The sequence below is a fragment of the Arachis hypogaea genome, chromosome 8 (assembly GCF_003086295.3).
Source record: "Arachis hypogaea cultivar Tifrunner chromosome 8, arahy.Tifrunner.gnm2.J5K5, whole genome shotgun sequence".
NCBI lineage: Eukaryota > Viridiplantae > Streptophyta > Magnoliopsida > Fabales > Fabaceae > Arachis > Arachis hypogaea.
Window position 1 is genome coordinate 33337183 of NC_092043.1, and position 72089 is coordinate 33409271.

The 72089-nt window shown below is 32.7% G+C and overlaps 5 protein-coding genes and 1 long non-coding RNA gene across 19 annotated transcripts; 1 reads left to right on the plus strand and 5 right to left on the minus strand.

Annotated features, from left to right (window-relative positions):
* The first annotated feature begins 12636 nt into the window (after positions 1-12636).
* On the plus strand, positions 12637-16485 carry LOC112707098 (uncharacterized). Its single transcript, XM_025758673.3, has 6 exons — positions 12637-13636; positions 13713-13921; positions 14047-14281; positions 14775-14860; positions 15120-15211; positions 15675-16485. The coding sequence occupies exons 1-6, from the start codon at positions 13538-13540 to the stop codon at positions 15911-15913; spliced, it is 960 nt and encodes a 319-aa protein (XP_025614458.1). The 5' UTR covers positions 12637-13537; the 3' UTR covers positions 15914-16485.
* Positions 16486-24869: 8384 nt separating this feature from the next.
* Positions 24870-33595, minus strand: LOC112707099 (tetratricopeptide repeat protein SKI3). 6 transcript variants are annotated; one of them, XM_072201147.1, is made up of 24 exons: positions 33376-33595; positions 32809-32881; positions 32639-32713; positions 32338-32550; positions 32104-32226; positions 30905-30988; positions 30775-30825; positions 30601-30693; positions 30326-30466; positions 30143-30223; positions 29747-29994; positions 29501-29672; positions 29201-29316; positions 29052-29109; positions 28739-28804; positions 28433-28645; positions 28302-28353; positions 27667-28040; positions 27469-27563; positions 27028-27270; positions 26511-26791; positions 26148-26312; positions 25695-25898; positions 24870-25240 (listed from the first exon to the last, which is right to left on the minus strand). In XM_072201147.1, exons 2-24 carry the CDS (start codon positions 32827-32829, stop codon positions 25059-25061), a joined length of 3351 nt encoding a protein of 1116 aa, XP_072057248.1. In that variant the 5' UTR covers positions 32830-32881; positions 33376-33595; the 3' UTR covers positions 24870-25058. The 6 variants fall into 6 exon arrangements, with proteins under 6 accessions (XP_072057248.1, XP_025614461.1, XP_025614460.1 ...); XM_025758676.3 differs by having other exon boundaries at positions 29501-29675; positions 33376-33590; XM_025758675.3 differs by having other exon boundaries at positions 26148-26791.
* A 1601-nt stretch (positions 33596-35196) lies between these two features.
* LOC112705275 (uncharacterized) lies at positions 35197-41288 on the minus strand. The gene is made up of 8 exons (XM_025756111.1): positions 41171-41288; positions 40840-41067; positions 40579-40741; positions 40418-40523; positions 39290-39771; positions 38236-39164; positions 36949-38181; positions 35197-36848 (listed from the first exon to the last, which is right to left on the minus strand). Exons 1-8 carry the CDS (start codon positions 41286-41288, stop codon positions 35197-35199), a joined length of 4911 nt encoding a protein of 1636 aa, XP_025611896.1.
* A 4982-nt stretch (positions 41289-46270) lies between these two features.
* On the minus strand, positions 46271-48141 carry LOC112707103 (uncharacterized). The gene is made up of 3 exons (XR_011864789.1): positions 47858-48141; positions 46869-47740; positions 46271-46763 (listed from the first exon to the last, which is right to left on the minus strand). It is a non-coding gene; the product is annotated as an uncharacterized lncRNA (long non-coding RNA).
* Positions 48142-48747: 606 nt separating this feature from the next.
* Positions 48748-53708, minus strand: LOC112707100 (replication protein A 70 kDa DNA-binding subunit B). 9 transcript variants are annotated; one of them, XM_072201143.1, is made up of 12 exons: positions 53481-53708; positions 51828-52179; positions 51439-51706; positions 51232-51328; positions 50976-51103; positions 50762-50846; positions 50538-50670; positions 49966-50027; positions 49755-49878; positions 49466-49648; positions 49325-49390; positions 48748-49270 (listed from the first exon to the last, which is right to left on the minus strand). In XM_072201143.1, the coding sequence occupies exons 2-12, from the start codon at positions 51981-51983 to the stop codon at positions 49061-49063; spliced, it is 1512 nt and encodes a 503-aa protein (XP_072057244.1). In that variant the 5' UTR covers positions 51984-52179; positions 53481-53708; the 3' UTR covers positions 48748-49060. The 9 variants fall into 9 exon arrangements, with proteins under 9 accessions (XP_072057244.1, XP_072057242.1, XP_025614463.1 ...); XM_072201141.1 differs by having other exon boundaries at positions 48748-49258; positions 49966-50123; XM_025758678.3 differs by having other exon boundaries at positions 49966-50123.
* An 83-nt stretch (positions 53709-53791) lies between these two features.
* On the minus strand, positions 53792-55705 carry LOC112707102 (uncharacterized). Its single transcript, XM_025758685.3, has 4 exons — positions 55543-55705; positions 55300-55367; positions 54315-55187; positions 53792-54204 (listed from the first exon to the last, which is right to left on the minus strand). Exons 2-4 carry the CDS (start codon positions 55360-55362, stop codon positions 53956-53958), a joined length of 1185 nt encoding a protein of 394 aa, XP_025614470.1. The 5' UTR covers positions 55363-55367; positions 55543-55705; the 3' UTR covers positions 53792-53955.
* Positions 55706-72089: the final 16384 nt, after the last annotated feature.

Sequence of the window (72089 nt, forward strand, 5' to 3'; positions counted from 1 at the left end):
AAAACAAAAAATATACTTTATACATAATAAAATTAAGATTGACCCTTTGTGGTTCTTTTTGATATAATTTATTTTTAATCATTCCACTAATTATCATTATGAATCGACGAAGTGACTATATATCGGTCTATTTCAAACTTTGACGTAACAAGGGTTAAAAGAATTACTTATTCTTTGTTTTTTTTTATTAGCAATAATTTACACTTAATACATATATTTTATACATAAATAATATATAGTTTGTATTTATATTTATTAAAATCTTACATATATTAATTAAATTAATACATTTGATATTTATATTTTTTATAATTTGTACACATAAATTAATAAAATTTATTTATTAAAAATATATTTATATTTATACTGATTAAATAATAACAAAAAAAATACTAAAAATTATTAATCTCTAAAAATCTTTCTTATCTTCGTATGAGAATATTTTTTTTTAACTATTAGACAATAAATTATAAAATTTAATTTTAGTACATTATAAAAATATTATTTTTATTTAAAATATAATTAAACAAATAAGTCATATTTTTAAATAAATATCTTTATAAAAAAATTTTGACATGTTTATTAGCTAGAATAGATGCTTTACCCTATTTACATGTAGAGAAGTAGTAGAGTGCTAATCTTTCCTATCTTTTTCACACACTTTTGGGTTATTTGACTTAAGTAATTATATTTTTTTAGAAAAATGTTAGTGAGAAGCTACATATTTCTTTTTTTATATATATATATATTGAGAAGCTACGTATTTTGACTTCTCATAAAGAACAAAAACTGGTTTTTTGAAAAGTATAGAGATTACGTATCTAAATAAGACAATAATCTCAATAATAAAAGGCGTGCACAACGTATTAATAATATATAGGTTGTTCAGTTTAGAATTAATTAAACACAAAAATGTAAAAAAAAAAAAACAAAAACAAAAAAAAAACAAAAAACAAAAAACGAAAAAACAACAACTTTCCTATCGTTGAAGAGGTAGGTAAATATTAAGGAGACTTTTCAGGTGCTCAATAGCATAACATAACTAAATCTATTCACAAAAATTGATTTGATAAAAATGTTACATAATCCACAACCATAGCAACAAGGAAATAAAGCAGCAAAAACTAGTTGTGTTTAATTAAGCATGATGAATTATAAATCTCATATATACATTCAATCCAATCTAACCAATAATTAAATAAATTAGATGTCATATTTCATTGAATTGTGTGATATGTAGAATTTCTTTTATAAGGTAAGATTTTTATTATATGAAATATTTTTGCAAATTAGTACTACACACCATCCACCTAACATAATAGATAAATGGATGGATAACTGTTTATTTTTGTTTTCATATTTACATTAACATTAGCCCATTCTCTCTTTTTTTACACTAAAAATATTGGATCCTAACATTTTTCTAAATTTAGTATGTGTCAATATTTAAACTTAAATTTTTACGTAAGGACAACTTTAAATATGTTTACCGAGTTTATTTCCAACTTTTGTTGAACGAGTTACATGCCGTAGTTGCTAGGTAATTCAGGTGTTGAATCAATTATTATAATATCTATCAATTATTCCAATTTTTGTTTTCTGCCATACAATAATAATGAACTTAATTTTACTTTTCTTTCCCCTAATCTCACTCTAAGCTACCTTTTCGTCTTGGTTAGTTTAACGCTTATTAGTTTTATGGCTACGTAACGAAATAATAGTAATATTTATATACTCTTGAATTAGTATTTGTATTCTTGCACCAATGCTAGAAGAAAAAAAGGTACACTACAAATTAGAGGTAACATAATCATTATTATTAATTATGTATAATATATAATTGTACTACACTAACCATTTTTATATGCTAATTGCTAACCAACAAATTTCAAAGGCAAATGAATTTAGTTGTTAATGGATGAGATATTAGTTGCATGTTTGTTTGCGGACATTGATAAATTTCGCTTTCAATTTTTATATTATTTAACGCCTCCTCTCTATTTTCTATTTTTCGTAACACTATACTACTAGCTAATTAAAGAGATTAAGATCGTTGTTGAAACTTTGCCCAAGACGACGAATAATTACTTTATGATTTTTCCTATCCTACTATATATATACCTATCAGAAGTGAATTAGAGGCCAATTTTATTACACTTAATCACTCACAGCTAATAATAATTAGAATTGTAAAATGATTCTTGATTTAAATGTAAACTTTGAAGTTGTTTATTTATTAGAACTTGCCTTGGAGTTAGGATTTCCATAATAATATTTTCAGTAATGTTTGGAAGACAATAAAAATTTAATTCAAGTAGCTAGTTTAAAATTATTTTATTTAATATTTATTAATTATTATTATCTAATATAAGAGAAAGATGTAAGAAATAGAGGACAATAACTTTTCTAAATCTTAGTTTTTTTTTTATAAATTATATAAAAATTTTAGAAAAAAAGACAAATTAGTCCCTAATCTTTTAAATTGTGGACTAATTCGTCTCTTACAATCTAAAAAAACAAAAACGTCCATCACTATTAAAAATGTATGACGGATCGATTCTTTTGTGCAAAATACTCTTCCAGACATAACGGAGAGGGGTGATGTGTCGCTTAGTTGGCGTGTGTTTGGTCTAGACCACCGTAACGATGCACATGTAATAAGGTGGATTGAGGTTAGGGACAAATGGGTCCCTGGATGGAAAGACGACGTCGTTTTTCTGTTTGCCCTATGTATTCAAATGGAACTCGTTCGCCATTACTGTTGTTCATTTCTGTGAGTGGTTGAGGGTGGTGGTATTGTGCAGTCTTAAATGGCCAACGACAGAGCTTCATCCAGCACACGACGCGTTTCACTGCCGCCAACCGTGAAATGCATGGAAGCTGCAGAGGAGAAGGACGATATTGCTCCGACGTGTAAATGCGGGGTGTACACCATATTATACAAATCGAGGACGATGACGATCTCCAATAGATTGTTCTTTGGATGTGCATTCTTTAAGGTATGTTGGTGATTTTATTTGGTCAGTTTGATTATCGGGAGTTGGTTATGTTTTGTTTGTTTTGGAATGATAAACATGCAGCTGAAAAATCCCAGTCATTGCAAGTTCTTCTTATGGCTGGATGACCATGTTTCAACAATAAGAGTCCTTGAGAAGTTTGTTACAGAGAACGAGGTTGATGATCTGAAAGTGTATCTTGGAAAGAAGGTAGTGGAACAGAAACTGATTAATTTGGAGAATAAGGTGTTACATCTAGAGAGGAAGAAGAATGTTAATCTGTATTTGGTTATTCTTGCAGTAGTTTCTGTACTTTTTGCTTCTATTATTGCCAAACTTAGCTGAAAAGTAGGTAAAAAATAATGTAATGTAGTATGGGATGAGTTTCCGTTTTATTGTATGCTGTTTAAACAAAAATATTGTAAGCTAAATTATGATATATTCAACAAAGTGATTATCCTAAGCAATTTAATGGCATAATTATTTAGAGATATGATTATGTATGTAAAGCATAAATTAATCTCATAAAAGAGTTGTTAATGTTGACAAAAGAAGTCAATAACATGTCTACTGTCAAAATAAGCCATAAGTTAAGCCTGCAAGCTATACATAATCACATTGTTTCCAAAAAGAGTTACTTTGTAAAATAGCAGTGTTTTCCAAAAAAATGTTGATGTCATGACTAAATTCTAAACATGTAGCATTAACTACTTGGCATGTTTAGTCCTGGAGTGGGGATGAACTTAAACAGTCGTTGGGTTGCTTTGCCTGCTACTGCCAAAGTATGTAGAGATACTCCTAATGTAGTTAGTTGTTGTGGAGAGGGGAGATGTTGTTCACTCTAGGGAGGTGGCACAGGCTCCGAGGATTTATTTGTCAAAGGCTTCCTCTTAACTATTTTCTTAGGCCTAAATGGCCTTGGTGCAGGGCGAGATGAAGACTGGGCTGGGTTCCTGAATGGTGCTTTTGGAGGCATTGATTATGTCGCAACCGCTGCTACTGAGGGTCCAGATTCTTGCTCAGGCATCATTGTAGCGTTTGCATTCGAATTACCCTGCATGAAGGTCAAAACAAGTGTAAATGCAACGAAACCAGCAAGCAACAACAATGAAATGCCACCAAAATCCATACCTCATTAGCAACTAAATGATTAGCAGAATTTTGTTCAACATGAGGAGTGTTCGTAACAGCAGGGGGACTCTCTTCCACACTCTGAGATGAGGCATTTTATAAAATGTATCCACTAAGTGTAAACACTCCCAATGAATCATATTATATAATAAGACATTTAAAACCATGAAGCATTAAAATATAGACATATAACACCTTAAATAAGACTATAATAGATACTTAAATCCCTGAGTTTATTATCGGGGGACAATTACATCCATGAGTAAGTAAGGACTACCTTTTCCTGGGGGCTAACTGGGACAAAGGTAAAACCACTAGTGATTGAGAGTCCTTGTGCTTTGTCCTTGGTTTTTTATTTTTGGCTTTCAGTTTGGGTTAGATGGGGCCCTTTGCACATCTTGTAGTTGTGTCCCCTCTCACCACACTTGCTACATGTGACATAGAAACTCCTCTTCAACTTGTCACCATCAATAACAGCCTCAGCTGGAACTTTCTGTCTGTTATGGACCTTGGGACGTCCAATTGGCCTTTTTAACACAGGTAGAGCAGACTTAGTAAACTCAGACCTTGTCTAGTATTTCTCACTAGTTACTGGCTGGATGAAGTGCTCGTATGTCTTTCTAATGGACTCCATACATAGCCATGAATGGACATAATCATCGAGATTATCATGCCGTTTTTTATTGCTGCTATAGCATGAATGCACGTCATCCCTTCATGGCAAGACAACAGTTTCACAACAACAAAATGGCATAAACATGATTAAAATATGAAGAATTAATAGAAATTCACAGCATGGCTAATATCTTGAAATTCACAGCATAGTTAATATCAACAGATTCACAGCATGTTAATCAGATTCACACCAAGCATGTCCAAATTGACAGTATAGTTAATCTCAAAAAATTCACAGCATGGTTACTCTCACAGCATGGTTAACATCAGCTATGATTAAAATTGAAATTCACAGCAACTATGATTTACAGCATGCTTAAATTAAGAAAATGCACATCATGTTAAAATTTAAATTCAGGAACCTGACTAACCAGTGAGTTGCCATTTGTTACACGAGCAGCTGTGTTTGATCAGATCCACATCAACTTTGGATCCCTTGTAAGTGACTTCAAACTGTTGCGATCGTTATCACCAATCCACTCTGCTGTCTATTTGTTGCTTGATTTGATAAGCCTCTGTAGCCTTTTCTCTTACACTGGCACCAGTTTTCTTTCATGAGTCCCCAGAATTTCTTGTGTTGAACCATTCGCCGCATCACATAGCACCGTAATTTTTCGCACATTGTGAGTATGGGCTTGCATCTGTACTTTATCACCTTTGCGTTAAATGACTCGCACATGTTGTTTGTTAGGTTGTCGACCTTGGGACCATGGCTAAAGTATGCTATAACCCAACTAGCAGGTTCAAATTTCATAAGGTAGGTCCAAACATCCTTGTTCACTTCTTTCAGTCTTTTCATGGTTGTCTTGAATTCAAAGAAGGTGGTGTATCTTGCACAATCCCACACTATTTCTCTTATATACAGATCCTTGAATCGGTTTATGAAATTCTTCCAAATATGCATCACGCAGTTTCTGACATGTGCACTAGGCATTACCTCTTTTAGTGCAGGTAGCAGTCCCTAACAACAATGAAGGCATCAAACCATGTTTACAAAAATATATAATCCAGTAAATGACTGAGACAAGAAACAGTGAATGACAAAAAGGGAACTAACCTTCTGTTGATCCGACATAAAATTTCAACCGTGGTTGCCAATATCACCAATATCCTCCTGTAATAATGTTAGGAACCACTTCCATGATTCTTTGTTTTCGGATCTTGCAACTACGAATGCAACTACGTAGGACTGGTTGTTAGCATCCTGTGCAATAGCAGAAAGTAGTTGTCCCCCATGGTATGTTTTAAGAAATGCTCCATCTAGGTGGATCAATGGTCTGCAGCCACTCTTGAATTTTCGCTTGCAGGCCTCAAAACAAATATACAACTTGTCAAACATAGGGGGGCTTGAGGCTGAGGAATCAGGTCTAGCAATGCAGAAGACTCAGGGTTATTTCTATGTATCTCTAATAAGTAATTCCTCAATTTTCCGTATTGTTGCCTTTCGTTACCCATCATCTTCTCCTTTGCCTCATTCACAGCTCTATACACCATCTTTGGGTGTGCAGTAAGGTCAAAGTCCTCTCTTAGAAAATCAATAGTTTCATAAGTTGTCATATACGGGTGCGTTGCCATCCTCTTCTCCACTTTTTTACTGATCCAGTGTTGATCAGTGGTGTTGCTTCCAAAGTCCCTTGCACAAGTGTGCTCGTTTCTATAAGTCTTGACTTGGAAGCATTGTAATTGCCGATTATATGACAAGTGGGCAATCCGAGCACACTCCTTGTCCTTGCACCCAATCCTAACTCTTTCCTTGTCATTCTTGATCTAAACCAACTCCCGGCCTTCAGCAATAAAGATATCCTTTACAACCTCTTTGAACCTCTCAATTGTTACAAACCTTGTTCCAAGCTCAAATCTTCCCTCTCCAAAAGTATATTGGTCATTGAACTCAGGCCACTGATATTTGTTTCCCTCATCCTCAGAAGAAACGGGTGTATGCAGCTCCTCAGATTCATACTCCCATACAATATCATCACCATCCATGTCTACATCACTCATGTAGTCTACCAGTACTGGCCTTGGTCCTCTGGCCTTATTGGGCTCCTTTGCAGGCCTAGATCTATTGGGCTCCCCTGCAAGCCTTGATTCACTGGGCTATCCACCAGACCCACCTGCCTTGGGCTCATGGGCAGGCCCTTTCTTTCTTGCAGCAGACTTTGTTCTCTGAGACACATGTCGATCTTGTTTAATTTCTTGGGTTGCTTACTTGGCTGAGGGGTTCTCTTAGAGGAACGAAGGACTTGTTTCCTCTTCCCTCTGCCAGACACAGACCCACTGACAACATATTTTCTATTGACAACATCTTTCCCACTCTCACTGTAACTTTCATTACCGGGAGGTGGAGGTGCATACGGCTCATCCTCTGCGCTTTCGTAACTATCGTGCTCCGTCAACGACTGATCCAATTCATCCACCTCGACATGAGCACCATCTTCCTCTACCTCATCGTTTTTCTTACCAGCACAATCTATAGGCTCCGGGTCATCAATAGGATGATCAAAAAATATGTAGAACTCATCAGTATCTTTGTTTCTCATCTTTGCTTGGCGCATCTGGTTGATGTCTGCATCTCCCCTCAGAACATTCAGCCTAACTCTATATCCTTACTCTTTGGATCATACCAATATGCCTCCTTGTATGATTGATATCCCAGTCCTTTGAACATTGTTATCAAGTCACCAAAATTTACAAAATTCAGGTCTATCAGTGGGAAGCTCTCAACCTTACCATCCATGTAAACTAATTCACCTCGGGGTCCTTTGAAAGTAGCCCCCGTGATGAAAAACAGGAACCACAAAAATATCTACTATCTGCAGCATTGTTTGACTCAACGATTAGCATTAAGCATTACCAAATACACAACTACCTTTCACCTAAACCCCACAAAACCCATCTTCCATACCCCTCCTAACACTACATTACACCTAAACCCCAACCCACGACATGCATCGCAGATAACGTTCGAAAGTAATAGTCCCATTCAGTTTCGCAATAAGGGTACTTACCGGTACAGATGACAACCAAAACTCCACCAACAAAGCTTCACCGGTGCAACGCTACTTGAAAACGATGAAGGGAAGAAGATCAATCATTTTTTTTAGGAAAAAGATCATACATATGTGTGCTAGGGCTTCTTTGAAATTGTGTGTGATTCATATGGGCTTCTTTGGAATTATGTTGAAATTCAAGGACTACCGCCAATATTCTCAAAACGTTGCTATTTTACCTCATAAAGACCTATTTGTCCAAGACTTTTTCCAAAACGGCCACATCAAACTTTCTCAACGGTACCGTGTTGACACATAGGTCCAACACATGCCAACTAAGCGACACATCACCCCTCTATCCATTACGTCTGGGAGAGCATTTTGCACAGAAAAATCGATCCGTCATACATTTTGAATAATGAGGGGCGTTTTTGTATTTTTAAATCGTAAGGGACGAATTAGTCCACAATTTAAAAGAGAAAAACTAATTTGTCCTTTTCTCAAAATTTTAATTCAGTCCTCCTAAAATATTTAACTTAGTTTTTTTCATATTATAAAATTAATTTTGTCTCTTCCTAAAATTTAGTCTAACTCCGTCCTTAATTATTATTAGAATAATTATGTAATTTTAGATGTAATAAATACATAATTACAAATGTTATATTATATAAAATAACTTTAGATAAATATTATTTTTTTAGATTACTGTAATACTTTATATGATACAAAATTTCTTATGGCTACGTTTGACAAAGGCTGATTCTAAAATAGAAATACATGAATCATAATTAAAAAAAAAAGGTTTCAGAGGGTGTAAATTTATGTATTTTATATTTTCTAAAATTAAATATAAAAAAGATTCATTTTCTATTTTTTGTATTTTATTTCAAAAAACGGATGAAATAACAGCAGTGTTGCTTTTTATTAAATGAAAACCTGCAATTATATTCAATCATTTTACAATTGAAAACTATTAAGAAAAATCCAGAAGAAGTTGAATAATTTTTTATTCATCTGTGCAAACGAAAAATAATAATTAATCGATCACGTTTAGATTTTAATTTCATGTATGGCATATATGTAAAAAGCTAAAATTTAGTAAAAGTGTAAAACAAATATTATTAGTCCATTCTCATATATTTTGTTAATCGTATAACAATATGCAAAATTAAAAACAGAAGGTATTCTGTTTTTTAATGATGAAAAAAAAAAAACACCTCCACTTTGTTTCATTAACCAATCAAGAGTGTAGCCTTAAATTTAAATCCACGATCCAATCCAACGAAAGATTCAAAGATGCTGTGGAATAGTAAGTTAGTAACACAAAATTAACAAACCTCGTTCTATATGTACCAGTAAATACAAAAAAGGAACTAATTATATATTGCATAATTAAAGTAAGGTCGTCACAACTTGTTAATTAATAAAATTAAAAAATGTAAGATAACAACCTTGGCCGTATTTGAATTCAGTCTTACTATTTTTAATTTTGGTTGTAAATTCCGCAAAACGCTTTTATATTTCTACAACATTTAGAATTTTAGATAATGAATACATTGCTTATGCACCATATATAGTCGGTTCCTTTTCTTGCAAAAAAGCCAAAAATACCATTATATTCTCAAAATTTCATGCAACTGAAAATTTGATGTGTACATTAAATAGCTATTATACTCATTCTTGGAAAGCTATTTCCATAGATTGTTTAATTTTCACAGACAGATGTGTGCGTGTGACTAATGATTAAATCAGTTTCTAAAAAAATAGGTTATTTTTTTAAATATTTTATTAATTAAATTAATTTTTTAAAGATTATAATCAATTATTTTTTTATTTAATTAATAATTTTTGTCAATAATTAATAATATAAAATATTAACTGACAATATACATAATATTTAATTAGACTTTGAATAAATATATTTATAAAAATTTATCAATTTAATTTATTTTTTAATTTTATAAATCTTAATCCTAATATAATCTAAATATAATCTAATGATACTAAATTAATTATTTTTTATAAATATATTTATACAGCGTCTAATTAAATATGCTAGGTTTTATGTGTGATGTGAGTTAATATTTTGTATCATTAATTATTGATGAAAACTTAAAAAATTTTAACTGAGTGACTGAAGAACAAAAATAATTAATTTATTGAAAAACTAATTTAATTAGTAAAATTTTTTAAAAATAAATTTTAAGATTAAATAATTTTTTAAAAACTAATTTAACTATTAACCCTATATACTAATCACATACTAATAATTTATATAGAACGGAGGGAGTGTTAAAACTTTTATGTAAAACTATTATTTTAATTTCATTTATTAAAAAAATTTTATATTCTCTACCATGATTTATTTAGTAGAATTTTAAAGTAAAATGTATTGTTTTATGTTTCTTTAGTTTTATTTTCATTAATTACGATTGTCTTATATTTTCTCTCATTACCTTCTTGTTGACATTTGAAAACGCATTAACGATGCATTTTTCTTAAATTATTATCCCATAAATTCTTTATATATTTGTATAATAACAAAAATGCTATGTGCATGATAAAAATTAATTATTAAATTAATTATCATATATTTTATATATATTTTATATTTTAATTTATATTTTATAGATACAGCTAATTTGATAAATAATTTTTATTATATACGTAACATAAATGATATAATAATTTAAATAATTGATAAAAAAGAGTCAAATAAGTAATGAGTAATATGGCAGCATATATTTTAATGACAGTACAAAATTATAAAAAATAAATCTTATCTTGATAACATTTAGGAAAAATGGTTTTATAAGGTATGATTAAGGACTAATAAAAGCGACTTTGAATTGCAAAATGCAAAATTTTTAAAATTTCAATGTATTCTCATCATAAAGTGAGCTTTTTTTAACAAACAATTAACTTTCTTTGAAATTCTTATCACCACGTACAGTATTTCTTTAATTTGCTTCCATTTATCTATTACTTTGAATTTTTTTTTCATAACATCTGTTACTCTTTATTTTCTATTCAAAGTAATATATTTTATACCTTTAATTTATAAAATAGTAAAACATTATTCCACTATTATCTTTTTGCATTAATTAGATATTGTTGTTTAATAATATTATCTTTTAATTATAATTAATTTCATATTTCTTAACAATTATACATTTAAATAAAATAATACATAAAATTTTGATGAGATAGATGAATGACCAAACACCAATAGACAAAATAAAGAATGAATTGATCTAAAAAAAGAAAATTGGAGTCAATCTCTATTATAAAAAAGATGGTAGAATTTTGTCAAAGCAAAGTGTTAGGAACTAGCAATTTTTGTGATTTATAGCCATCAAGTAGTCATCAATACAATGTTTTTAACAGTGTGAGATTTCATCAAATAGTGTGGGATTATTTATTTTTCTTTTGCTGGTTATATGTTGGCCAGAATTTAATAAAGTTGCTGGCCCTCTAAACTTTTCCTTTCGTCAAATATGGTTTGAACGTATGAGAAGAAGATCAGCTAAAACATCTAGACAAAAGAGTGGATGAGATGAAATGTATGTGTACATGTGACGAATAATAAAAGAAGACCTAAAAAAAATCATACATGAAGTGTTCAAAAAAATTTTACGTATCAAAAATCTCATTATACACATAATACATGATAGAACGCAATATCGTTGTTTGATACATGTAACAATTCCACTTAATGAGATAAAACTTTGTTGTTATTGTTTTTATTTTACACTTTCACTTTTAATTTTCTTTACAAAATTATAAAATAAAAAATACTAAGTGTTTGTTTAGGCATCGCTAAATAGATAAAAATCTTTTTTGTTTTAATGAAAAAGATCTTTTTTAATTTTTTAGTGTGTTTGACAAATTTCTAATAGTAAAAGTAAAAACAATAGAAAAAATATATTTTTTAACAAACTACAATTTACATCTTTTTTCTTAAAAAAAGATGTTTTTCACATAATAAATTAACAAAAAAAATACTTTTCTTTTATTTTATCCAAACATTATTGATAGATAATTTTTTTACAAGAAATATCCTAACATAAAATCACTTTTACTTTTGTAAAAGATCTTTTAAAAAAATATCATTAAAAAATATCTTTTTTAAAAATGACTCTAAACAAACTCTAAAATTTTTATATATACATCGAAAATCAGTAACTATTATAAAATGGAAGCTACTCAGATAAAGATGTTTAATTTAAAACGTCTTTTTTTAAAAAAATATTCTATAATAATTAAAATTTAACACATATAATCGATTAAATTGTGTTATTTTTGTCAAAATTAGGCCAGACAAAATAATTTAAAAGAAAAAATAGTAAATAAGATTTTTAACTGGTCTAAATTAATATTATTTTTTATAAAAATTGACTACAATACACTTATTATAAAAAATAATTAAAATATTCCTATTTTATATATATATATATATATATATATATATATATATATATATATATATATAAGAGTATTTTAGTCATTTTATATAATAAGGGTTCAAAATTTGATTCACCATTTTTTTGTCAAATTAATTTGTTTGGCCTAATTTTGACAAAAATAATACAATTTAATCGATTATATATGTTAATTTTAATTATTAAAAAACATCTTTAAAAAAGGACATTTTAGACGTCTCTATTTGAATGACTTCTTTATAAAATATATATTAAAATAAAAATAAAAATATTAAAAATGTGTGACAAACAACACAAACATATATAATTATATAGAAAAATATATAATTATTGATTTTTTTATATTTCATTAACATTTTCTCAAGAATAGAAATAAAAACTCAAATAGAAGAGAATTATTTTATTTAATTTTTTTGCGATGAATTCATGAATGTATAAATTTGGCATTATGATAGCACAGTTGTTGGTGTGTTGTATCCAATTCAGTGTTTATCTTTCAATTTATGATTTCTCTTCTCACTTCATTGATTCATTCAGGATTCACAGCACATTTCCTGCTGAATTCTCTTTCATTCTTATTTCTTTCTGTGGAATTTTCCTCCTTACATTAAATCATTTTTGACTTATCCTTACACAAGTTATTAACCTCTTCCATATCAGACTCACTCCTTTGTTTTCTTTCTTCTGATTCCTGCCAGAAATTCTTGCTGTTTTTCCGTTTTGATCAGAGTAAGACAATTAACACCTCCTTATATAAGGCTTCATCCTCAAGGAATCATAACATCACATCACAGCTTTCTTTCTGGTTTTCTGGTTTTCCTTTTACCTCTTCCTCTGGTTCTGGTTTTTCTGGTATTCTGTGGGTGGTTCTCATTTCCTATAAAGTTTTTTAAGGTTGTTTTGTGTGTTGGGTTAAGTTTTCTTCTAACAAAAATGGTAGCTCTTGTTAGCATTGGTTTTTCCATGAGAATCTGAGTCTCCGGCGAGAGAAATAGAAAAAAAGATTTGAGATTTTGAAGGAGGATGGAAATGGGTCTCTAAAAACGTCAAAAAATAGAAGTCTTTGTTTTCTCGCATTTTCAATAACTTTTCTTTCTCTCTCAATTCAAATCCCGACAATCTCTCTCTCTCTTTCTCTCTCTGTCCCTCTCTCCCTGTTTTGGTTTTCAACCCAATCTGGGCTGCCTCTGTTTTCGGGGTTGGGACAGAAGCTGAAACTCCCTCTCTGGATTTCTCTGTCTCTCTCTGAATTTCTTATCTCTGTCTTTCTCTCTCTCTCTCTCTCTCTCTCTCTCTAAAAACCATGATTTTCGAAAAAGGGTCAATGCATTCTTCTTCTTCCAACCTTGACTGCTTCCTCCGCTGCACCACCCCTGTGATTCCATCCCAGTTTCTTGCAAAGGTATGATCTTTTTCAATTTCCCATGAATTCTATCGATGATGATCATTGAATGAATGATGAGTTTTTGTCTATGCAGTCTGAGATGAAAGGCCTGAATCGTTTGTGGCATCCATGGGAGAGAGAAAGGGTGGAATACTTCAGTCTTAGGGATCTATGGAACCGCTATGATGAATGGAGTGCGTATGGTGCTGGTGTTCCTATCACCCTGCCCAATTCTGACACACTTGTTCAGTACTATGTTCCTTACCTTTCTGCAATTCAGATTTTCACTAGCAACACTTTCAGGTTTCTCTCTCTCTCTCTCTCTCAAAAACTTTTTCTTTTTTTGTTGGTTTAGGGGATTATGTTTGTGAGCATAATAATGATTTAGTAGCAGGTTAGTTAATTGATGAATTGATATTAAATTTCAGGGAAGAGTTTGAGACAGGGGAGTGTGAAACAAGGGATTCATGTAGTGATACATTGAGCGATGAGAGTGAGTGTGAGAAGTTATGGAGATGGGATGGGAGTTCCTCAGAAGAAGGTGGAATGAATAATGTAGAACAAGATTCTCATCAATTGCATTTTAATGATAGATTAGGTCATCTCTATTGCCAATACTTTGAGAGATCAACTCCATATGGAAGAGTTCCTCTAATGGATAAGGTAATTTAATTTTCTTAGGCCATATCTTACTTCAGCAACTTTTATTATGTTTGTTTATTATTACTACTACTTCCTTCAATGGGGGTGCATCATTCATCTATATCTATCTTCTGCTTTTTCTCACCTTAATGAGGCAGGAACAACCAATTGATTAGCCATAGAATTTTGGGAAAGTACTTAAAGGTGTTTTGATTTAACCAAAATTCCATGAATGATAGCTAGCCATCCGTAGAAGTTAGTAAAAGGTTTTTTTTTCTTTTTTAATTTTCTTTTGCCTTTTGACTTTTCAGTATGAATCTAGCTGAATACATATTCTCTTTTTTTTTTCGGAATGTTTTCATTTTTATTAATTATACATTTCTTTATAAAATTTCCCTATTCTTCTTTTAAATTAAACAAATAAAAGTTCCTCTAACATAGAGTTAGCATTATAAAAAAAAAAAAACTATAAAGATTCCAATAATGGTTTATGAATTTTTTTTTTCTTTTTCAGATCACAGGGTTAGCTCAGAGATATCCAGGGTTGATGTCATTAAGAAGCGTAGACCTTTCACCTGCAAGTTGGATGGCAGTTGCATGGTAATTAATTGAATAATTTCCACTTTTTTCTCCTACCCCTATCTACTTTTTCTTGACCATGACCATATCCATCTTCAATCTGCCACCAAAAAAGGCAAAACTATAACCCTAAATGGTTAAGAACATTTTATTTTGAATTGGCCCTAACATTTATCATTGACATTAGGTCACTTATGTATGTCAACATTTACTATTAGTACTAGTGTAATTTATAGTAAATTTTCATTCATACTTTACATTTATTTTTGTTAAATTTCAGGTACCCGATTTATCACATTCCCATGGGAAGAACAATTAAAGATCTCTCCACATGCTTCCTCACTTACCACACACTTTCATCTTCATTTCAAGGTACTAAATATTATATTTTACTCCCATGATTGTCTATTTTCTATTTTTCTAATTTTTCTTCCAATTTTTCATGTCTCTAGCCGTGATGGAAGGGCCCATTAAAATTCACTTTCTTGAACCGTACAATTTTAGAAGAAAACATGCCAAATTGTTATTTAAAAAAAAAAGATCTTTTACCGATATTATAGAATTATTGAATAAAATTATTTTACTATAATTTAATTTTTATGTATTCAAAATACTTGGCTTATGGACAATCATTTTAAAAAATTTTAATAATGAAAAATTCTTTTATACTGTCAATGTAAAATAATTAATAGTTAAACCACAAATTCAAAAAAAAATTTGTCTTTTATGTAATTGTCCTTTTTTATTTTTTTGGCTAAATATAAATTTATGAATAAGATGGTTTGCAAGTTTGCATGATGGGGGTGTTGTGTTCACATTTTGATGTATGGTATAGGTATGGACCTTGATGATGATATTGAGGGTGGACATGAGAAGAAAAAGGAAGAAGAGGAAGGAATCTCTTTGCCACCATTTGGTTTAGCAACATATAAGATGCAAGGTGGGAATGTGTGGGTCTCAGGTAGGGACCAAGAGAGGCTTGTCTCACTATTGAGTGTGGCTGATTCATGGTTGAAGCAACTTAGGGTTCAGCATCATGACTTTAATTACTTCATGGGCATTCGCCAAGGCTAAAGAGGAAAAAAAAAACATAATCAAAAGGTCCACTATTATCCTCTCTACAAAGAATTTGCACTTGCAAATTAAAGGAACAAGAAATATTGATAGCTTAAGGGAAAGGGAAAAAATAAAAAGAAAAAAGAAAAAAGAAAAAAGAAAAAGGAAAAGAAAAGAAAAGAAAAGAAAAAATCCTCCTTTTTTTTTGGTATATTTGGTTTTTATGCATTTTCTTGGACCATACCGTTAATTGGTTTTTTTTTTCTTCTTTTGGGTCTTGTGGAGTGAGGAATAATATTAACAATATTGATGGAGTTTTAGGAGTTGAGGGGGATTTGTTATTAACCCTTTTGAGAGAGAGAAAGAAAGAGCATGTTTTAGGAGCAACCCCCTATTGTGAATTATGAATTGTGAATGTATAGAGAGAGAGAAATAGGTGAGAAGAGGAAAAGAGGGAATGAAGTGAGAGTCTATGTTTAGAAATTTGATGTTTATGTATCATCACTTCACTTGCTATTGACCGTGTTAATGGTTAATGGATTGGATGAGTGATTTCATATCAATGGAGCATCTTGCGCATGTTTTTCTAATTTCCTTTCATTTTTCTTTGGTTATATACAATTGTTCTTAGTATCTAATCTTAGTACCGAATCTACATAATATGTTGTAAACTTATTGGGACTCGAGAGAGAATTCGTTTTTCCTTTTAAAAAAAAAAACAAAATTAGAGTTTTACCTTGAGGTTAAATTTTTTTAAATAAAGTAAAAAAAATACTTTAACTACTCTTAAATCAAAATATTTATGTATGTATGTCTCTCCATCGAATCATTTACTTATAAGAGTTGTGGAGTCCATTATATACATAGTTATCTACATATAGATAAATCAAAAAATATATATATACGTATGTCTAATGGAATTTAGTATACACATAGTTGTCTACATACATATGAATCTAAAAAAATATTTATGTATATATGCTGACCACCGAATCATTCACTCGTAAGACTTATAGAGTCCACTATATACATAGTTATCTATATATAGATAAATCCAAAAAATGTGTACGTATGTCTAACCACTTAATTAGATAAAATTTGTGGAGTCCACTACTTACATAGTTATCTATATATAGATGAATCTAACAAAATATTTATGTATATCTAATAAGTGAATTGTTCACTTGTAAGACTTGTGGGGTCCACTATATACATAGTTATCTATATACAAATAAATCTAAAAAAATATTTACATATATCTGACCACCTAATCATTCACTCTAAGACTTGTAGAATCCACTACATACATAGTTATTTACATACAAATATATCTAACTATCGAATCATTCAGTCACAAGACTTGTAGGATTCACTACATACATAGTTATCTACATACAAACATGTTTAACCACCGAATTATGTAAGACTTGTGGAGTCCACTACTTACATAGTTATCTACATACAGATGAATCTAACAAAATATTTATATATATCTAACAAGTGAATCATTCACTCGTAAGACTTGTAGGGTCCACTATATACATAATTATCTATATACAAATAAATCTAAAAAGAATTACATATATCTGACCACTGAATTATTCACTCGTAAGACTTGTAGGATCCACTACATACATAGTTATCTACATACAGATATGTCTAACTACCGAATTATTAAGTAATAAGACTTGACTTGTAAGATCTACTGCATACATAATTATCTACATACAAATATGTCTAACTACCAAATTATTCACTCAAAACTTGTGGGGTCCATTACGTACATAATTATCTACATACAGATATGTCTAACCACTGAATTATTCAGTCATAAGACTTATGGGATCCACTATATACATAGTTATCTACATACAGATATATCTAACTATCGAATTATTCAGTAATAAGACTTGTAAAATCCACTGCATACATAGTTATCTACATACAAATATGTCTAACTACCAAATTATTCACTCAAAACTTGTGGAGTTCATTACATACATAGTTATCTACATACGGATGAATCTAAAAAAAATATTTTTATTTGTTAATGACTTAATTTAAACATTATTAAAATATGATAAATTAGAAAAAATGATATAGGAGCATAATTTAATTTTGTTTGTATGTTTTATTGTAGTATCATTTCATTTTCTCTCCTCCAAATTAAGCAGTCTATTAATTATATATGACCTAATTAGTGTGAAACTTTGCTATAAATTATAGTGTACTTGTAAATGTGAGAAAACCTTTTGTTTATAATGTGGCAACTTCATTCCTAGTTCTCATCGGCCATTGGACACAAAAGGTTTTTAATATTATGGCCAATAATATACTTCATTATTTTTCCTATTTGGTACACACTGATTTAACTTAATAAAGAAAAGAAAAAGAAAAAGAAAGAAGGAATCTAATAGAGGGGATTCTTGAGAAAGGGATGGAAGGGTTGGCTTGTTTTAATTTAATGGATAGCAATGCATCTTCGATTATTTCCGTGTGCATCCAAATTGAATATTATTACTCATTTTGATAATGAGTAATATTATTGGTTACACACCAATAGGAAAAAAAGCATAGAGTAAATGTATGGTGTTAATAATGTCACTAGTTTGATAAAGTAAATTTCTGAGATATATCACATCACTTTATTTGTATAATTTAATAAAATTCAATAGATATAATTCAGTTCCCTACTTTTTTTTTTTTTAAAGTTAACATGGAATTGGCGAATTGCTAATAAGCAGGTAAGGAATAACTCAAAACAAATAATTAAAGCCAACCTATATAAATGTTGTTCATCATGATTATCCTACAAAAACTGATTAATTAATTAGTTTCATTTTCTCTTCTTCAAGTATTATTTTTCTGATTTCACATTTAGTGAACCATTGAAGGTTTTTTTTTTTTTTTACTGACATGTCATTATTTCAAAATTTAATACTAAAGTGTCACTTTTTTTAAATTAATTATTCAAATGTCACTCTTTCTATATTTTAATAATTAATCATAATTAAAAAATAAATATAAATTAGTTATTACCTTAGCAAAAATGTGATATTTGACTAATTAATTTCAAAAGGATAATATTTCAATAATAATAAATTTTTAAAAAATGGCAAATTATTAGTTAAAATTTATAGAAAGAATTTAAAATATTCTTAGAATACCGAATTTTTAATATTTTTAACCGTTAATTTTAATTATAAAAAATATATAATATATATTGATAAAAATTAACGATTAAAATTATTGAAATACCAATAGTTTAGAAATATTTAAAAATTTATATTTATTGATTTTGATGACGAGTACGTTGTTAAAATATATAAATATATAATAATTAATATAATTACTTTTTGGTATTTATAAAAATTGATTTAAATATATTAACCAGTAATTTATATATTTAGAACTATTGCGACGACTAATAAAAGGCAATGATGTATCGCTATCAGAATGAATGATGTTGTTGTTAATTGGTTTAGGGTTATGATGTGACGTGATGAACCTAAAAACGCAGAGTGGAAAACGTGGCCACCAACAACGATGGCCGCAACATTAATATCCCTTCTTTTCTTTAAGCATTGAAGCCTCTAATAATTCTTTTTTCTCAATGAAATTAAAGTCAAATAATATATATTCTGTTTGAGGAAACTTACAATTCATAAATTATTTGCATGTGTCCATCAAATCATCCTCAAACATACACAAATTGTCAAGCATACAATAGTGGCGCTGAAAACAATATTTTCAAGTATGTGCATTTTTTTTACAAGATATATTTATTTTTATTAAAACAGGGTAAATTTTATTTTATAATTACACCATTGTTTTTAATCAGAAGTAGTAGTACTTCTTTTTTTTTTTTATTTCTTAAACTGTCCTCAAGTTGGTTATGGTAAAAATTTGTTATTGACTAATAAATTATTGTATGCATAAAATAAAATTTAAATTTTTAAAATTTAATTAAACGGATAAATGAACTAAACATTCTATTAACTCTAATTTATTACAATAATATTTAAAAAAAAATCAGTTAAAATAGTCTAAACTTATCTTATTTAATATTTATTAATTGTCACGACAATTAATAAATATTAAATAAGATGATTTAAAAAAATTTTTGTTTCTTTAATATTATCGAATTTATTAGGTATTACTATGTGCTTCTTTTAATTAAAGAAATTATAGATAACATGTGATCATCATAAATTTCCAGATATAATATTTGCGATTATTTTTTTCCTCAAGAAGTACATTTTTCATCATTTTTGTTTATTCAGGTGTAAATGTCATCAAATAAGAAATTGACGAGAGAACCGGCCCTACCAAGATTGCTATATTTATATATAAACAATTCATTTTGATAATCATATCAATAACTAACTATACCAAATTAAAAGTAAAGGGATGTGTATTTAGTGGAATACATGACAAATTTAAAATACAAATTCCTTTTACTTTTAGGGTATATATAGTTGTTAAAATGAATGGTTTATTATCATTTTGATTGAGTGATGGTGATGATAACCACACCTTAAGGGAATACACAGTAAATAATTTATTTATTTGACGAAAATTGTTAATTAAGAACCGTTAAATAATAATTAGTTAAACATGTCAAATTATCTAACAGTTCTTAACTAGTAATTTCATATGAAAATAAATGCACGTGAATTTTCATCTATTTATTTACATACTATACTACTACATCAAAATCTTGATGTAATAACCTGGATAATTAAATAACTATAGTTACAAACTAATCAAGTGAAATTAAACTATGTAAAGTTATTAAAGGTGTGTTTGATTTGACAGAACAGAATTTAAAACGTGTGTTTGTCTTATATTTTCTTAGAATGATAAGACACAAAAAGCATAAATAAATTGCCAAAATTACCATTTTTATTAAAATAATTAAGAGGGAGAGAGATAGAGGAAGGACAATTTAGAAATGACGTAAAAAGAGTGAGAATATTTTGGTTTGAAGAATTTCATTAAGTTCGTGTCTTTGTAATCAAATATATTTTCCGTATTTCTGTTCCTAATATTTTAGAATACAAACCAAATGAATCTAAAGTTATTAATTGATTTTCACATTTGTATAGCGTAAATAAATTGTGATTAATGAATATGATTCAAACTTTTTCCACTTTTATTAACCCTCATAATTAAGGTTGTCAAACTCGCGAGTCTAAGTAAACTCGTAGAGCTAACCTAGACTCGACTCGTGAGTTAACTCGTAAACTCGTACGAGTTTACCTATTACAAACATTTTTCAAAATATATATATTATTTAAAATTAATAATATCAAATTTAAAGTACATAATAAACTAAAGTAGTAGCACACAAGTATTTTAGAACACAAGTTCAAATCCATTACATTACAATTATATTTATGTAATTAGTATAACATACAACACACACAACTAAAAGTTCTAAACTTCTAATAAACTTAAATTGAAATCCTCTAATATCTTCATCTTTCATGACATCAATAACATCTCCATCATCTTCATCAAAATCATCATTTATCATTTTCTTTAAACAACATTCTCAGATATTTGGTACCTAAATCAAAAATATCAAATAATCAAATTACCAATGTTGTCCCTAAATAAACACTATCACCCTAATTTAGTTATCAATTATATGTTGTTATTAACTTTTCATTTTTTATGTTATCCCTAAATAACAACCATGAACATTGAAGTTGAACCATAATCAAAGCACTATAATTTACTAATTGCCTAAATCTTTAAACTACATATAAGGCAAGCAATAAAATTTAGAAAAAAAACCTGAATGGAACAAACCACGACAGCTATCTGCAAACCTAGAGATGCAGCACAATTTTGTTTGTGTAGCGCAGAGATGGAGTCACAATGTAGACCCAGAGAGTGAGAAACGGTGAGCAACAGTGAAGTACAATAGAGGTAAGGGGAGTAAGCAAAAACGGCACTGCAGCAGAGTTATGCACGTACGGTGGATGAACGAACGAATGGTGTATGAACAAACCACGGCAGCACGATGGATTGCAGAGCTGCAGACGACACGACAAACAGTGACAATGAGACAAACGAACCAGTGCTAGGTTGACAGAGGCTCCTCGTGCATCAAATCAAAACCCAACGATGGTAAAGAGAAGCAGAGCACTGAGAGGAGAGAGTAGAGAGCGACGTACGACTGTTCGGGGACGCAAGCAATCGACGGTGAACGGCGGTGAAAATTGAAGAGTGAAAAAACGACAAAGAGGGAGAAAGCTGAGAGAATAGTGATTAGGGATTTAGTCATTTAGGGTTATGTGTTACTGGATTAGTATAACATATAGCGTTATTCTTTTTTTTGGGCCGAAGTCACGTCATTTTTTGCCAAAATCGGCACCCAAAGCAAACTCTCAAACTCGTGATTTTGACCGAGTTTACACGATTCCACCGAGTCTACTAGAGTCTACTAAAAAATGAGTTTGTGTCCGAGTTAACTCGATTTCACTACCTAAACTCGTAAACTCGTACGAGTTTACGAGTTAACTCGAGAGTTTGACAACAATGCTCATAATGCTATGAAATTAAAACTTAGAGTACGTTAGTATATATAAAATCAAATGAATAATAACTAGTCGTCTTTAATTTACGTTAGTTACTAATTAATCAATCTTTTAAATAACCAATTTAGATTGGTCGAATAATCAGATCTTTACAGAAAATTATTAAAATTTGTTAAGAGTTATAAAATAAAAAAAGTAAGTTATAAACTTACTCTTAGTAGAAATAATTACTCTATGATTTTATTCTTTCTCCTCCATTAATTCAAGGATATCCAAAGTGAACATTTGATCATAAAAAAAAAATATAAGTGAATTTTTTCTTTAAAAAGAAAGTGAAGAAGTACTAGTATTATTATGAGTTTATGACAAGTAGGCATCCATTAAATAATAAAATATACATCGTGGCAAACAAGTATTTTGGATGAAAAGAAAAAGAAGTAACAATACTCGATTCCCCTAAATGTTTTAGAATTTTATCTATAAGTAGGTGATGATCACAAATTACAATTTAATAAGGTGATCTGAAATTGATAGCAACAACAAAGCATAAATGTTAGTGAGAGAAGCAAAGTGATAAGGTTACGAAAGTGAGTAGTAAGTAGAGTGTAGTGTTTGCAACTACCAACAATTCCATAACGTTTGCGGTCAAATACACATGGTAGCTACGCTTGTCGCTTATGCTTCTTCAAAGTCAATGCAATGCATCAACATCACGTTACCTGTTTCCACTTTGCCTTGTCTATTTTAACCTAACTTAGGTTACAAATTTTTATGTCATTTTTCTTCTCACATCAATTTATTGTCATAATATAAAAAGGAAAAAGATATAGTAACAATAACTCAATAATAATAAGATAAATATTGTTATTAAAAAATTGCAAAAAAACTTTCCATTGGTCCTTCATGCTTTTCACTAGTTGCAAAAAACTACTGCTATCAATTTAATTTATGTGGATTTCACATTGAATTTAATGAAAAAGGAGAATGAATATAAATAACACATGTTGCAAAAAGCTACTGCCACCACAGACACGTAAATCTCTTCAATGACCAATATTAGTGTATTACATCAATTTTCTTTCTTATAGAAAATTAATTTATGTGAATTTCACATTGAATTTAATGAAAAGAAAATTATCCCCAATTTTTTTTTTGGTTATCCTTTTCCCCTTTACTCAATGTGGCATTGATAGCAATGATGAGTGCAGGTCTCAATCTCATGACTTAAAGCTATACTAGACTACCATGCCCAAAAAGTGCAAAGTGCACACTTGTTCTTCACCAAATCATACATCCATTGTACATAACATAATGCCAAGCTCAGCTGTACCATACAGTGTTGCCATTCACAGTTTCACGCGTAAACATATGGACTTGTTTGCCAACTCTCATGCTAAGAATACACTTTATTGTACACAGTTTATCCGTATAAAATCGCATATCTCTATGTGTGTGATAATTTTTGTTATTATTTTTTTTACCTAATAATTAAGACTATGTATCACTTCTGAGAAATATAGTGTACTTAATTTTGTAAATAATGTGTATTCATCATTACCTCCAAGAGATGTGTTTAACGTAGTGTATAAGATTAGATGAATATAAATAGCCACACATTTCACTTTTTGTCAATAGAGGCTAACCTCCAAATATCCACCGGTCAAAAGCCAACAATAAATATTTAATCCTGTCGAAATTCACTTTTCAATGATTACAAAACTGACTACAAAATCTATTATACACATTGTCACCAATAATTGAACCCAGAACATACTATTTAAACACCTTAAAAACAATACCATTTGTACTAGATTTCTTGGTTACAACTTACAAGCAACACTCTACTTCATAAAGTACTACTATCATCACACTCAAAACTCGAGCTAAACTCCCAAGTCTTCAGTGTAGTGTGTACTTTTTTCTAGGGTCAGAAAAGTCTTTAGAAAATTGACGATCTTTTTTGTAGAATGGATAATTTCCAAAACCGGCTGATGCATAGGCCATAGCGCCCATAGAAACACAAGACCTATAGATGGCCATCACAATTTGCTGGCTGGTTCGATTTCGCTGGATGAGAAAAGCTCAAAGGCCCATAGAATTTATTGTTTTTAGTCATCAACCCAATTTTAGTCTAACAATACAACATACTTTTAGCTCGTACTTTTAAAAATTATTAATCAGCTGCTATCCAAAAACAATAAATTTTGTTAGCCCTCTAGCATTCCTCATGTTGAAATCCTAATCCTCAACCGAAATGACCGTATGTATAGTAAAAGAATTACTTTTCTTTTATAGTAAAACATAATCTTCAGATGTATGACATGAACCCTAAATTTAATTTGGAGCTCTCTTTCGGCAGTTAATAATAATAATAAACGAACACAATTACACAAAGTAAAAGCCATCATAAGTTAATTAAGAAAATCTTAAGGCCCAATGCAATCAATTTCCTCATTAGAATATAGCATGTAGAACCTATTTACAATATCCAAATAAATTAGGAAATATACAAACAGTACAAAATGGCCACCGGAAAAGTAATGCGTACCTAAACAGTGAAAGTGGCTATAGTTAAGAACTGAACTGGATGGTGAAATGACTTCAATTCTACATTTCTACTCCATAAGCTTCTGTAAGACCTTCCAATATCTCATGCAAGAAGGGTTCATGTGAATTGCCCGAATTACCCATCTCCAAGCACTATGAGAGGACTCTAATCTACCTGTGACGTTGGGTCCATCTTTTAACTGCCTTACAACCAAATGCATTTGAAAGTAGAGCTCTGCAGGCCTCATTACTGAGGAAAACCGTAGCAGAAATTAGATACTTCTATGAAAAATGTAGCGTTAAATTAATGTAGATGATATTGAGATTCTATTAATTGGCAAGGAATCAAGCATTATATACATCCTAACTCAACCTCTCAATATTAGTCATTTGTTCTATAACTGCCTTGTGATAGAAATACAAACACATTGGAAAACACAGACATGTTTGGAAAGAGACAAAAAAGTGTCTCTTGCACAAGGATAAAATTGTCGAATTTTTTGTCCACCCAAACCCAAAAGATAGAGAGTCTCACGTCACTATATTCTATTTTGAGACCCTTATCAAAATATAAGCAATTTGACCTATTTGAACAAGTTGAGCCAATCAGTGGTGCAAATTTTGGACGCAAGCAACCAAGTATTTATTTCTCCATAATTCAATCCTCAAAACTTTAGTTTTCACATAAAGCGCAGAAAGCAAACCTGATGGCCAGGAATACCATTCAAGGCGAATGCTTCTGTCCCATTTGTCTTTTGCACCGAGGCTTCCTTCTGCTTGAGCAACCAATAAGGAGGCAAGAGGCAAAGAGATTGGCAAAAGCTCATGAAATCTGTTAAGACTATCAACAGCCCATGATAGGAGCATCGAACCGCCATACTGCCTGGCAAGCTCCATGCAGATAGCACCTATAGAAAACCAAGATATCAGATGTTGTCATGGACATCAATTGAAAAGGTCCTCTTGAACCCACTTAGACCCCATTTGGTGCCAACCTCTAGGTCTGATATTCAAATTAAATTATTCAAGAAACTGCCTAGTGTTTTAATGATAACAACATACTATGTACAAAAGATGCTAAAAGCTTTTTTTTTTTTAGATAAAAAAAGGAATTAAAAAAGAAAAGTGACACGCCCCAAGAAATAACAAAGACGTACCATGACATAGAAAAAGGCAGCTTTCAAAACCTGCCATTGAACAAGCCTCTCGCATGAGCTCTTCGGCTGAGATTAAATCCTTCTGATGAAAGGAAATCAAACCCCTCACCAGGTTATACACAGCTATCCACATATTCCATGAATTTGCACCCTTTTTAAGGCATTCTTCAAAGTTCGAATCAATGACATTTGAATCAATTTGCAATTGATAATGGCATTCCATAAGTTTGAGAGACATCCAACCAATATGGCAATCTGTCCTCAACTCCAAGCATCGAATATACTCTTTCTTACAATTCAAAAGATCACCTTTTATGGCATATACACGGCACAATAGTAGGTGGGCAAAGAACAAATAATTACCAGGAAGCACGAGTACAGAGGCCTTTTGGGCATGGGAGATAGAGGTGATGTGATTCCCGCATTGTAAACTGATCTCAGAAGCACAAAGTAGAAGTTGAAATTGTCTATATTCATAGCACATTTCTTTCTTTCCACAAAATTCATTTGAAAGAGCAACACATATTAGACGATTTAGAATAACACACAGCTGATGAGGAAATCTCTCTTCACGTGCCCTCTGGAAATAGGTAAGAATAAGCAAGTACCGAGCATCATGATTCCATGGTTTCTGATGAAAGTATCTGCAAGTTTGGAGGCGTAAGAAGATTACTCCTTTTTACAATTTACAATACAAATAACTATGTGGTTATTTTGAACACCAAAATGGTGGTGATTTAAGATTTTTCCCAAGAATGGAAAAGTTAGAAGTGCTTGTACTCAAATTTGATTCAAAACTATTTTAAAACTCGAAAACATGATAGGACCAGAGTTTCGGGAATATATGAGGCATAAAGCAAAAGAAAAATAAAGTTACTACCTCTGCAGGTATCGGATTGCTGCAGGACCTCTAGAACACTGATTTGTACAAGTTTGAAAAGTAGACTTTGGGTTGCTGTTCCCATTGGCATAGCAGGCAACTACTGCCGCACCATGAATATCAGAAGCTGATTTTAAACCTTCTTTATCAGAAAGGTCAAGATGGTCCAGTTTACAACACCTTGTAGCCAGATGGCAACTGTTCGACTCTTTACCAGATAGTGAGAGATAGCCAACAAGGTTCCTTTCCCATAGAAATGTTCAATAAAAGAATTTAGCAAGCCTCAGAAAGAGCTAGCAAAAATGGCAAAGAACTATAAACAAGACTGAGTAAATTGTCCATCTAACAAATTGAGCACAACTACAGGGACAACTATTAACACTGAGTAACCCAACAGATCAAAATAATGTTAGGCAACGTCCTGTAATAAAAAATGACTACCTTATCAAACTACAGTTAGGGAACATGTGCAGAATCCTTCTGAGGTAGGCAACTCCACTCTGAACTGCAAGGAAGCCATCATGCCCATTTTTCACCTGTCAAAACCATACCAAACCATTGTCCCTTTCATCTTTATGCAGCAAATTGATTTGGGAATGGGGGTTGAGGAAAGAGGGAAGTCTGAGGGTAGGAAGATACCAGTTTACCAAGTGCTATTAGAAAGTGCACCCTGTCAATTTCATCGTGATCGTTGAGAAAATATAGGTTCCTTGAGACAAGAAATCCAAGACGATTGTGTCCATCAAGAGCATCGATAGCAGACATAACAAAATTAACTTTTGAACTTTGAATAAGCTCCTTTGGCATTTTCATAATGTTGGTTATGACTGCATCTAGTCCATTGATGTAGTATAATAATCTAAAAATGAAACTAACGGAGATTTCCATGGCTGTCTTTTCCATAGAAGAAACACTTGCTGCAAGACTTCTGACTATTGAGAGTGCTAAATCATTTTTACCAAGTTGCCACAACGAGATTGCATATACTTGAAAAACTTCGAAGTCAAGCATTCCTTAAACAAGATAAAATGCAACAGTGTAAACAGAAAAGAAAAATTGAAATATCTTTCCAAGCAAGACCAGTCACAACAGGAAAAATGCCTTTACATGAGGCAATTCACATGAGTTTTATAAACAGAAGGAAGTTTAGATAACTTATAGCAAACAAGAATCAGTTAATATTCAAGCACAATAATAAATTCTTTATACTTTAAAATTTAAAAAAAAACTTGAAGAACTCTAAAAAGAGATCAATTGTGAAATACGAAGTGAACCTTCTTTCCTCAAATTTTCACATTCCTGTATAGCATCAACAGCATTCCCAGCCTGTATCAAATAGTATGAGTTAGCAAACATCGCAACATTATTTGGAAAAGATAATACTGGAGATCTGTAGTGTAGGTACCTTACAAAGTGATCTCGCCAAATTAATTGATACATCTTTTATCTGTGAGTTTTGATTATCTAACGAGGCAATGCTAATGGCATGGAGGGCTATCCTGTAAGAAATAGCAGCAGATCTGTAATCTTTTCGAGACTCACAAACCAGACCATGTAAATTATGTGATTCGGGATAGTGAGGAGAACGCTGCACAGCTTGCTGAATAGCTCCAAAAACCTGCAACAATTACATTCATCATTTACATGAACAAATCACAGAAAAAAAATGAGTGATCACCATAGAAAACTGCCCAGCTACCATATATCTAACCTGTGTAGATGAAAGATGGCCACTCAGCATAGCAAGCTTAGTGAGACCAATTTGGAATTCAGCTAACTGCAAAATAATAATAACCATCATTTTAAAGAAAATAATAAGAAATTAAACACAACAAAGAAATTTTTTTGACTAGATTAATGTCCAATAAACTGCAAAACAAGTATTCCCCCCCCCCCCCCGGGCGGCGGGGGTATGTAAGACCAGATACCAAAATGATGAAAATAAACACCGAATCGCAACAGTGACCAAGTATAAACTAAAATCCCAACACACTCAATGTTAATGGCAGAGATTAGTAAATTACAGGCATCATCTGCACTGCTTGGGAACAGCTCTCAAACGCCTCATCGGGAGCAGACTCCCTACATTAGAAAGGAGCATATAGCTTAGAAAGCCAGTAAATTAATAGACATAGGTAAAACTACCATTTACAGCTAAATGAAAATATTTTACCTCACACAACAATCAGCTGACATGCTTGCCCATGGCAAAGCAAGGCTAGGATCAATACTTCTAGCACGATCAAACATTTGCCGTGCCAATTTCTTTTTGCTCATTTTACTATAAAGCTGCCAAAAAAAAAGTAGAAGTAAATTATGGACTAGCTGAACTATTTGCACACAGAACTTGATGATATGCTGGGGATAGCATTTGATATTCAACACACTGTATTCCAAAAAAAATAGTAAATGCATACAGTGAACAGTTACCACACTGGACTATCTCTTATTAGTAAATGACAGCTGAGAGTACCTTCCCAAGATATCCCCAAGCAACAGCTAGAGATACATTCAACTGCAATCCTCTGATTAGAGCATGTTGATTTAGTGCATTTTGATCAGACAAACATCCCAATGTCACCCAAAACTCATAATTGTCACCTTCAAGCAGCAAAGCTCCCACACACATTTTCTCTGGCAGCTGCCTACTAAAACAATAAAGTTGAGAGGAGTAGAACAATAAAAAATACTGTATAAGTAATCATACTAAATTGATTACCATGCATCTAAGTCTCGTTCATAATCCTTGTCCAATGAGGTAATAAGATCTGAAGTTACAGCAATATCTGCATAAATGTTTGCTTGCCATGGACACAAGTGCAAGGCTCGTTGATACGAAAACCTAGCAAGTCTTGCCGCCGAAAGACAGGTTCTCCTCCAAGAAATGATGGAAGCACTGAAAGCTTCCTTATTAGCTTCCAATTCTTGGACCTCCTCAATCCAAGGATAACATCTTGCATATGCAAGCTACCACAAACCAAAAATAGAACATCATTGAATAATAATATTACCAGAGAAGAAGATCCACGTCCATGCCATGACACCAACATATGCCTGAAAATATAAAATCTTGAAAACAAAGAAATCCTTTTAATACTAACAAAACAAATGATACCTGAACATCAGCATATAGTTTCCAAATACATGAGACGTTCCTAACAGAATAAGCACTTGCTCTTGCAACCTCAGATGCTTCCTGCAGTCAATTCAACGGTTACTAAAAGTTGTTGAAATGGAAGATTTTATTTGAACTTAAAAACGAATGCCACAGCATCCAAACAATTTCTATAAAACAAACCTCTAATAAAGAAGCCCCCCACTTAAATGCTCCCAGGTTCATGCAATCTTTTGCTAAACAAAGCAGCCCCAAAGCAAGCCCATATTGTGCAGGCACACATTGTGATGAAATCTCCAAAGCTTGTCGAAATTGTTCAACTCCCTTTCATGTAGAAAAACCCAAAGACAATTTCACAGATAGTTATAGAATATAAACAATTGGATGTGGTCGAACAGCTTCCAAAAATTCATGAAAGGATTTGCAAGAAAATAGAATTCATTATTATCGAAGAGTACCTTCCTAAATGAACCAAGGGTCAATGAGATATTTCCGCTTTCAACCAAAGCAAAGACCATCTTATCATCCAACTCGATGGCACGGCCATAAGACTGATGGAGAATTCAAAAGTAAGTTGGTGGTTGAGGAATTAATCAGCCAGAAGATTTAAGAGGAACCCAAACAGAAGGTACCTTTATGGCTGCAGTATACCTGCCCAATCGCTGATAAGCAAGGCCCAAAGCCTGAAAAAGTTTTAGATACCTATTAAGGAAAGAACAATGAAAATGGTAGTCCAAAAGAAGAGAAGGGAAGTGAAATTACTTCCCACAGTTCAGCACATGTAGGATAGCCTCGTATGGCATGTTGAAGATTCTGAACAGCTTCGGACCATTTCTTCTGATGAACCTGTTAAATTATGAAAAAATATTCATAATGGCAGGTGTCAAGACTTGAAGAAATTTCAATATTAAACTAGACGATCCAGATTGAAATGAAATTGCAGAATGTAGTCTATACTCTCTACTTCAGCTTAAGCTCTTTGATGTATTAAATGTTCTTATACATAGAAGAAAAAAAAGCATTAAGATGGAGAGAAGAATAATAAAAGGAAAGATGGGAGGATAAACGTGGCATATAGTGCACATTGTCACAGATTTCGAGTCTTTTCCTATTCTCAAAACCAGCAAACCTAGTCAAGAAAAACTAATCTGAAATTGCACGACACACCCAATACTGACTAAAGATGCCAAATATAGTTTTCCATTTTAGAACAATAAAACAAAAGCCATAAGACAATGCAAAAACAGATGTGATAATTTGCTCCACACATAACATAACCTTAGGTGGCCTTCGAAACTGCAAAGTGCCATAAGTAATTCTGTTGAGCACAGTTGCCAAATAAGGGATTTGACTTTAGAAGGAGTTTCAAACTTCTACATAGGCTTATCGATATTTAATGTGGCAAATGTTAATGAAGGAGGATGTTTGGATGGGTACAGTATGCAATAGAGCACTAGAGTAATAGGGGAAGAAAATGTACTATTTCCTCAAGAAATGAAGTTCAAGGAGCTAGAATGAATAACATGGGCTGCAGAAATAGTGTCCTAACTCCTAACCATTCTTGTCCAAGCCATATTTAATCTTGACAATGTGATGGCACGATAAATGAAGCTCTACAGAAAATCACCGCAAGCCATGTTCTTAGACACCAGATTTCTGAGACCCAAGCATTCTTACTGTTCAGCCAACAACAAACTTCCCAACCCATGATATGATCCTAGTCTCTATCCAATCGCCAAACCATGAATAGAGAGAATTTTCTTTCATTTTCTATCACTACACTATGTCCTTTGCAAAACTCTCAATCGTAGTTTAACTAGGAAAATGTAACAATGTTTCAGCACAATGACAGGGTTTAAGTGTGATCCATAAGGGTGTAATGAATGCAAGAATATATAGAAGAGTGATTCTGCCTTGATAAACAATACATTAGAAGAGCAAACAAAATCGAGAGAGCAAACCTGCAGGAAACCCAATCTACGGAATGCCCAAAAGGCCCTTGGTGACTTTTCAGAAGCTTCACGACATACTGCTGCCTCCAAACTATCCTTTCCTCCTTGGTATAGTAAATTGCAAAGAGCTTCCTGAAGCAAAAAAAGAGATTACAAAATGCCATCATTGTTATGCCATTCAAAAGCTAAATTATTACTTTCAGTATCGCTAAAAAGGAACACATGAGGAACTACTAAGCTTACCCCAGAATCAGAATCATCAGGATTGAGAGCAACAGCTCGCTGATAACACTTAAGGGCTCTCTGAGTATCAATGGAAATGCGGCCATAATAATGACCAAGATATTTGAAAGGTTCTCCATTCTTGGGGTTCAATTTGGCTGATTCAATGAAATGTTCAGCCGCTTTTTCTGTGGATCCATTCGCTTCTCCTCCTTTTTCCCATAAGAATAAGCCCTAAATCATCGCATCACATATTTATGAATGACTTGAAAATGAACAAATGAATAATAGGTAGGGTGGGAAATCAAGAAAGAATGCATACAATATCAAAATGCAGCGACGCATCGTCTGGGAAATCCTGCAAGCGTCTGAAGAGATGTTCTACACCTTGTTCCTCCTATGGGAAGATAAGGAAAATGGTCAAAAAAATGAATAAACAGGGACAAAGAGATTAATGAAAGAATCACAGAAACAGAAAAGCAAGGAACCCACATTATGTGTTTGAGATTCCATAGGAGCTTGCCAGAAGACTCGAAAATTGTCACTTGGTTTGGTTTGTCAATATCTGGTTCACCAACAATGTTCTCATGTCTTGAATTAGAAATTAAGACTCTAAAACATATTGAACCAGCAAAAACTATAATGTTTTAAGGGGTTTTCTTTCTACTGTTGAATGATTTCCCCCTATTTCATTGTTTGAATTTGAATAGCAGCACTTCACTCAAGTCCAATCATTTCATTTTTTTCCTTATTTATTTAAAAACAAACAAATCCTAGACTAAAACTTAAATTCTGAACAATTCAATTCATCTTATAAAACCAGCAAAAATAAAATAGCCTTTTTTTTCCAAGCAATTATTTTGCACAGACCAAACCAAAAATTTAGCAGGCATGGCAACAGAAATTACTAGCAAAATGAATGTACTCGAAAAGCTTTAAGAAAGCCATGTTACTCGAAAGTACGCTCAAAATGAGAGCCTTATCTTTTCTTTTTCTTTTTTTTTTCCTTTAATTTTTTTTCTTACAGAAGCAGAAGAGAGGGACAAAGCTCTTAGTTACCAGTATTCAGGGGAAAGATGAGACGTTGTCTAGTTACCACAACTAGAGTTGAGCCCGTGGCGATGGTCGACGGCGATATGGTGGCCGTTGGCCGGTGATATTGCAGTTATGGAAGCTGAGGTGGTGGCAGAACCGCAGAAGGTGTTTGTTACAGCTGAACCCTAACACGGATTTTTTTTATATAAATAAAATAAATATTTTATAGAACAGTATACGTAATAACAAATGAGAAAGTTTTTTAAATATTAATAGCAAATGGTGAAAAATAATAAATTATGACGATTTTCAATATTTTGTTAATAAATAATAAAAACACTAAAAAATATTTTTATTTAGTCGTTAATATTTAAAAATATAAATTATAAATATATTATTAACTTAAAAAATAGATTAATAGTAAAAAATATTGACTAAAAATAATCAATTTTATTGATTTTTAAATGTTTTTTAATAAATAAATTTAGAGAAAAGATAAATCGATTTTTAATCTTTTGGTTCTGAGAATTTAAAAATATACTTAAATCTTTAATCTTTTTAAAATTTAGACACATTGATTTTTATTTTTATTTGTCGCATTTAAAAAATTTTCTCTAGTGTACATCATATCAAATTATCAACTAGATCATTATAATAATAGGAGTCACATTTAATTTTTTATTGAATTTGACAGATCCAATCATCCAAAAAGTCAAAAATCTATTTATTTTTTTATAAATTTAAGTATTTAAAATTTAATACTTTATATAAAAAAAGATTGAAACATATCTCAAATACAAATGCTATCATGAAAATGAAAAAAAATTTTGTTAATCAAAATTAATCTCTTAAAGTTTACTAAATCAAATTGTTCTTTTAAATTTATCAAAATCAATTAGTTTTCAAATTACTCTACGTAAAAACAAAGAATTTAGATCATCTAAAATAAAAATAATAATAATAAAATAATAAAATAAATGATTAATCATTATTAATTTTGTAATTTTTATAAAATGTGACTTCTATTATTTTAGTTTAAAAATGATTAATTTTTTATTTTATTATTTTAATAACTTTTTCACTTTAAAGAATTCTGATCTAAAAACAAATATATTGGCAAATTTGATAAACTAATTTGATTTAGTTATTCTAATTGGTAAATACGATTTGAAAAACTAATTTAACTGTATTAATTTTTTAAAAGTTTAATTACTCTATTAGATCAATCTATGAGTATTTATAATTATATCAAATTTATAATTGAATTTTTATACTTAAAAAACTTTTAATTAAATTTTTATATTATTTTTAATTTTGTAATTAATTTTTTTGTATAAAAAATATTAAAATTAATAGAATTTTTTTACAAATTAAAAATATTCATAATTAAAGATCTAATTAGCTTTTTTATTACATGTTTTTTTAAAAAAAATATTCTATTAACTTTAATTAATTTTACATGATAAAAATTAAATTACAAAATAAAAAATGTGTAGAAACTTAATTGAAAACTTTTTTAAGTATAAGAATTTAATAATAAATTTATCGAAAATATAAATACTAATAACAGAATTATTAAATCTTTTTTAAATAAACAGGAGAATTCTTATCATGTACCACATGTAACATATGTATGATGCACCGTCCTATGTGTCATCTTTTTGTTGCCTACTAGTGAATTCCCCCATGCCATGCACGGGTATGCCACCAAAAAATGAAATTATGTTGCATATGATATAGAAATACAAACACGACGTTGTTAATTTGAGCTCAAAATACTGAGAATACATCACTGGTTGATAAATTTGGAAAATGCTAAAGAGAGTATATATTGCATTGACATCATCATGTAATATTTTGGAATACTTCTCTATACACAACATTTATTGTCGAGTTTGTCGATGATGATCTAGTATTCTGAATTAGCACTCGCAAGCCACTCTTTGACGTTACTCTTGATAATGCAACGTATAGTTGACCGTGCGTAAATACTGGTCTTGGTAAATACAATCCAACTGTACTTAAGGTCTGTCCTTGAGATTTGTTAATGGTCATAACGAATGAAACAATGATCGGGAACTGTCTGGGTTGGAATCTAAATGGCAAAGACTGGTTATTGGGAATCATATTCATGCGCGGTATCAGGACGACTTGGCCTATTTTGCCTCCTGTTAGCGTAATGCATTCAATTACATGGTTACCTAATCTCCTTACCCGTAATCTTGTTCCATTACATAATCCGTTTGACTGGTCAATGTTACGTAGTAGCATGACCGGAAGACCCACTTTCAGAGTCAACTCATGGGGCGGCAAACCAGAGCAATTAATTGCATTAAGGACATCTGGTGTAAGCATATCCAATTCAGATTCCATGTTTCCTTCTTCAAGACACAAAGTATCTGAGCTTAAATAAGTTTTCGCATCGGCATCCACACGTTGCATTATAAATGAGTTTACATCGTTGACAACTTCTAGCGTTGGGGCCAAAATTGAACGATCTTTGAAGAATGATGTGTTGTTGATGTTAACCAACAGGTCGGGATAAACAAAGTCAACCAATTGGTCAAAATCTTGAATTATAATTTCATCGGGAATTACCACAATAGACTCACCATCAGTGGAATCTCCAGCAATACCATCACCTATGTCTAGCAACCATGAAGCAAATTGAGAAACATCACTGAGTGACGTATAAGTTGCCCTAACAGTTAAACGCATGTTAATTGTTAGCCTTAATACGTTACAGTGTTCCCATAGGTAAGATGAGTTTATGGCAGCTTGGACAATATCTTGGCGAGATCCCATTGGAATTACAGGTAGAATTTGCCTGAAGTCACCACCTAAAACCACAACCTTTCCTCCAAATGGTAGTTCTGAATTATAGTAAGGCTCAAACCTAACAATGTCCCTTAGGCATCTGTCGAGAGCTTCATAGCACAGTTTATTCAACATTGGTGCCTCATCCCATATAATAAGTTTTGCTCTGCAAACCAGCTTAGACAATGAGGTGCCTTGCTTAATGCAACAAATCGAGTCCTCGTTCAAGTCCAAGGGTATCTTAAACCTTGAATGTGCAGTGCGTCCATTTGGAAGCAACAAAGAAGCAATACCGCTAGATGCCACATTCAGAACAATTTCCCCTTTGCTCCTTATAGCTGTTGAGAGAGTGTTGTAGAGAAATGTCTTACCGGTTCCACCATACCCATAGACGAAAAAAAAGCCACCTTGATTTTCATTTACTGCATTGATAATCACATCGAATGCTTTCCTTTGATCTACATTCATGTTTGTTAAGTTCGTATCCAACTGATTGCGCAGACCATCGACGTCAAAGTTTAATTCATCCATGATTAACCGATCATCTAACCCTTCAATAGTGCCAAAGCTTGGAAAAGGCATCCCATCAAACTCTCTGAGTGATCTGCCATTAGCCTGTAGTTTTCCCTCTATCTTTGAAAGTGTCAGATTCATTATCTGATCTTCGGATAGTTGCAGGTCTATCAAGGATACACAACGACGCACATATTAATTAGACATAAATTACTTGAATTTAATATAAATTAGCACCACGAACAAAGATGTAACAATTCAACTTACCTACAGACTGTATGGATTTTCTCTGAAAATAAAGAATGTCTTCAGACAAAACATTGTAACATTGTTGCCACACATTTTCAGGTCTGCCCATATTGTTTGACAATAAGAGCACCACGAAAAGGTCACGGATGTAGTTTGCAGAAGCCCAATTACCTACTTCTAAGATGGCATCAACAAATTCTTTGTCATCTTGCAGAAGGCCCAATGCGTAACATGCTTCCTTGAATGTGCTGTACACAACGCCTGCAACTGTACGTATGTCAACAAAACTTACACACCCCTTTTGAATGTTGAGCAAAAGTCTTAAGTAATAGTCTTCACCACTTCCTCGTGGAACATGAGTAAGTCTGCCGATTGAGAATCCTTGTTTCCTTGGCATCCACAAAGAAATGTCTTCCTTCCAGACGAACTTATTTGGAAACTGGCTATATGTAAGAGTACGACCAAATGGAAATAACCTATTTGCAAGCATCCATGCTAGCATCTTTGTAGGTCTGCCATCAACCCTGTCAATGACGTCAACTATGTTTTCATAGTCTCTAAAAACCACCGGATGTTCGTCCGACAAGTGAAAAGGTAATCTAATGACTGAAGGTTCTTTTTGTTGTATATCGTATCCAAATATTCTCCAAACAGCTTCGCAGGCTGATATGTACCTACAATCGTAATAATTCCTGATCTCATCAATAACCTTTTCAAGTTGCCCTTCTTCGTTGCTCTGATAGAAAGAAGCAGTGACACGATCATTTCCTTTGTGAACATACTTAAAAAGATATTTTATTGCCGATGTTTGACATGTATGCTCAACGTTGATGTGGCAACAGTACTTTAGCAACAACGATCGGTTGTACGGGACAATGTATGAGTTATCGAGAACTATGTTTTTCTTCATGATTGTTCTGCCATTGTCTCTTCTTCTATACTTGGGAAATCCTGCCTCATCAATTACAGTCCTTGATCTAAATTGTTTTGGAAAAAACTTAGAGCAACGACCGTTGGACATGCATGGGCTGGCATTGTTATGCCTGCCACATGGACCATGGACCATGAACTTCTCAACTGCTGCATATAGCTTAGGCCTGCTATGCTTGTCAGGGATCTCTGCTGATATATGCTTGTCTATATCGTCAGGTGTTTTTGGTTTAAATAGAGGATTCATGAACAACAGTATATGAGCGTGCGGTAAACCACGCTTCTGGAATTCTACTGTGCACACGTCTGCAAATAAGGCGACTAATTAAAAAAATGAGGCGACATGTAATCAAACATAACATTATCTATACTTACAGCCAGATATTTTGCCAAAGAACTTTCCTTGCTTGAAGTCTGCAATCAATTGACTCAGCTTGATATTAAAAATCCTTGAAACTATGTCAGGCCGATCTTCTGCTTTGAATCCGGTATCTTTCAAAAGACGCTTAATCTCATCCCACTCAGGGTTGCATGTTATGGTGATAAAGTAACTTGGGTAACCCGCATACTTGCAAATTGCAAAGGCATCTTTACAGTTATTAAACATGTATCTAGGTCCTCCAGTGAAGCTGCTAGGAAGGATTATCCTCTGCCCAGTTGACACAGCATTCGCCTCTCCCTGAACCAAAGACTCATGTAGTGCATTATACTTGTCAACCCTTAGTTTTGGTTGATTGTGCCTAATAAAGCTAAGTCGTTCTGCCTCGATCATAGTATATGCATCAACTGAAAATTGCTGAAATAATCTCCTTGATTGTAAAAGTATTGGTGATTCATTGCATCGCATTTGTATTCGGTATGAAAAAAACTCCCTCATGCTGATAGTCTTCCGTTTCTTATTAGCATCAAGTCCATAACGAACGGATGTTTGGATACCAACCCTAAAACCATCTTCTCCGTAAGGGAATAATAAAGGATATTGAAGAGCCAAGTACAACGGATGTAGAACATCAATCCTTTGCAACTTGTTTGACATGAATTGTACTATAATATCCCTCTCAAGAATTGAGTCGTCAATGTCCCCTACAACTAAAATTGCAACCTCAGACACAGTTGGTAAGTTATATACTCTTCCATCCTTATCCCGCTTTCTGATTAGCTTCAATTTGATTTTTGGGTTTGAACCCTCTGCAAATCTATCTCTGGCAAACCGAAAGGTCTTTGCAAGAGGATTGTGCACATCTAACATCTCTTTAAGATCAGTCACAATCTGATAGTCAACAATATTTGATGCTTCCATAGAGCTGAAATTAGAACAAAGATGTTGTACAATGTGTTAGACTCAAAGATGAACAATTATAGTGCATTTTAAGTTGTGTGGATAATAAATTATTTTAGATCTAGATTTATAACAATAAACAGGAATTACCTCACGGCAGTTACCCGGTTTTGCACTTCATTCTCAGTGTCATATATATACAGTTGAGCAAACCTTGGCCTATTATTGTCAGAAGGAATTAAGCTTCCAATGGAATGGTAGTTTTGACCACTCAAAGAAAAAGTTGGTGGTGCTGACCCGTTATTGATAGCATGATTGACTTTTCCAGCCATTGATGTAAATGAAAACATCGAGTTAAATTTTCTTATATTTTTTTGGAAGTACCTTGCTCTGTCGTTATTCATACTATGTAGGTCCTGCAGTGTTTGTGGTACCATTTTTAGTATTGGAAGTTCTACTTTACCATCCATGCAACATAGTCCAAATTTCGGTATAGTATTTCTCCTACTTTTTGATAGTTTCTCGTCTTCCCACATTGATGCATTGCAGTACAAACAACGGTGCACTGGATCACCTGCATCCCAAGCATCTGAAATTTGAAATGGCATGTCACATGATGATGAATTCCACATCTGAGTTTCATGTTTCAATATAAGTGAATTATATGCTAATAATATCTGCATAAATAGTAACTATATCGTCAAACCTTCTTCGTGAAAAGCTGCCACATTGTGCACCAAGTGTTGATGGTCTTGATCTGTTGAAAAAAAAAATTCAATGGGACAAAAATATATGAAAATACATTTTGTTGAACATTGATATATTTATATTATAGGAACCACAAAAAATATTTATAATTTGAAACTAAAATATCTGTAATTATTTATTCATTTAGCTTAGTAAGGGTATCTTGTGGCCACCATGCTAACCTTTTGTTGACGAAATATAAAGGTAAAATACAATTTAAAGGACTTATCAGTTAGAGGTCCTACCTTGATCCTCCGTCATTAAATAATTAGTATTTTGGGTACAATCTATTATAGCTGAGGCCTCAGGGACTCCATAAGGAAGATGTGTCTTCTGTGATAGTGATACAGTTTGCACATTCCCTGCAAGTTTAATACTTAATTATTATGATCCATCCGCTGTTTGGTACATGATCCCTATAGTAGAAAATTCTAAAGGAAAGAGCACGTTGCGAAAAGGCTAACCGTGAATATGATGATGGAGTTTGGTGGAGCGCTTGTAGGTATGCTTTGCATTAGATTTTTCACATACATGCCTCCTTACATGGTTGGTTGCATTTTGACTTGCACTGATGCAAATATAGAAACGGGAATGCAATAGAAATGTTTCATTAGTGCCATAACGAATTTCAAATAACCTATAAGTAATGCATATACCTCAGATAATAAAGAAAATTGAGTCATTGTGCCCACCATTGGATCCAGTTATTAGTCCCAATGTCAACTTCAATGGGTGGTCTATTGTTGGTATTATAGCTCTTGGGAAGATTTTCCATACAACCATTTGAGCGATCGGGATATATTTCCTGAATCGTTCCAACGCTGGAATCATAAGCTTGGTGGCTACTTTGGTGAACTGCAAAGTAAATGGTCAAAATTTTATTCTCACAGAACACTTGATGGACCAAATTTGCTCGTTGAACCAATTAAACAGGCTACGAAAGTGCGTAATACCGTTAGACATGTCTGCAAGAGGAGTACGCCTCGGGTGGGAAAAGGTGGGGCAGTTTTTTTCTATGGATGCAGTAACGTCATTTCTAGTCCCATGCAGTTGAGGATGATCAACCAAATTTGTTAATGAGGATAGATCGATTGACGTGTCCGATTGCCGTGATGAAGACGATTCGCGCATAAGCACGGCTGAGTTTCTCTTAAGGGGAAGTATTGGTGTCCTGCTTGAACCTAAAACATTTAAATCACACGTTGGAAACAATAAAAATGAGAACCTTAATGAACATAGTTCAGGAATCAATTTAGCCTAACTATAGAGAAGCAAGATACAAACCCGTCGTTGTATCTTGTTCAAGTGAATGTTGTTGTCTTTGTCTTCTCTGGCCGTGCAATATTAAGCTCCTCCTTAACCTGGCTAATTTGGGACTCAGCATATTTTCATTATAATCCATCGTACACTACAGCACGAAATATATGTAAATCTTTGAATAAAAGACTCAAGGTTTGAACGACGACAATGTTTAGTACATATAGCTTCAAACAAACCAAAATTAAATGTGTGGAAGAATAGCAAGGTCAATGTGAAGCAACATGCTTGGAATAAATAAAGAATGGCACAGATTAAGAAGGAGATAAATGAGTATGAAATCTAGGTGGAAATCTAGAGTGCATCATGTAAAGTTGATACTGTTACTTAACAGAAGGTCAATTTGCATGGGTTGATCATCTTATCATCTTCTATTTTTCTATTTCTATGCTATTTTGAAAATCCATGTACAATGCTACATGTTGAAGAGATATATATATATATATGTGTGTGTGTGTGTGTGTGTGTGTGTGTGTGTGTGTGTGTGTGTGTGTGTGTGTGTGTGTGTGTGTGTGTGTGTGTGTGTGTGTGTGTGTGTACATGATTATGTATAGCGTGACTCATATATGCTTTTCTTTATATTTATATTCATATATGCAGACATATGTTGAGATATCTATGTTATCAATTTCCTTATATTTATCAAAAAATCTATAATTGTAGCATGGTTTTTAATCCCTTTTTATGGGTCACAATCTTTGTTATTGGGCTTATGCCCGTGGCAGGCTCATATTAAAAATGAGTATGTTGACCTATCATGTAATTCTATAATATGATTACAATTCTTATTGCTTAAAAAAAAAGGAACGAAAATTTGATGAACACAAAATTACATTCTTGGGTTGAATTCTAGCAAAGAAAGAAAAAAAAAATTGTAGTATTTGGATTATAATAAACCTTAAATTGATAAGTACTTTATTAAAAAAATTGAAATGACATTTAAATGTTTTTAATTAATTTTATAGGTTATTTAAATTACAATCTTTCCAGTTTAATATGTCTATAGTTTAAATTTTCTATTTCATATACTTATTGTCACTTAAAGCTAGAGCATTTTTATTTTTTATTTATTATAATTATTGTTATTATTCTTATTATTCTAATTATTATTATTATTCATAATAATTTAAGAAAAATTTAAAAAGCAATACTCGCGTGAATTATAAATGACAAATGGTAGGAACTTGTTATGAGTTAATGTGCACTTACACATGTAATGTCATTTATTGAATTTATTACAATTCTTAATGCTACAATAAAAGTAAAAAAATTTGTTAAATACAAAATTACATTTTTGGATTGAATTCTATGGAAAAAAATGGTAACATCTGAATTCTAACAAATCATAAATTGATAATCAGATTATTCAAATTACATTTAAAAGGGTTTAATGAATTTTATAGCCTATTAAAATTAGAATCTTTACATTTACTTATTATTATTATTATTATTATTATTATTATTATTATTATTATTATTATTAAAAAAATGTAAAAACCAATGCTCGCTTGAATCGTAAATGATAAATGCTATGATCTTGTTATGAGTTAATGTGCACTTAGCACATGTAGTGTCATCTATTGAATTTATATTATATACATCATATGCAATGCATGTGCTTGTCTTTTTTGTATCATGATAAATGATGTAATGCATCATCAAGAGAAGTAAATACAAAGAACAAATATTAGAAACAGAAACGATTGATGCAATTAGCGTTTTCAATCTAAAAATATTGCTTGTTCCTTTACATTGAAAGGCACATAAACTTGATACATAATAACTACATCACATGGAGCCAGAACATGATCATGAAAAGTAACTACATGAACCACTTCATAGTTCTCATTTCACCTAATTGTTGACTGTTGATATTGTGCCGGTCCAACTATATGAGAACATCTATCAATAATGGTTCAAAGAGTGACTCAACCCAAAAGGAAATCATAGGTGATATAGGTATAAGACCAAAAGGGGTAATAACTAACCAAAACTAATGTGGTACCTACTGCATCAACATTTCCAGATTTCAACATACATGAAAGATTCATTCAAGGGACATGCAGTGAATCTCAGAACACTGCCAATCCTTAATAAGTTATTCCTTACGAAACCTCTCCACCCTGTATTAAGATCCACTTGGATGAACACAGGTGTCATCTTCCAGCGGAGTCCCATGTGGTATTGAAACCCGCCGTGCTGGAGTAAACAAACATGATAAAATCTAGATGGAAAGGCATGCATTGCAAAATTAGTAGGAACATTCTGAACAAACAAAAAGCCAAATGTTAGCATAGCTATGTCAAATAATATAATCATCTAGAACTTGAGTGATTTTATATATTTAATCTGCGTAGAATGTAATTACCAAGTAGGAGCACTGTATGTCGTGATTGGTTAACTCACGTACAAAAGAATAATAAGGTGCGTTGATGCTGAAGTTGTTTGGAAAGTATAAGCCAAATGGTCCAGCATTGAAGCCAGGAAAATCAAAAGGACATCCATGGCAATCCACTAATTGTCCAACTGGATCAGATGGCATGAATTCATGAAATTTAGCGGGCACGGTAGTGAGAGCTCTGCTCAGATCAGTGGGTTTGTCAATGTGGTGATCGAGATGGTTGTTATTTCCCATACTTGGTTCCTGCATATTGACGTCCTCTTCATCAACGGGTGGGACAACATTCAGATCAATATCTAAATGCTTTGCAATTAGCTTGTATTTTGGAATCTCTAAAGCAACATCATGAGCTTTAGTATTGCTTGTCCTTTTAAAGAAAGTTTTTCTTTTAACAGGCACTGCATGCTCACCGTAACGGTCCTTGTTGTTCGTCTGCCTGTTGGTGACTTTAGCAGAGTTCTTCTTCTTCTTCTTGTTTACTTTGTACGATCCATAGTAGAATCGCTCAATCTCATCAAATAAAGGGTCAGTTTGAATAACCTGTTTGCCCTTATGTGAGAAATTGTCATCTAAACGACCCTTCATATAGTGGTACAGAATTGGGAGGCTTGCCATCTTATCATCCCTAACCTTAATAACATAAAAGATGTCCCTGAAAAGGTAGCGGAGCTTGATGGTTCCCCCTTGTTTGAGGCCATAAAGTTGGACCAAGAAGTGTAAGCCTTCCATAATATAGGCAGTGTTGTATCCCTTAGCTATCCTGAGGGTAATTTGGTTCCGATTGGTGTCTACAACTCGCATCTTGTCTTCCAAGAAATGGTTGTATTTTCTATAGAATAGGCTAGGGATAGAATGCATTTTCTATGGCAAATGAACATAGATGAAGATTGATTAATAAAAAATGGAAAAGAATGGCACGATGTATGGCATTAGTGTCAGCAGCTAAGTCTCAGGCAAGTTTTAAAAAATAATAGATGCATTGGAGACATAAAAAAATTTCAACAATAATAGATGCATTTCATACCGCAAAAGGATCAACTGTGAGGTAAAAGACACGACATTCTTCATCAATGTCAGAGGCTTTGTGATCGTTGCTCATTGTAAGAACTAAAAAGAACTTTCTTCAGTAATGAATCGAACCTAGAGAAGTAAATGAGGTACTTTCACATGTGTTTTGGGAGAGTTAAAGTAGTATATAGAAGGAGTAAAAAATACTTTGCTTCATACTGAATAGCATCTCTATGAATTAATAGAGAGACCCCACCGTAATATAGAATGCAACAGGAATGAGAAAAAGGTGTATTGAGTGCAATATATATTTAGTTATCCTTAGCCATGTATGTAGTTATTATACTTTTTATAAGTGATTTACAGATGATGAGAGATATTTCAACTTAGGTAATCTGGATAAGTTCTTTCTACTTATTTTATATGCTAATTAAGTAATTAAGTAATAAGTAATAAGGGAATTTAGGTTGTTTAAAAACTCATTATAGGGACATGTGGCCAAAATAGGGATAGATAGTTTTAGATATCATCATTAGTCTACTCTGTTGATAAGTTGTCACTACTCAAACTGTGAAGTATGGGTAACTCTATAAAAGTCAACTTGGAATTTGTGCCAGAATGACCATCCCTAAAGCCTTGGTAATGACTCAATCCTAATTTTGCGGTTGAGTGTTCAAGCTGCGTCTGAACATGATCTTATAAAGGATTGATTTTGTAAATGAAGTGTGTTACTGTGGTTACGAAACTGATGTTAGAGCAGGTGATGGGTGTAGTCGAAGACAAATCGTGACAACTGGTTGACAACCTGCTAAGAGGTATCAAGCGGCGGGTTCTGAATTATAATAAAAATAATGGATTATGATAGAGTAAAGGCTTGCATACTCTCATTGGTTTCATGGTTTGAGTAAATACATTGTATCAGAATAACTGTGATGGGAATGAATAGAGCCCCACGAAGCCACTTAATCAATCTTGTGTTACGATTAGGTTCATAGACTACAATGCCATTATTAATTAACATTTTGCCACACAATTATTTTAAGCAGATTATCTATTATGTACTATACTTTTGGGTTCAAATTTTTTCAATGGGTTTGATCTCATATAGTAATTGGGAGGACCCACACGGTGTATGTAGAGAAGTGTATTTTAATATATATGAATCATTGGTTAACTACCCTGCATATGAATGGATTTCCTCTTGGGCTATAAGTTATTAACTTTTGGAATTATATATTGAAAAGTAACAATCCTTGCAAGGGCATGTGATAATTCCTTATGCAATTGTGACCACAGCATTTAATTAAAAGAACTTAAGCCGTTGATCCATTGTAATGATTCACTGTTATTATTATAAGGAGAATCAAACAAAAGATCCTGTTTTTATTTCTCATCCACATGATAAGCATAACAACGTTAAGTTGCAGTCTTCGAATATGGAAGCAGATATAAAATTTAGACTGTTTATAGGGCGAAACACTGTCGACTCATTTGCATATTTGTTCCATAATAGGTGTGAATTGTCACAGATTGAGCCAGATTGATATTTTTTGTATACAAAGTTGTTATTTATGCAGCAAAACATTCATTCCATAGATCAGCAACGGTGAATTAGTTAGCCTTTAAGGAAAAGCCGACATTTATGTTGGAACAATGAAGTAAATAAAGTTCAACATGACTTAGATATTACATTAGATGGAATTAAACACGTGTGCACAACCAAGAACATGAACCAAAAAAAACTTGCATTCTAATGAAACAAAGTACTGAAATCACAGGTTGGCTATAACATTGGCCCTGGAATTAAATATAAATGACAAAATTAAAGCTAACTGAAATAGATGACTACTCACTGGCTGAAACCCAAACTAATGTTACCATTTTTCACATCTTACCATTTTTCACATCTTAAGGATCTTTACATGCATCGTCGTCTCGTCATTTGTAAAAACGGAAAACTGCAAAACAGTATCGGATTTCAACCCATTGTATTTAGCAAATAGCTTCCAACCACGCGTAAGATACAACCCAGCTTTCTTTTTTTTTGCTCCACCTCAACCCCATGCGGTAGCAAGAGCCATTGTCCATAATCACCTTGACATGGTTGTGTCTGCTAGGAAATGCACTCTCAGCAAATCTAAGGGGAATGATCTTGCAATTGAGGACCACGGAAAATGAAAAAAATTAAACAACTTGTTAGAAATTGTTGGATGAGGTATAGCAATGCACGAAAGTAAAAAAGTTTAGGATGATTACCACGGAACTGTTGTTAACTTGGTTGGAAGTGAGAAGCTTGAGGAAACGATAGACATGAGGTCCTTGAATGTTTGAGTCGGGGCCAGCAGTGGTTAACGGTGTAGTGGATTGGTTCGGTTCGGCTTTTTTGGGGACGTGAGTTTGTACTTTAGTAATGGAACAAACATGATTGATGGTACCATTGCAGTATGGGGATGCCTGTGGGGAAACTTGGGCTGGATCCTGGCCAAATTTGTTGCATTTGTTAGGCATGGTATGTGACGCGCTCGCAGCGGAGCGGTCCAGGTCTTTCTGAAGAAAAGTCTTAGACAGCGGAGAAGCACTAAGGAAACCATCCTGTCCCTGGAAGCCTGTGAGCTGAAGATCTTTCTTATAGGCAGTTCTCACCTCGGAGGTGTTCCCGTTAGAAGCAGGGGAAGATATTGTGGCAATGGGATTATGTAGAGTTTGTTGTACAAAGCTATTTTGCACATTAACTTCTAGAACTGGCATATCTGCATAGTTCGAACGAACCAAATCTGAAGGAGTCGAAACTCGTGGCATTTGTTGGGCAGAAAGGGGATTGGCTGGTGGTTTATTTTTGTGCAAAACATTAGAAGTTGGATATGAGAAATCTCTTTGCATCATGAAGCTGTCCTTCACCTTCATAACAACAAATATGTCCTCCCCAACGTACAGTAACTTCATCCAGCCACCATGGCTGAGTCCATAACATGTGACCAAATTATGAAATCCATGGAGTATGTAGCAGTAGAAAACCCTCTGCTCAATGATAGCTCAATTTGATTGTCATTCATGTCTATTACAATCATCCTATCTCGAAGAAGTTCCCTATACTTCCTATAAAATAGGGAGGGTAACTCATGTGTAACCTGAAAATATAGATTAACATAATCATAAGTATCTTGTTTTTCAAAAAACGAAGAGAAAATATATATGAATATTTTGGAAACTATTTATGGCTCAAGGGGTGAATAAATAAGACTTACAGCTTGGGGATCAACATGAAGATAAAATATACGATCCTCATCAAAGTCCGCAGGAATGAGCCTACTCTCCTCCATGGTTTGTAATAGTGGAGGTAGAAATATGTATGGAAGTGTTGTGATAGCTTATGACTATTCTATTAGCCCTTACAAAGTAACCAGCAATGTCTGTCCAGGCTAAAAAAAATGCAGGTCTGATATTTGAATAGGATAGTTGTAAATATATATTAACTTTCCAAAGAAGAAGACAGGTACATGAAGCCAGTTTACATATTTTATCTTGGAATAGTGTGAACAGATGTACATAAAGTACCGCTTATAGGAAGGAGAGATCATGCACAAAGGACAGCTGTGCTCTGATGGGGGAAGAAATATTCAATAGGGATATAGGGAAGTAATGATTTCAAAAAAATCAAATAATCAAATAAATCAAATAAAGGAGGTGCCACACATCATGCCCTGAAGCCAGTAGTAAGAAAAGTAAATATGTGTAATCTTAGTAAACAATAAATGATAGCTTTTATATTGATTTAGAAATTAAAAATTTGAAAATGAAAAAATGTATATATGGGTATATAAGAGCTCATATCCTGTCCTTAGGTCTCCCGTCTAGAGTGCTAGTTCATTTGTTGACACGCATAAAGTTTGTCTCATATAGATGCTATATTCACTGTTATGCTAATTGGTATAAAGGGATCAACTATACAATTCTAAAGACAACCGCATAAGGAATGTATATTATAAAATGATAAAAAAGGTAACATCTTTATTAATGGATCTGAAAATGATTAGAAAATGCTTGGGCACATCTTCCAGGCAGTGAATCATTATCCAGATTATCTATCATAAGTATTAAGTTAGATACTAATTTCAATTTAGATAGTAGGATGCAATTATTAAACAAACACACTACGATTGGATTAAAGGAACCAAACATAAGAAGCAAGCGCATATCATAGATATTGCTTTTGCTCGACATACATAATAAGCATTACATGCACACAATGACTCGCATGGTTTGGTAGCATTAGACCATGCGTTATTGGATGACATAGCTATAGGGAAAAAAAAAACCAACATCATCACTTCACTAAAGGACACAACACGAAACCATGATTATACGCAACATTGATACTGGGAAATATAGTATGGTACTTGAGCTTGATCATTCGTCCAACATATATTTTGCTTGAGAAACTATCCAGACTAATCTTGGTAGACTCTATCAACTCCGGGAATGCCATCTTCGAGCTTTCTACACTTCGATGATGATCCATTAGCAGAGTCTGGATAAAGATCAATGAGTCGCTTAGAGCATCCACCACTAATAATGTTTCTCTTGGGGGTTGAGAAAGCATCGTTAGAGTTCTCCACCAACGCCTCAACAGAAGGAGAACCCGTGCCCTGCATTTTTAACTAAATATCACTACTTAATGCTCAACTTAACGATTTTCACCGTTTGATAGTTACCTTTGGCGTGTCGGTGGAAGCAGTTTGCATGTTCAACAGTTCTGAGTGTTCCAGTGCAAGGTTTTGCTGCACCAAGTCAGACGTATAAATAGGAATATCACAAAGGTTTACCATAATCAAATAAGTCATCAAATAAGTCACCTGGTATATATCATGCTTTCCTAAAAATTTTGTTATAAGCGATATCTCATCAGTCATCTTCATCACAATGACCTTGCAAGGCTGGAAAGAATTTAGATCTTCCATCTTGATAGAAACCTTGAATAGGAATTTCTTACCCCTAAAGGAATTCAGCTCTATTGGGTATTCCTCATTTACTCCACCCTGATTTTGGTTTATAGGTTAATTAAATAATTGTGTAATAATATTTGTAAAAGGAATAGCATGTCTTTACATATACATAACTCTGTATGCATATTTTAAACATTACCCTAGTTAGTTGTGCAAGCCTGAGGTCAGAGGCAGAGATTCCAAGATATTTGGCCGCTTCCTTGTCATAAAGAAGGAATGAAGCCGTATCGGTATCATCAGCAACCTTTATATTAATGCTATACCTACAAAGGATAAGGCGTTACCAAAGATACATGGATACTGCATGAAGTTGCTGAATAAGAGCTTGAACAAAGGGTTGACTTGTATACCTGGGTGTGTGAGTCGTTGGATAGGTGGCACACTTGGCACAATAGTAGGAATCCTCAGCCTCCTTTAGTGAATGAAAGCAATGTTTACAACTTTTGTACCACCAACCGTTCTTGGGGTCAATTGCAATTACAGTTCCAATTGTCACGAAGCTACCATTCTTAAGAATAAACAACATTCAAACTCATCGCATAGTTGGATTCGCAAAATAAATAGCGTAGTAGTTTATCAGGAGAAATTTGTTACGTTATTGTGGTTTTGTTTTTCTTTCTCAGGCAAGTTTTTCAGTGAAACTTTTACTCTTATCACATAAACTTAAATCATGAAATTATACGATGCAGTTAGATATTATTTTGAGTTGAAACAGTAATGACAAAATAATTAATTAATGAAGTCTTTATTATGAAAGTTTGTGAATTAATATTTTATTTTAAATAAGTGAAGACCTCATCCATTTTAGATATACTTCCCGTTATAAGAAATTTTAGTTTTAACAAATTGAAGGAGCAAATAGTAGATTATATTTTGAAGCAAAGAGATTACGTTGCTTAGTCAATAAAACTTGATCACAGACCTCAATGGATGCCTTGAGTTCAGAAATGGGTTTGTAAATGGAGACATTGATGAGATCATCCTCCATAGAGTACGCTGGCTCCACAGCAATTTGGGATAGTTGGTTTGCACGTGGAACCCCCGCCATGACGACGCTTAAATTTTTGACATTGTACATGAACTTTATTAATCTGTTCTAGTGTATGAGTGTCAATTTGATACAGACGACACGGTTAGATTTATTACCTCTTGCGAAAATCCTTAACCTCTTGGAAGTCTGCATTGATGTAGAGAATTGAATTATGATTGGTATTTGATATGCCCATTGCACCTGTGTCAATTAAGGTATATAGAAATAACTACACAATGACGGAATCAAAGCATGCTCATTGTCTAGTTTCGAAAGCAATTACATGAAGTGCAAATGTGGTACACTAATAAGAGCCATATAATTGCAAACCTTTAAAGAGGTTGAACTTAGCAAACTGTACAATGATGATGTACTCTGATGTTGGCTGCTCTTCAATGTGCTTGACCAACATAGTTGCAAAATCCTCCCAAAGTGTACACCTAATCTTGCCTTTTCCCCTGTTATAAAAGTACGACGGGAAGAAACGTAAAACACACATGAATAAAACAACTCCCACGTGAGATGCACTTAGTGCGTGGGTAATGATGTGAGTAACAATTTTACTAAGAAAATATATAACACTAACTGCATGTCATCAAGCTCGAGAACAGTGTAGCTGCACTTCTTGCCATTCTTAGTAAATTCAATTATGTCACCCTTGCCAGTAAGTAGACCAATAACATCTGAAACAAAATAATATATAACGGCTAATCACTAATTAATAGACATTAATGAATATATGTTTTATGTTTGATTAAGCTAATTGGAAGGTTGGGAATGATTTTCGTCATACCTATAAGATGCGACTGAGCATTTGTGTGGTTCAGTATTAGATCGTTAGGAACAAAACGAAACACATTCTCCGGAAAGGATGGATCATGGACCATCTGAAGTTGAGTATCCCTCTTGAAGTATATCCTACATGCATGGTTAGTGGCCTTGTATTTCTGGTCATTCAAGGAAGTTGAGAAGTTACAAACGATATAGATTTTTCCCTCTGATAACTCATCTTCAAAGAGCCTCCTCTGAGCATTCCTAATAGTGCACTGGATTCGATCGCCCTGAAAACAAAGCTTGGTATTAAATTGGTATCAAACTCGTACATGAAAAAAAATGATATGCCTAACAAACTAATCAGTAAAGTTTGTTAAATCAAGTGCTAGGTTGTAGTTGTTAGCTCACCACGTGATCCATGACCACTAACTCTAAAGTTGGCTTCACGTATTTTTGCTCAGCAGGAGACAATGACCATATTTTCACGACTCTCACTTTAATCCTCAATATTAAGTGGTTTGAAGATGCCTCAATATCCTTGAGGTTGTTGTACGTGCTTGCCATTTGTAACCAATATATGTGGAGCTGTAAAGAGTTTTTACTTGAAGTCTCACTGGAGCGATGCTGGAGTATTCATATGGGTGATGAATTTATAGTAACACGTAGCCCATGGTGGTGGTGGGAGGTGCCTGATGTTGTACATGCTAGTGACATGGTCATTGGTCATGTACATGCAAAGTAGCAATCTTGTAGAAAGTAACTACATTCACCACAGTACATGAGGCCATGAACAACAGTACAATCTCCTCAATTACATTTTCAGAACACCATTCTGATAGCCCAAAACATATTGGAGACATGACATGGTTCAGAGTTGAGGTAATTATAAAAAGTGTTATTAACTATTAATTTAAAAAATTATGAACATAAAATCAATAGTTGCAGTAAGATATATAGCTGATCATCATTTCTATAAACAAATAAACAAATATACTAAATACATAGCATGTATATTGTATATATTGTATATACAGTATATATAACTAATCTAATCTAAATCTAAATCTATATCTATATCTAATATCTAAAGCTACATAATCTCTGTTGTTGCAGTAAATTAACTCATTTGTAATTATAGACATAATTATTAGAATTTTAATTATTATTATAACTGTATTTTTTTTTTGTAATATTGTACATTATATATAATTGAGCTAAGCTAATCTAAATCTATACAATATCAGTAGTTACAGTCAAGTATTTATATTGTAATTATACATATAGTAATATCGTATAACATAATATAGGTTTAATTATTCTATTGGTCTTTACAGTTTCGTAAAATTTTTATGTTAGCTTTCTGTACTTTTGTTTTCTTTTAATTGAGTCTTTGTACCAATTTTTTTTAATTGGGTGTCATCAATTTTTTTTTATTTATGTCCCTCACCAATTTATTTTAAGTTGAATCACTATAAATCTAAGCCAATGACTACCAAGACAGACTTAGATGGAAAAAAATTGGTGTAAAAATATAATTAAAAGGAAAAAAGTATAAAGACCTAATTAAAAATTTTACAAAATTATATAGACCAACAAAATAATTAAATCTATAATATGTAATATATAATATAATAATTAAAATATTAATTATTATTATCTTTAGTAGTTATCCGTTAATAATATAGTAATAGTAGCTACATACCTCTACATCTATGTACATTTACATGTACATGTATATAATAAATTAATAATTTAATAATTTAATCTACATAACATAATAGCAGTATTGGCGGTGATCGAACCGCATCACTACTTCCATAATAATAATAATAATAATAATAATAATAATAATAATAATAATAATAATAATAATAATAATAACAATAAATCAACAATGACAAAAATAGTACAGAAAATATAGCAGAGCATTCACAATCCAAATTTGCCTACCATCAATTAATAAATAATAACCAAAAGAAAATCCAATAAGAACACAAAACATGCGATACTCATTGAAGAATTTGTGAACAGAGTATAAAAAAACTAAGGAAAATTGAGCACCTGTGTAACGGAGAAATACGGGGAAAGCATAAAACTGAATGGGGTTAAACGCACATACGATGGGCACCAAAACGGCGGTGGTGGTCATGAAGGCTATCTAGGGCTTTGATTCCATTCGGAAGGGAAAAAGAGAAAGGGGCTAGGGGAACATGGGACTAACGAATGTGATTGCTTTTTGGTTTTTTCTTATACAAACATAAAACGATGGCGTTGCTTTCAAAGCGGCCCAGTCCAGTTCTCGATTATAATATATTAATATAATAATTGTTGTAGATCGGCCCGTGTCCCAATTGGCTTCAAACATAAACTAATGATAAGTCGAACCAGAAACATTCTAATTCATTTAAGTTACAGATAGATGGAACTTAGTACAACTAATGACATTAATACCATATTACACATGGTTGAGACACTCCAATACTGCATCATACTCTAGAGGCATTGCTAAAATAAAAACCATTACCAAATAAACATCTTAGATACGTAATATAGAAACAATTATAGTAGTTTCATCATTAATAGGGACGCAGAAACGAACTACACTTCCACATTTTAGGCCATGGTCGACTGAAAATTTTCTCCAACCCCTGGTAAGAAAGGCTTCTGATGACCTGAGGCTCCTCCATCGAAGCTTCATGATGATCGGTGGCTTGTGTAACTCTCTAACGCGAACGAAATCAGGCCTCGAAGGAAACGCAAGCGAAGAGAAAGCAGACGGAAGTAGCTACCAAATGAAAGTGGCATAAAATGGTGGGCTATTAGATACTTAGATGCAAGGAAATTAACTTCATTCAATATGAAGAATGATAATATTTATGAATTGCAGAGACATACCATAGAATAGTGTTTTGACTGGTACTCAGATATCACCCTCACAACCGAATAAAAGTCTTGCATGATTGGAGAATGCGGTGGGGAAAGCCCAATGTTAGGACTCGGGGGTGGAGGGCTCTGGCCATTTGGAAACCCTGCATTCTCAGTTGAAACAACCTCAGTACTAATGTTACAATTATCACCTGTTTCCTCGGCCACAACAGAGTTTTTTTTTTTTGTCTGTGGGACATCTAAAAAAGGAGACGCCCGGAATGGAGAAAGTGAAATTATTGGTTCTATTGGATCCAGTTGGTCGTGTTGATCCTTATTATTGACACTGGGTTCCAGCTGATTAAAGTAAGGTTCAAGACCATAAAATGTGGGAGGGTCAATGCAGGTCAACAGATTGAACACAGATTCTGGGAGATGTTGGAGTTGGTCAGTGGCATCATCCCAGTTGGAATTATTCACAGCTTCATCAAGTTGTTGATACACTATTTGTGAAACTTGGACAGGTTCAGTAGTTTCAAGCGGCGGAGTTGCATTAGACTCATCTTCAGATAGTTCTATGATTCCTGGAAGAGGTATTGATGGTTTGATGTCCACACCCAGCTTTAACGGTGGGTAGCACAGCTCTTTGGTCCGCATGTTGTGGTCCTTGACTTCAACAATGAGAAATCTGTCTCGGCCAACGTAACAGACACTCAACCAACCTCCATCTTTGAGGCCATAAATCGCAGCAAGGTTATTGTAGCCGATAATAATTATAGCAGTTCGATGGCACTTCTCAATGACCACATCAACTTCATTGCCAACAGAATCATAAAATGTCATCAACTTTGGTAGTGCATCTTTAAATCTCCTATAGAATGTCGAAGGAATTTCACCCATCTCCTTCAAAATAGAAGGTATCAAGCATTAAATGTATGATATAATATAACGCTAATCAAATTAAGGTTGATACAAAAAATGAATATTTTGTATATTCAGTGAGTTAGCTACATACTAAATCGGGGTTGACCTCCATATAAAAGTATCTTCCTTGATAGTAAGAGTTAAGGCTATCCATGTTGCCTGAAACTCAACATATGGCATGGTCAACAAATTAAATTTGCATAATTGATTGGTTGTCACCACAATAAAAGAAGAGTTTATGAATTAAAAAAAACCAATGAATATAAATTTACTCAAAAGAATATAAGAAATGTCCGAAAAAAAAAGTTATGTTATCATCAATGTTAATAATTACCTGAAGAAGGAAGACCGAAGAAGAAAACCTTATTGAAAGGCCCTTAATCCAGAAACAAAGCCCTCTCGAGTCATATTTTAGAAGTGATCTCTGATCTCTATTATGTTGTATATGTAGCTACTTATAGCTTCTTTTGAGATATGGTTCGATGCTATATATATCATGATGAATTGTACTGATGCTGATGCTACAATGAAAAGTTACATGGCCATGCTTTATATAAATGAATAGTAACTAATATTATTAATTAATGACGCTGTATCTTAAAGCACTGATAACTTGTTATTTTTATTATTCTTTTTACATAATTCTCATTGCACACACCGGCATAAATGGAACTTTTAATTAGAAGCTTGAAAAGCCTAATTACCTACTAACTCTTCAGAAGCCTAATGTTTTTATTATTATTATTATATTATTATTATGACTATCATATCATACCATATAATCATAATCATATAATATATGTAATAAATTTCCTATTACCTATAATATTATATAATATAGTATCTAATCTAATTCTAATTCCACTTTATTATATCTATTATATAAAGTATACCGGATATTTAAAAAAGGAAAAAACAAATATATAGATTTTATCATCATATAACATCATATATTATCATATCATATATCATATCATAGCATATCATATATCATATATCATATATTATAATATGATAAAGACTCACGTAATATATGATAAAGACTCAGATTTTTGAACTTGAAATGACCACACGTAAATTATAATGGGTATGTCAGAACATTGTTTGTCTCGATGTATATATGTGATAGCAAGTCAGACAATATATACTGGTGTGTATAATATACAGCAAGTTAAAAATAACATGATAAGAGAATGAGACGCAGCAAGGATGTTCGTGTAATAAGGCACACAGCTAAAATTTGAATGAGCCTAGTAGTTGACGCGTGGCAAGTTCAGTACTGAATGAACCTTCTTTTAAAGGATTGTTATAGGATACAACAAATTTCTTCAAGAGGGGAAGAGGTATCTCTCTTTAACCATTCTCCAAGGAAGGGAAAGGCCAACAACAATATTTCACTAGTGAATTGCCCCGTGCCATATACGGGTGTGATAAGTTTAATAAAAAATATTCATTATGAAAGTGTTTTTATGTTATTAACATATATATGAGTGTTTTATAATAAATTGGATCGGTAATTAAAAATATTTAAATTACTTTAATTTTTGATAACATTGAAAGAGTATATATATGATTTTTTTAGTACAACAATTCAGACAAAAAAATTTCATACTTTTACATAAAGCAATACATAATACATATAGAAATTAATAATTTTCGTAGAATATAAATATTTAAAAAATACATGTTAAATAAATTTAAAATTACACATAATTAACAGATATTTTGAAAAGCTTTTCTATAAACCACGTTGATTGTTATATCTTTTGATTTGGCAGAATTATTCTCAATTAATACAGGTAACCCAGATTTTGATGTTACTCTTGAAAGAGCAACATAAATTTAGTTTGTACATAAAAGGAAGATAATTGTTTTGGATGAATATTCTTCATAAAATTCGAACCAAACTACAAACCGAACACCTCTAGTTAACGGGATTAAAAATATAAAAAACACGTACCATTTGAAATACTTGCAAGTGACCTACGTAAATCACTATTAGCATATAAGTTGTTGTGGATAGTGCATGTTAATTTTCTTTGTCTGCCAAGATCTTCAGATGCTTGATCAAGAGAAAGATTTATCTGATCAATCTATTGCACCTGCTGGGAGTGAGTTAGATGGCTGATGATCTAAAGATGTTGCTGGTCTCTTAACAGGGAGCAACGGGTCCAGGATGGTAGCTGCTTTTAATTTTTTTAGCGCAAAATAAAACATTTTGTTAACACATAATCAAAAAATTATTTAACAGATACAACATTTAAAATAACTAAAATTAAAAGATTATGTAAATATTGAACTAACCAAGGAGTGGGTCAGCATCCATGCTTGGTTGAGTGCTGCATCTTTTTTTTTTCTTCTTCATGATTAGTCTTCTTCTTATTTTGGCTAACTTGGGGCTAATCTTATAGTCTGTGAATTCCATTTCAAGGTGAACTTCACAAAAAGGTTAAAAAATGAAAGTTTTAAGATAACATGAAGTGAACAATGAAAAATGGAACAAAATTGTATAAGTCTATCTTTCCTTTCATCAGTTGCAATATTTATTCTATATACATCTTATTTTATATACAACTGAATTCAAAATACAATGATTATTGATGCTTTTATTTGCATATGAAGTCAAGAAAAAATGGTTTAGTTATGTAAAGTGTAACCATGGAAATGTAGATAAAAAATATAACAAATAAATTAAAATATATGACTGAAAGAACTACACCAAATTCACTCTTATCTACGAATCTACGAAAATACTTTATAGCAAATACATGAAATGAATACTATTATAATGATTATGCATGTAGGTTTTTTTAATCACAGCTTTATGCATACGTGTATTGTAAAGAATTTCAAAAATAATTAACGTTGCATAATATGTTATAGTATTATACTGTTCATTATTGTAAAGGAGCATAAGGAAATCACTATAAATTTACTAAAGTAGCAACAAATCTATATTGGTCGTTATTTACTCATTAGAAATTATTTATTAGATAATTGAATTAGTGAACAAAAACTAATTACAAATGAGTTGTTATACGTTGAAGTTTTTGTGCGTATTGCCGATGATGAATAGTAATATTTTTAGACGGTAGAAGTAAAAATATTGCGTAATATAATATTAGAATTTGTTTTTAAATTCCTTTTTAACATTTTGGTTAATATATTGAAAACATAGTAATTAAAAATATAAGAAATGGAACTAACACAAATATAATACGTAGATTTATATATACAAAATTAATACAATTGTGTCCATATTAACGTTAATTTGTTATAAATCTATAGAAATTTGAAGAAAAATAATGATAAAAAAAATTAGAATTGATTGATTGATAAGAACTAAGTACATTTCTTGATGACTAAATAAGATAAAACATAAATAAACTGAAAATATAACATAGGCAAGTAACTTGATGAACCATTTGTTTCAAACAAGAAACTCCTTTAGTGCAGAATACGAACAAACTTCCATGGCATGGTTTAATAAGTGACTTAAGAAAAAATTGATTTAATGTGAACAAAGTTACTACTAAAGAAATTACATCTTATACTAAGCCACATAATTCAAATTTTCAAAACCTCGGCAAACATAATAGTCTCATCTGAAGAGAACACTTTGAATCTTAATATGCTTCCATGACGAAGAAGGTTGCAATTTGCAAAAGCTCTCCAACCCTTGTTGATAATTGCTTTATAGAAACCATTCAAAAGAGTCCATCGCAGTCCCATGTGGTATGAAAAACCCTCTTCTTAAACCACATGAACGTAATCATGTCTTGAGGGAAATGCATGGAGTACAAAATCAAGATGCAAAACCTTTGTGAAGAAATTAACATTGAGAAATATTAAATAAATTATACTAATATTTATAACAATTTATAGAAATAACAATTAATTAGAACAACATAAATATTAATAATAAGCAATAGAAATTGTAGGAAAAATTCAATTGTAATTACCAGTGAGCCGTATTCAATCTCATGGTTGATTACAAAGCATATGTAGGAGTATGTATAGGTCTTCATAATACATTTACTTGGTAAGAACTCGATGAATGATGGAGCATTGAATCCGACAGAACTAAATGGATGATTAGGCAAGTGGACAAATTCTTCATTTCAAGAAACATTTAAAAAGTCATGAAACTTAATACGGAGACAGGAATTTCTCGATTGTTCACCATTGTTCAGAAAATGGGAATTAGTAATATTGTTTTCTTTCACATTCTAGTTCATTGACGCCACTATCACTGCATTTTATCTGCAAAATAGAATTCATCTTTGCTATCAAACCAGAGAGTAACCGAAAGTCAAAAGATCAACACAGTGAAAAATAAATGCAAATCTGAGCTGAGAATGAAACAGTTAGAAGGAGAATGAGAGAGAACCTGCAAGGCGTTGACGAAGACCTTGCTGCGATCCATGGAATCCTTGTCGAAGGTCATGGCAAATTAGGAAGTGTTGTAGTTGGATGCTCTACTCATGAGAAGCATGTTTGTCTCCAGCTTCATCGGGAGCGTTTTCTAGGTGTGCAACTCAAAGCAGAAGAAGTAACCATATTCCTTTCGAATCCTTGTTCGAAATGCACAAAAGCACCATTCCCATGGATTCCATGAGTGAGATTATTCACAACCTGGATTCCAGTATCGCCAACCAAGAAAATAAATGAAAAGGACAAAATAAAATTCTCTTAATATAGAAAAATAAAATTATCTTTCGATTCAAAATTCAAATTCAAACTTTATTCGGAAGAAGGAGGTGGAAGATACTTGAACGCATAACAAAGAAAGAGAAATACTTAATTGAAGAATTTGACCGGGATAAAAAAGAAGAGAGGGAGGTGTGTGAATCCATCGACGCATTAAGATGCCGAGATGCAGAAGAAAAATATAATCGTCGCTGCCTCGTCAACCAGCAAAACCCTACCATCGCCACAGTCGTGTCCATCACGGCAATGAAGTCCTCGTGCAGCCGAGGCGTCCACACGATGCACGACCGCTTCATCGAACGGGCGGAGGGATTGTCGTTGGCCAGCGGAGCTTCCAGAGAGGAAACAATTGGGAAGAGACTGAGACTGAGACTAAGAGAAAATAATTCATGGTATTTTTCAATTCAAAATTTGAATTCTGAAACACAAATTTGTAGATTTGATAGGAATAAAAAAGCAAGAGAAAAAAACAAATGAATACAGAAAAAAAGAAGGTGTATGAATGAATTGAAACATGTCATGTTTATGAAGTATAATGAGAATAGTTTCATATAAGAATGGTAACGTAATAAGGGTAAAGATGAGTGAGGATGAAAATATTGATATTTTGATAGAAACTCAGAATGAATGTAAGAGATGACACCTTGGAATTCCACTAAAGAAATAACCTTCTTTTCAAGGTATGTTATAGGATTGGGAAAGAAAGAAGAACGAATCATATATTCATGTAAATATAAACAAACTGATATGGTTGTTACAAATCTAAAATCATAACTCGACATTATATGTTATAGTTTGGTATTATGCATTATAATTCGACTTAACGAATTATAGCCCAAAATAAAAATATCTGAACAAATGCTGTAATCTGTTAATCTATTCTTAATAAAATAGTTAGATATTGTTCATTGCAATATTTGAGCATCAAATTATAAATTGTTATTCTATATATGGAGTACTACTTCTACAATTTATATTTATGTGTTCCTCTTTTTCAAATTATTATTCCACATGTATAGTATTGCTTTCATAATTTAGTTGAAATGGATTATCATTCTTTGACTATGTCTTAATTCTCTTTATTATAGAAGGATTTTGAGTGGCAATGACACAGTAGAAGACTTAATATCCAAAATAGCTAGATTAAAGAGGCTGAGAGTAATCCTTTTGAAAAAAAAAAGACAAGAGGATATGTGCCTCCAACATATGATTATACAGTTTGGTTTGTTTAACATAATTTTGATTGCACCTTCTTTATTTTATTGTAAATTGATTCCTAAGGTGATTTTGATGTCTATGTTAAAAATATAAAAATACGGTTATTTGAAACACTTAAATCTATCCAATTTAGACAAATAAGGATGAGGAGAAAGTAATATCTTAAGTCAAGGAGGAATGCCAATTTAGTTTCATAGTACAAAAGAATTTTATAATATGTTTTGTTCTATTTTTGTATTGATTTTTGGTAAAAAATATTCTACTGTAATTGTTTACGAATCATTCTGTAGGATTTAAATTAAATATTTTGTATCATATTTAAAATTCTATCAATATGTGAAAAAGGTATAATTTTTTAAAAAATTACTTCAATAATAATTTTGCAACCCTCGAAGAGAAAGGAATGTCTTAAGTTAAGAAGTATTGCCAATTCAGCTTTCATTTTGGGTGAGTACAAATTTGTAACATGTTTTGTTCTAATTGTTGCTACTCATAGCTAATTAATAGGAAAAAATTCGTATAGTTTATTGTAATTATTTGCTGTCATTATGTAGGATGAAAAATTGAAATATTTTGTATTATATTTAAAATCATAGAAATCTGTGAAAAAATGGATAATTTTTTTTAAAAAAATCACATCAGTAGTAATTTTGCAATCCATAAAAAATATGGATATCATTTCAGTTTTATTGTGTAATATTGTCCAATCCATTAGTTCAATCCAATTGTTGAGAAATAAATTAAGAGGCCTATTTGTATTTTTAATACTTCTTCATGGTATATTTTCTACTTAAAACTACTTTTCATCGAAGTTTTTTGTTTATAGGTAGACAATAATCATGTATTCATAGCTTACCTTCAAGACCTATTTGTGGCTTTATTGTATATCTTTCGCTCCGTAGATAATACAAATAATGAGATGGAAAGATATGCTGTGTTTAGAGAGGCAAAATGTAAAAGAAGGCAATTATTAAATCATAAGAGATCTATTCGATCTACTCAAAATTTAAGTATACCTACTTTCAGCAATAATTTCTCCATTTGGTACAAAGAAAGGACTCATAAAATCAGAAATACAACTCATTCAAAATTCTCTATTTGTTGCTTGGAAGGAAGAGTCCAATTGCCATTGTTAAAACCCCAACCTCTTTTGCTACATAATTTACTAGATTACCATAAAAGCAACATTGCAAAAAATTTTAGGAAGCATATTCGCATCTATAATGCAGTCTTTGTTTTTACGTCTATGGATAGAAAAATTAATCATGAAATTAATAAACATGGTGGCCCATATACTTTTTATATTAATGGTCAAAATGACCATTTTCTTGGATCTTTGGTTCCTTTATATGGGAGAAAAAGTAAATTTGTGCAACTTTATATCCATGACACAGCTAATGAGATATCAAATAGATTATGAGTGTTCAACAATGATGATGGAAGTAGTCCCCTTAAAGAGAAAGTTGTGAGAGATCTAATTTGTATGTTTGAATAATTCGCATAGTTGACTTATGGGTATTTTATAACTAATAAATCTCTCAAAAATTTATTTATTTATTTAATTATTCAATTTAACAAATATAACAAAATTCTAAACAGGATTGATCAATATGAAGAAATAATAAAAATATCAAGCCAAGACAATGCCAACACAAATCTTCAGAGCAGAATAATTAGAAATCGAATAACTATTCAAGATCTAATGGCCATACAATGGGAATCTGATGATCATGTATGACAAAAAAAACTCACAACATGCATCATACATTCATATTTACTCAAATACCATATACCTAATGATAAAATAAATTGAATATTGGAATAGGAAAAGATCTTCACAATTTTAACAACTATAAACGAAATTGATGACAATTTTGGATGGAACTATGTTGAATGTGAAAAGTGTCATAAGAAAGCATATAAAAAAGGAGACAACTATATTTGTGGCACATGTAATCAAACACCACAATATCCAACTATAAGGTAATTCTATATACTTTTCATAATTTCATCTATCAAATTATTAGTTACTAATCTAATACTTATTTTAGGTTCAGAATTCAATTAAAGGTTTCAAATCAAATTGCTACAACAACTTTTGTATTATTTGATGGCGAAGCAAAAAAATTGTTGGGCACAACTGTTTCAAATTTAATGACACTCCAGGAAAGTAATGATATTGAAACACCACCCCAATTGAAAAACTTGTATAACCTCACACTTATATTTGAAATCAAACTAAATGACCTTAATCTCAAAGAAGGTTCTCAACAATACACTGTTACCAAGATATTTGTTCCAACAAAAAATACTGAACCTCAACATCCATTACAACAAATAAAACAGGTAATACTAAAAAAATCACTTATTCAAGACATCATTTTCATTTCTAATTTAAATTATTCATTCATTATAGGAACCAACTTCGCCAACACTAATATCATCAGACGAATATCACATACCCATCAAGAGATTGAGGAGAAAGAAAATCATAGAAATTCAAGATACATCTTTGAAAGAAGAACATTGATGAGAGAACTTTTGTGTGGTCTAAAATTTTGCGGATAAATCATCGTTGCAAGTATAGTTTCTAAACCTTCAAAAGTCCTTTCATACAAACGTTTTGGTTGTCACAAGTAACAAACCCCTTCAAAATTGTTAACCGAGTATTCAAACCTCGGGTCGTCTTCTCAAGGAATTGCAGGGAAGTATGTTCTTATTATTGGTTATGCAAAGGTATGTTTTAGGGTTTTTGGATCAAGGTAAAAAGTTAGAAAAGCAATGGCAGAGGGAATAAAATAATAACAATAACCATAAACTTTTGGCAAGGTATTAGAAATTGGAAGTCCAGACCGAATTATCCTTATCAATGATAATAAAAATTGAATCTCAATTTCACTTAGTTAACCCTTACTTAAAGCAGAGGAAGGTCAAGCGACTAATTAGTTTGATCTTCAAATCCGAGTTAATTCCTAAGAAAAGATTGGGATTATTGAAGTTCAATTCAATTAGAGGAGATAACAATTATCAATTATGCTGTTGAATTGGATAACTCTTGAGTTACTGATTTCTTAACCAAAACCAAAAGGAAAGAAAATTGAAGCTACTGGAATAAAAATGTCTTCAGATTGAGAACAACAATAACATAAATAAAAGAAAGCAATATTAAACTGAAATATCTCAAATAACATTAATTTAAAAGAGTAATCTGTAACATGGAAGATTTCATAAATTAAATTGGGATAAATAAAAATAAAGAACCTGGAATTGATAGTCACTCCTAAAACTAAGAGAAGTCCTAAATCCTAATCCTAAGAGAGAGAGAGGTTCTCTAAAACTACATCTAAAGCATGAAAGGTGAATTATGAGAGCCTACTTATGAATGGATGTATTCCCCCACTTTATAGCCTCTAATCAGTGTGTTCTGGGCTGAAAACTGGGTCAAAAACAGCCCAGAAATCACTTCCAGCGCTTTCTGATCCGTACAGGTCGCGGAAAAGTGACGCGGCCGCGTCATCCATGCAGCCGCGCGGATTGGGTGTTGGCCAGTTCACGCGGCGTTCGCGTTGCCTGGTGTTGGGGAAACTATGGCAAATTGTATATCAAATCGAAGCCCCGGACGTTAGCTTTCCAACGCAACTGGAACCGCGTTGTTTGAACCTCTGTAGCTAAAGTTATAGTCGTTTGAGTGCAAAGAGGTCATGCTGGACAGCTTAGCGGTTTCTCCAACTTCTTGTATTCCTTCCACTTTGCATGCTTCCTTTCCATCCTCCAAGCCATTCCTGCCTTATAATATCTGAAAACACTTAACACACATATCAAGGCATCTAATGGTAATAAGAGAGGATTAATAATAAGCAAATATAAGATCAAAGAAGCATGTTTTCAATCATAGCATAAAATCAGGAAGGAAAATGTAAAACATGCGAATTGTATGAATAAGTAAGTAAAGAGTTGATAAAAACCACTCAATTGAGCACAAGATAAACCATAAAATAGTGGTTTATCAACCTCCCCACACTTAAACAATAGCATGTCCTCATGCTAAGCTCAAGAGAAACTATAAAGATATGAAGAGGAATGATAGAATGTATGAGATGCAATCTATGTATATGAATGCAACTACATGCAAAAAAAAAAACGTTTCTACCTACTTAGTTAAAAAGTAAATAAATCTTTTAAGAACATACTTGAACTGGATTTCACTAATTCAAATCATAAAAATGAAGTACAAATGGACTTGCAAGAAGAAAATAGCTCATGAAAGCCGGGAACAAGGAATTGAGCATCGAACCCTCACTAGTAGTAGTGTATACACTCTAATCACTCAAGTGTTTAAGGTTCGATTCTCTCAATTCTCTACTAACCTTTCTTTCTAAGGCTTGTTTTTCTTCTACCAATCAACAAAAATTTAATGCATAAATACACATATCAAGAGGTCTTTTAAGGATTGTAATGGGGTTAGGGTCAAGGTAGGATTGTATTTGGTCAAGTGGACTAAAATCTGAATCCTTAATTAACTGAAACTTTCCCACTTAAACAATCCATGTAATCATAATACAACATCTAACCATCCATTAACCATGTTTTCCACATATTCATGCATTCTAATTTCAAGTACAACTCATATGCATTGCTTTCACCACTTACTTTGGGGCATTTTGTCCCCTTTCACTTATTTTGCTCTTTTTTTTTCTCAATGCATATGATTAATTTATTGAATGCATGAACATGTCCTAAACATTTCTTTCACATTTTCAGAAAATTCTAACATACTCAATTCTCAAACCAGATGTTTCCAAACCCACTTTTCCCCATACTTAATTCATAAGCATTCTCACTAGTCTAAGCTAACCAATGATTCAAATTAAGGACATTATTGTTTTTCGCTTAGAGTTAATGATGTGCTAAAGTAAAGAATAAAGGGGTATAATAGGCTCAACATTGGTTTGCAAGAGATAATGAAAGGTAAGGCCATATGGGTATATAAGATCAGTGAAACAAAGGCCTCAATCATATAAGTGCATGCATACATCAAATAAATGGAAATATAGAATTAAGCAAGACAAAGATCACAATTTTAGAGAGAAAAATACACACTAAAACAAAATTTTTGGTTGATAAAATGCAACCAATTCAAATAGGCTCAAAAATCTCACAAGTTTTGTGTGTTCGAACTCTAAACCATGTTCCAAAATAATATTTCTTCAAACAAGTGTAACATTAAATTTTATTCAAATTAGTGAAATGTTATAAAAAGTTTCTTGGAAAAGAAATTATTACTTCAACCAAGTGGTAAAATATACAAAAAAAAAATCAGATAATTATGCAAATGCAACAACTAATCTACAAAAAAAATTTAAACATTGGTGTTGAGACAAGAAAGTACTAACCCATGGAGATTGGTATCGACCTCCCCACACTTAAAGATTGCACCGTCCTCGGTGCATGCTGAGATGTGCAGATGGACTTGTCTGTCTCCCCTTATAGAAGTTTCTCCCTTTTTCGTCTTCGGTGGCCAGCCTGAAAGAAGAGAAAAAGAAGAGAGGTAACCCAAAAGATAGAAAATAAATAAAGTATGGGTGTTAGTGCCAAATGATAAGGGTCTCATTTACATGGAAGCTTCAACATGTACGTGAGAAAATAATAGAAGCCATGGCATGCCAGTGGTACAAAATGTACAACAATGGGGAAGAGAGTGTAAGACAATATAAATTCATGTCAATGCAAAATTAATACAAATAACATAAAAGATTAACATTGACTTAAATAGTATTGCCCAACAGTGTAAAACAAGTTACCAAAATAAATTCAAGAAAAGATGCAACAGTTGAATAAGAAAAGATATTTAACACCAATGGAAAAATAAAAAATTCAGAAAAGAAAATAAAAATATGCACAAATTTAAAATGCAATGAATGAGATATGCAAATAAATTAAAATAAAATAAAAAGAAAAATAAGAAGAATGAGAAGGGAAAGAAGCGAGTGAGGGAGGAAAAATTAGGATTGAGGAAGAAAAGATAAGATATTTTGGCATATAAGGTTAAGGTGTGCGACGCTGGCGACGCGGTCGCGTGGGTGACGCGGCCGCGTGGTGCGCAATAAGGTCAAGCGACGCGGACGCGTGGGTCATGCGATCGCGTGACTCGATTTGTGCTAGTGGCGCGAGTGCAGCCTCACGCTCGCACAACTCTCTGTTCAAAATCTTATTAGTGCCAAATTTTAAGTGACGTGATCGCATGGGGCATGCGATTGCGTGAGTGGACTTTAAAGGAATATGACGCGGTCGCGTGGGTGACGCGGCCGCGTGGAAAGGATTATGCGTTCAGCACCAATCCAGCACCACTCTCGCACAACTTTCGGGTGTGCACCACTTTGACGTCGAAATCTTGGTCACACGGTCGCATGGGTCACGCGGTCGCGTGGGAGGCCATTATTCCCATGCGACGCGGTCGCGTGGGTTGATTTGTGCCATTGGCATGCCTTCAGCCACGCTCCAGCGTGACTCTCTGTTCATTTATTTTTCTCTCCTCCCCTTGCGACGCGGACGCGTCGTTGATGCGGTCGTGTCGCGTAGCAATTTTTTTTTTGAAATAAAATGCAGAATTCAATGTTAATATGAATGTGATGCAAAACTCCAGGTTCAATATAATAAAATAAAAGAAAACTCAAAAGTAAATAAAACTAAATAAAAGTGAAAAATGAACGATCATACCATGGTGGATTGTCTCCCACCTAGCACTTTTAGTTAAAGTCCTTAAGTTGGACATTTGGTGAGCTTCCTGTTATGGTGGCTTGTGCTTGAACTCATCCAGGAATCTCCACCAATGTTTGTGATTCCAGTGTCCTTCGGGATCCCAAACTAGGCGCAGAAAGCCTTCAAGTAAGTTAAAGCAAGTGACAAGGCCCCAAGAGTGGTGATTGGTAGAATGGATTCCGGGGTCCCAGACCTTGCCTTTGCACCCGTCTTTTGGTTGAGCAATATTGTTCCATCCGGGTGGCAAGCAGTCTGAATTCTCACGTAAGCGGCCAAACAACTTTCTAGACCCATTCAGTTGAGCTCTATACCAACCTTTTCTCTTAAACTTAAAGCTTCCAATCATGATGAACCTTGCAGGGCAATTCTTACCACTGGCCATCTTCCTCTTACTCTTGATGCCACAAAGAGCTCTAAGTTGATCATCCGTCTCCAGTAGCCCATATTCAAGTGGGGTTAGAAAGCTAAGGGATATGAATTTTACCCACTTGAATGTTGTGAAGGATGATGGCGACTTAGGGGGAGGTGTTTCTAATGAAATTGCAAGCTTCACTCCCTTGTGCTCTTTTCTGATAACTACCACCTCTTTGCAAGCTTCTTCAATTTCAACCTCTTCCTCTTGGTAGCTTTCTTCCAATTCAATCTCCTCTTTATTGCTTTCCAAGGGCATGGAAGGTTGTGCTTCTTCTTCTTGAATCTCCATCTCTTGATCAACCTCTTCCAAGTCTTCAACTGTGATATGCCTTGGAGGTTGTACGCCCTCCTCAGCATCAATTTCAAATGTCTTGGAAGGGGGTTCTATGACTGGACTTTCCCATGGAGGTTCTGCATCTCCTAAGTCTTCAACCACTTCTTCTCCTTCTTGAGCAATGACAGCTTCTTCTACTTGTTCTAGTACGAATTCATTCTCTGTCTTGTTCACTGGAGTTTCTGGTATCTCCTTCATGCTACGCTCTTCACTAGACTGTCCACATGGAGCTGTGGCTGATCCTTGTATATTTGAGCGCTGGAAAGCTAATTGACTCATTATTGCTTGCCCTAATTGATGAATGGTTGCCTGACATTGATCCACTGTTTCCTTGAGACGATCCTTTGTCTCTTGATGCACTCGACTTTCATAAATAGGATCATAGTGCTCTTGGATTGATGGATATGGAGATGGTGAATATTGAAGTGGTGGTTCTTGTGAGTAATTGGGTTGGAATTGGGGTGGTTCTATATATGGTTCATATGGTTCATAAGGTGGTTGGTATGGTGGTTGAGGGTTGGGGTTATATGGAGGTGAATAGTGGAAAGGGGTTTGTGAGTTTGGTAGTCCAAAGTTGTGTTGAGGAGGGGGTTCATAGGTGTATGGTGGTGGTTGTTGATAATCCATTGGAGGTGGTTGTAGCCATAAGGGTTGATTAAATCCTTGTGGCTCCTCCCATCTTTGATTCTTCCAACCTTGATGCCTGTTGTCATTATAGTTTCCATTCTTAACAACAACATTGGAATCAAACTTGAAACCAGAGGGGTGAGAATTCATAGTAATTAATAAAAATTAAAAACAAAAATAAATAAACAAGCAAAAGAATTTTTTTTTTGAAAAATATTTACAATAACCAATAATAAGGCACACATTTGCAATTCCCCGGCAACGGCGCCATTTTGATGAGAGAACTTTTGTGTGGTCTAGAATTTTGCGGATAAATCCTCGTTGCAAGTATAGTTTCTAAATCTTCAAAAGTCATTTCATACAAACGTTTTGGTTGTCACAAGTAACAAACCCCTTCAAAATTGTTAACCGAGTATTCAAACCTCGGGTCGTCTTCTCAAGGAATTGCAGGGAAGTATGTTCTTATTATTGGTTATGCAAAGGTATGTTTTAGGGTTTTTGGATCAAGGTAAAAAGTTAGAAAAGCAATGGCAGAGGGAATAAAATAATAACAATAACCATAAACTTTTGGCAAGGTATTAGAAATTGGAAGTCCAGACCGAATTATCCTTATCAATGATAATAAAAATTGAATCTCAATTTCACTTAGTTAACCCTTACTTAAAGCAGAGGAAGGTCAAGCGACTAATTAGTTTGATCTTCAAATCCGAGTTAATTCCTAAGAAAAGATTGGGATTATTGAAGTTCAATTCAATAAGAGGAGATAACAATTATCAATTATGCTGTTGAATTGGATAACTCCTGAGTTACTGATTTCTTAACCAAAACCAATAGGAAAGGAAATTGAAGCTACTGGAATAAAAATGTCTTCAGATTGAGAACAACAATAACATAAATAAAAGAAAGCAATATTAAACTGAAATATCTCAAATAACATTAATTTAAAAGAGTAATCTGTAACATGGAAGATTTCATAAATTAAATTGGGATAAATAAAAATAAAGAATATGGGATTGAGAGTCACTCCTAAAACTAAGAGAAGTCCTAAATCCTAATCCTAAGAGAGAGATAGGTTCTCTAAAACTACATCTAAAGCATGAAAGGTAAATTATGAGAGCCTGCTTATGATTGGATGTATTCTCCCATTTTATAGCCTCTAATCTGTGTGTTCTGGGCTAAAAACTGGGTCAAAAACAGCCCAGAAATCACTTCCAGCGCTTTCTGGTCCGTACAGGTCGCGGAAAAGTGACGCGGCCGCGTCGTCCATGCGGCCGCGCGGATTGGGTGTTGGCCAGGTCATGCATCCGCGTGACCCACACGTTTGCGTCGCCTGGCGTCGGGGAAACTATAGCAAATTATATATCAAATCGAAGCCCCGGACGTTAGCTTTCCAACGCAACTGGAACCGCGTTGTTTGAACCTCTGTAGCTAAAGTTATAGCCGTTTGAGTGCGAAGAGGTCATGCTGGACAGCTTAGCGGTTTCTCCAACTTCTTGTATTCCTTCCACTTTGCATGCTTCCTTTCCATCCTCCAAGCCATTCCTGCCTTATAATATCTTAAAACACTTAACACACATATCAAGGCATCTAATGGTAATAATAGAGGATTAATAATAAGCAAATATAAGATCAAAGAAGCATGTTTTCAATCATAGCATAAAATCAAGAAGGAAAATGTAAAACATGCGAATTGTATGAATAAGTGAGTAAAGAGCTGATAAAAACCACTCAATTGAGCACAAGATAAACCATAAAATAGTGGTTTATCAAACATACATGCAAAGATGGAACAAACAACACAAAAGAAAGTGCATACAACTCAACCATTCATAAAAAATATGCATTCATAAGAACCTACGACCGAAAAAAAGAAAGCAACATCTTTAACAACAACCAATAAAGAAAAAGGAGGACGAGCATCACATAAGAAGACTAAGTCCATCAATTAAAACAAATGCAAAAATTAAACAACCAAATATAAATTTCATCTTGTACAACTCCAATATCCAAATACTTTGTACTACAAATTTTTTAAAATAAAACACCTTTTAAATTTATTTTTAATTTATATATATTTAATTTAATTCTACAACATATAACAAATTTTAATATTTATTATATACTATCACTAATTTACTGTCCCGTGCATCGCGCGGGTCTCATTCTAGTTTCTAATAATTGCTCTTTAATACAGATGATCAATAGAAACATAGCCAACCTATTCTACCTCACCTATAAAGGTATGATATTTTATCCTCATATGACACATTAAATTTCATAATACAAAATTAAGTATCGGAGTGCCTTTTGCATGTACACTCTCCTTTGTTCACACTCTTCGCAATGTGATATCTCTCTAGACAAAAAGTTTGGACCTCTCAAATCCATAGCTCGGCATTGAAAACGATAGTTCGACATTAACTCTCAAGAGCCGAATTACGTCTAGGTTACTCATGCGAGAATACAAACAAAAAATTGTCAACTTTTAAATAGATCATACTGTATCTAAACACTAATAAAATAGACCTTGTAGAATGAATTACAGTTCCTTAAAAGATACAAGCTATACCAAAAAAAGCATAATATGTTTTGAGAATTGAGATAGAGGTCATTCAATTTAGAAGTAGTGATATTGACTATTGAGTAATATTTCATGCCACTTTTTCTTGCTCATTGAGAGAAAGTATCATTTTACAATAAATTTATAGGTAACGAGTTAATATTGTGTTAGTAGAATCGTTAAAATGAACTAAATTTGTCTGCATATTCTATTTATATGTTTAAACGGACAGATTTTAGTCTTTAAAAATAAATTTGTT

What these genes read in the sequence shown, in the direction of transcription:
- LOC112707098 (XM_025758673.3), top strand. Translation starts at nt 13,538, where the DNA reads ATGATTTTCGAAAAAGGGTCAATGCATTCTTCTTCTTCCAACCTTGAC. An exon ending in GAGTTCCTCTAATGGATAAG is followed by an intron (nt 14,282 to 14,774) that starts GTAATTTAATTT and finishes TTTCTTTTTCAG; the next exon opens with ATCACAGGGTTAGCTCAGAG. An exon ending in ACTTTCATCTTCATTTCAAG is followed by an intron (nt 15,212 to 15,674) that starts GTACTAAATATT and finishes TGTATGGTATAG; the next exon opens with GTATGGACCTTGATGATGAT.
- LOC112707099 (XM_025758674.3), bottom strand. Translation starts at nt 32,829, where the DNA reads ATGGAATCTCAAACACATAAT. An exon ending in CCCTTGGTTCATTTAGGAAG is followed by an intron (nt 30,467 to 30,600) that starts GTACTCTTCGAT and finishes TCTACATGAAAG; the next exon opens with GGAGTTGAACAATTTCGACA. An exon ending in CTTGGGGATATCTTGGGAAG is followed by an intron (nt 29,317 to 29,500) that starts GTACTCTCAGCT and finishes TTTTTTTGGCAG; the next exon opens with CTTTATAGTAAAATGAGCAA.
- LOC112705275 (XM_025756111.1), bottom strand. Translation starts at nt 41,288, where the DNA reads ATGGATTATAATGAAAATATGCTGAGTCCCAAATTAGCCAGGTTAAGG. An exon ending in ACTAATAACTGGATCCAATG is followed by an intron (nt 40,524 to 40,578) that starts GTGGGCACAATG and finishes CATTACTTATAG; the next exon opens with GTTATTTGAAATTCGTTATG. An exon ending in AAAATCCATACAGTCTGTAG is followed by an intron (nt 36,849 to 36,948) that starts GTAAGTTGAATT and finishes TATCCTTGATAG; the next exon opens with ACCTGCAACTATCCGAAGAT.
- LOC112707100 (XM_025758678.3), bottom strand. Translation starts at nt 51,983, where the DNA reads ATGGCAAGCACGTACAACAACCTCAAGGATATTGAGGCATCTTCAAAC. An exon ending in CTCGAGCTTGATGACATGCA is followed by an intron (nt 51,104 to 51,231) that starts GTTAGTGTTATA and finishes CTTTTATAACAG; the next exon opens with GGGAAAAGGCAAGATTAGGT. An exon ending in AACTCAAGGCATCCATTGAG is followed by an intron (nt 50,124 to 50,537) that starts GTCTGTGATCAA and finishes TTTATTCTTAAG; the next exon opens with AATGGTAGCTTCGTGACAAT.
- LOC112707102 (XM_025758685.3), bottom strand. Translation starts at nt 55,362, where the DNA reads ATGGATAGCCTTAACTCTTACTATCAAGGAAGATACTTTTATATGGAG. An exon ending in TGGAGGTCAACCCCGATTTA is followed by an intron (nt 55,188 to 55,299) that starts GTATGTAGCTAA and finishes TCTATTTTGAAG; the next exon opens with GAGATGGGTGAAATTCCTTC. An exon ending in AGTCAAAACACTATTCTATG is followed by an intron (nt 54,205 to 54,314) that starts GTATGTCTCTGC and finishes TTCATTTGGTAG; the next exon opens with CTACTTCCGTCTGCTTTCTC.